General features: G+C 36.6%; 1 protein-coding gene across 19 annotated transcripts; it reads left to right on the forward strand.

Moving 5' to 3' along the window:
* The first annotated feature begins 9,608 nt into the window (after positions 1 to 9,608).
* On the forward strand, positions 9,609 to 40,697 carry LOC149935823 (uncharacterized). 19 transcript variants are annotated; one of them, XR_016482288.1, is made up of 15 exons: positions 9,609 to 9,847; positions 10,085 to 10,400; positions 10,486 to 10,679; positions 25,813 to 25,888; positions 35,913 to 36,002; positions 36,072 to 36,108; positions 36,370 to 36,507; positions 36,947 to 37,083; positions 37,140 to 37,310; positions 37,847 to 37,933; positions 38,004 to 38,105; positions 38,373 to 38,428; positions 38,511 to 38,680; positions 38,779 to 39,077; positions 39,172 to 40,697. XR_016482288.1 is itself a non-coding variant. In XM_090180779.1 (8 exons), the coding sequence occupies exons 3-8, from the start codon at positions 10,608 to 10,610 to the stop codon at positions 36,950 to 36,952; spliced, it is 459 nt and encodes a 152-aa protein (XP_090036905.1). In that variant the 5' UTR covers positions 9,609 to 9,847; positions 10,085 to 10,400; positions 10,486 to 10,607; the 3' UTR covers positions 36,953 to 36,996. The 19 variants fall into 19 exon arrangements, 8 of the variants coding, with proteins under 8 accessions (XP_090036905.1, XP_090036906.1, XP_090036907.1 ...); XR_016482287.1 differs by having other exon boundaries at positions 38,376 to 38,428; XR_016482285.1 differs by having other exon boundaries at positions 38,004 to 38,428; positions 38,511 to 38,713.
* Positions 40,698 to 64,180: the final 23,483 nt, after the last annotated feature.

Consider the following 64,180-nt stretch of genomic DNA (forward strand, 5'->3'; position numbering starts at 1 on the left):
CAGTTATTAGAAATTGAAAAAAGGGGTGAACGAAATAATATTATCGCCTTGATGAACTGCTGTTTCCCGATACTATAATATATAGTGAATCTCGTCCAATTCAGACCAAGTATGCGCCATCATATGTAACAAAATTACTCCTAAGTGTGCCAAAAGGAACGTCTTCTCAATGAGACTTTGTTCGCAGGAGTATGACGTGATTGACGTCATTTTCCAATCGATGACGGCTTTTTCGTCATTAAAACCAGGTCTGGCGGGGGAGGGAAGGAAGTGAAAACCAGTTTTACACGACGTTATCCGTATTTTCTTTGGTGGCTGTGAAACAAGGTCTCATTGAAATTTTTAATACATAGATGTCATATAGAGGCATACTTATGAGTAATTATGTTATATATGACGCCATTCTATATGTATTATCATTTTAAATAGTTGGAGTTCAGGTTGAGCTTTTCTGGCCAGGGCATCTTCTCAGATTCTTTTGAGCCTAGAGGCCTAACTCTTATGGGTTTGGGATGGGTTTTAATACCGCTGGCGGAATATCCCACTTCGACGACTGAAGCTTTTTTGAATGGAATAAAGGTTAAGTGGCATACTTATGAGTAATTATGTTACATATGGTAATATGTACGCGCAATTAAACCAAAGCGCTGGCCTATAACCGCTTCTTCGATAATAAAGCAATAAAGCACCACACTTATTTATTACTTTTGGCCATACACGGCTTCGATGAGAAAGTCACAAGTGCCTCTTCTCTCTCGTTCCGTGCCGGAAATAAGAGGTTTTGTAGTACTCTGATTGGTCGACGCGCAGATCTCTCTTTTCTCTCTCGTTATTTAAGTTAACTGATACTGCTCAACGTGATTTGAACCTATAGAAGAGCAGGGAGTGCGCCTCTATCAACACTACTAGGTAACTGTTTCCCAATTTCTTTTTCTCTTCATGGAAAAATAACTGGAAACAATTGGGTTCAAGGCGCCTTACCGAATTTCACATTACCGGCTGTTTCGTGGTTTTGGGTCAAAAAAGGCAAATAGTCATTGTTAAGTATGATTATTAATCAAAGAAATAAATAAATATCATAAACGTTAAAATTTTTATTATATATATATAAACATACTTTTAAAAGTTTTTTTTGAACTTACGGTAATAGAAAATTAAAAAAAATTAAACAATCCTATTTATTTTTGGGAATATGCAGCAACCACCAGTGACCTCACACTCAGTCAGGCTGGCGGTTCTTTTCGTGCCAGTCAGGCCACAATTAACGCAAATGTAAATACGCGGTAAATCCGTTAAAACCCAAGCCGGCACTTTTAAACTTAAACAGTTCTTGGTCTGGAAATAGACCGCTTTCCGGTATTTTTCGCAGTCCTTTTCGCCATCGCAGTACCAGGCTAAACCTCCGTAGCTTGGAACGTGAAACACTTGACCGTCGCAGTTAATGCAGAAATATACCCCCGTTCGTAGCACCGCGGTGTGTCCTTCCTTTGCCAATTCTAGAGCCGACAAATCGTTCACTAAAGAAAGACAAGAGTATAAATCTTATTAATTAATTAGCCCCTATCAAAATAGAATAAAATCGGCTTACTCTTCCGAGTGTACGTCTTCGAGTCGCAAAGCGGGCTAGCCGACACGTTACTATATATAATTTTACAAATAGTTTGTTATTCGAGTTGAGTAAAAAAAACAATGTCTAATACTGAACTTTTAAATGCTAGGCAGTGTAAATGCGAATTAACTAGCCAACAAGCGAGAGTACATTGCTACGCTGAAAATTTCAAATCGTTTATGGCGAAAAGAACTCAGCCGCTGAATGAACAGCAATACCAGCGCGTTAGAAACTATAAACACGTAAAAGATGTACGATTCGAAGATATCATCCGCGAAGATGTAACGACCGAATTGGCGGAATCACGTATATTTCAAGCGTTCCTTAATAGATACATTCAAAACCATCCAGGTTTTGCCCGAGATTCAATTCCCTCGAATTTTAAAAGCAAAATTGACTTTTTCAATTTTATATAGTATAACCGTGGTCTCCGATAAGACTAGCGCGACTAAAAGCGCGGGGCTATAAACGGCCAAGTATAAAATAAAAACATATAGCAATGTCAACGGCAAATCAACCTACCCCCTCAATTTCCATTGGATACGAAATAAAAATCGGAGCTACGCGTTTTATATCCAATGAGCCGATATTCGCGACGGAATTCGAAGATTACACCTTACTGAGCAACTGTGATTTTACGGAAAGTCGTTCTTTCGCTCCTCAAAAATTAAAAGAGACTCTTCAAAATCGTTGGCTTCACGCGATGCACGTCTCTCACGGGATCGCACCGTCTATAAATCGGGGAGTCCTACAAGCGAGAGTAAATGGCGGAGAAATTTTGGCGTATAAATTTACCGAATGCAGTATAGAAGGAAACGAATGCGTTTACTATGGATTTATACCAACCATCAAAAAAGCTATAAAAGATACTCATAAAATATGCCGTCTATCAATGTTGGCCGTATGGCCTAGAAAACTCTACGTTTATTTAAAAAAAGAAAGCGCGTGCCCGTGTTCGGAACATTGTAGTAAATGGTCCGTCACCTTAAACGATTCGATCACTTTCAAAAGTTATTGCGTTAAACGCGTCCCGTGGTCGGATTTATACGTGATGATGGGAAATGAAGATACCAATTGCGTGGAGTGTTTAAAATCACCCAGAGAATGTTTAGTTTGTTCTCAGTGTTACGATTGTTCTAGAAGCGTAGTGTATTGTAGAAAGCATAAAGTATGTCATCACAAACGAGTAGTATCGTTCGCCGGTAATTCCGTTTTATCAGATTCCAAAATAAAGAACTGTAAGAGGATAAAACTTCTGTAATAAAAAAAATGTGTAATTGATAATATTTCTTAAATTGCCTTTTTTTTTTGTTAATATATATCCACGCACGAGGGTGGGAAGGTTTCCCGTACCAATCTCAATGCAGGATCAAGGATTTTTCGAACGAAATATTAGATAATGATGAGCCGGAGAATAATGACGTTCCTTTCGGCCGCAGAGTGGCTAGATCGTCGGTCATTCGGTTGACAACACCGAGCAAATTAAGCCGCTCGGAATTGAAAGCGCGACTAACGAAGCACTTTCCGAGACAAAAAAATTCGCGGTATAGCTCTATTAGTGATAAAAGTGATCTAGACAATATTACAAAAACGCAAAATAACGGAATCAACGACTTACCCACATTAATACGTTAAACGAAAATTACGCGGTGTTGGCTGGCTTAAAACCCCACTGGTTAAAAAAAAACGCAGTTTAAACCCAGTTCAGGCCTTCAGGGTGACCAGACTTCCTATTTTTCCTATATTTTTCAATGCCTTCCTATAAATTCCTCGAATTTTATCTTATTTCCTATATTTTCCTTTAATTTCACCAGTTTCCGTTCATTTTGCTGGGTGTACTTATTTTGATTTCCAATTTAATTTTCAATTTCCACCAAACGATATAGTTGTCATAATACGCGAGAATAATAACTTTTTCCGTGTAGTGTAACCCAAAAACCGTTCATCGTCCTGTACCCGTTAGTGAATAAATAGAGCTAGTGGCGTACTTATGAGTAATTATGTTAATTATGCTAGGAGGATAATAGTTGAGAGAAGATACATCGGTTTGCAGATAGATGGCAGCAGCGCTCCGTTTGCAGAACCCTTCAAAAAGCGCAGAGCGAGAGGGAGAGAGAGATTTAGAAGACTGCCTTAACGTCGGAGCGTTGCCTCCGAGCAGCGGTCGGAGCCGCGGGAATCCACTCGATTTCAACGGGGTTTCTTGCGGGCTCGATGAGGAGAGGTTGATAGAGAGATAGAGAGAGAGAGAGAGAGAGAGAGAGAGAGAGAGAGAGAGAGAGAGAGGGAGGTAGGGGGGGGGGGGAGGGGACTCTTTTTCTAATCGCAATTTGAACTTTTGGGTTTTGGTTTTCTCACAAAGCAGCCGCACATCATTCCGAGATTTTCTATTTTACAATCATTTGGCTATAAAATGGGCAAGAATATGGGCTTTACGGCGCTTCTATAAGCGAAATATTCCTATGTATTTCGACTTCCGGAGTAAAAGAAACATTTGGTTCTTACCAGGAATTCATACCTCGGACTTGGAATGGTTATCTGACCGTATTCCCTATATGGTAAGATCTCGGGGACCGTTTTCGGTTTCGTATACGATAAAAGAATTCCCCTCCTCGCGCGCGTCTCCCCGCTTTAGCAGTTTTAACCCCGCGCAACCTCCCGTTATTACAACTGTAGTTTTGTTGTCGTTTGCTCTTAAAATTCATCACCCAAAAATTTTATCTATAGAAGTTGATTAAAAAAAGTTGGTTTTATTTCAAAGTGCATGATAAAATTATATACTTGCAATTCCAAATAATCCGTTCAGCCAAAGTTACGCTACTTTCTACAATTTGTAACGACATATATACCTTTACCCATTAACTAATTAATCATTAACTACGTTCCAAAAAGGGGTAAAAAGGGGAAGTCGGTTAACCCGCGCATCACTTGTCCGTAGAAATGTCAAAAGTGGCGCCAGGGCGGCGGCCACCATAAATTATAAAAGTTCACCATATATGGACGCAAACGTTTTGACAGGGCGATCCCAATTAGGTCGCCCTGTTAAATTAAAAGTGGAATTCCCACGAATTCTCGCGAGTAAAATAAAGTATTGGCAACTAGATAGGCAAACCTCAACTTTTGGGTAAAATTGATGGGGAATGGTCCTTACTTTAAAGAAAATAACAATAGGTAAGAGAGGGAGAGTCGCTAAGCCCAATAAAGATGGTGCCGCGGGACGGCAAGAAGAAAGCGAAGGGGGAACCGTGGCCAGAGGTCCCAGAACGACTTTCTATAGAGAGGGGATCTAGAAAGGGGGTAACCCCATTAACCTGTCAGCTAGACGGCCAGCGTCTAGGCAGGGAAGGGTTGTGGGGATGTTTTCCTGAGAATTTTTAAATGACTCTAAGCATATACCCAGAGTCGTAAAGTTAAGGATGTGAGAAAAGTGAACTAATGTGAATGTTTAAATTAAATATTAAGGCTATTGATTTTATGCGTGACAAATTTCCGGATTGGTAGTGTCACATTCCGGTGAAAAATGTTGCCCTTTTATTATATAAAATCATGAATGCATTTTCCCCACAAATCTTTGTATAAAGATTCGAACGTGTTTTCCTTATCATCATTGAATTCCAGTATATTTTTGTGGCTCTTTGTGAAATTAAAATGACAATTCCCTATCCAACGTTTTTGTTCTTTAAAAATTTCATCTAATTTAACTGATATTCATTCTTGGTTCAATAGGTTTAGTCAGTTGGAATTCAGGTTGAGCTTTTCTGGGGCATCTACAAGATGGGAGTCTTTGCAGATATTCTTTCGAGCCTATAGTCCTAACTCTTCGAGGCTTGGGATGGGTTTTAATAACGCTGGTGGAATATTCCACTTAAACGACTTGTTCCATTTTCGGAAAACGATCACTGAACCACGGCCAACTTTGATCTGTCGCGCTACAGCGGCCATCTCATTCGTTGACGTTTCTGTGTTAACCTATGAGCAAAAGATATGTATGACGTGAGCGCCCTTTGCGGATTTTTATTTTTAGAATAGTTTTTACATTGAAGTCGATATAAAAACCGAGCGTGGCGCTGAACTCCAACACGTTGTAGTACAGTTTATAGGGGGGGGGGGGGGAATCCTTGCTCACTTAATTTCGACGAATGTGTTGGCCGCTGTAGCGCGAACAGCGCGTGATCAAAGTTGGCCGTGACTGAACCGAACCGTATTAGTCTTTTTCCCCCCACCCTTTTAATTTTCTCATAACTACTCAAAATTTAACTTCATCCGCACAGACCGAGTGAGTTTATAAATTTCAATAAAGCTACATTAGGCTGACTAAAATTCCGACGCAAAAAAATTCCTTCTCATTTTTTCGAGGGCTAACCACTCTTAGAAAGTCTGTACACCGGATTACGCTTAGATTAGCACTGCCAAAGGCAGGGACTTCAAAGATTACGCGTAATCCCATTAGTACAGTCAAAGGTACGGCTCTGTACACCGATTACGTGGAGTGATCAGCCCCTCGCATTTTTTTTAGGTTTTCCATTGGCTTAAATCCATACGTTTAGTAGCCAATAGCTAGGGAGACTCCCAAAATTACAACGATGAATAAAAAGGTTAAAATCTAAGGTCGTCCACCTTTTTTTTACTGGTTCGTGGTGAAACAAACTGTTAGTGAATCTTTTTTGAATGAAATAAAGGTACAGTGGCATACTTATGAGTAATTATGTTACATATGGTAATATGTACGCGCAATTAAATAAAAGCGTTGGCCTTTCCGCTTCTTCGATAATTAAGCGCCACACTTATTTATTACTTTTGGCCATACACGGCTTCGATGAGAAAGTGCCGCTTCTCTCTCGTTCCGTGCCGGAAATAAGAGGTCTTAGTTAAGTTACCTGATACTGCACCGCGTTATTTCAACCTATAGAAGAGCAGGAAATGAGGTTTTGTCGCCACTACTAGGTAACTGTTTCTCAATTTATTTGCTCTTCGTCTTTTCATTTGGAATTTACTATTGCTCTTATCGTTTTACCGTTTAAAAAAACAGTGGAAAAATAACTGGAAACAATTGGGTTCAAGGCGCCTTACCGAACTTCACATTACCGGTTGTTTGGTGGTTTTGTTACAGTATACATAAACACTGAGATTAAACCTTGGGCACGTGCATCGGGAATATTTTGGATAAACGCCATTTGTATTTGATATCATAATTTCAGCTTTTCCGCGGCTTTTCTAACGGTAACGTTTTTTTATTTAATTAAATATTTTGCAATTATTATATATATTTTATTGCATTGTACTTATATATAGATATATTAGCAAAGTACCTAGTATATTAAAACAATTGCGCGATGTCGGCCAAAATCATGAAACAGACGGTGGAAATTTCTAAAGAGAGACGCCACCGTACGACGAATATTGCGAGTTCATTCATTAATATGTCTCGTAATTCTGGACAGGTGAGAAATATTTTATTACATAAACATTTATGCGGATACTTAATGCTCGGTTTAAACGGAACAAACGAACCAGTAACGGCTTGGAGAGATATAAGAGCTATTCAACCCATAAAAAGTCGTTTCGTAAATCAGTCTCAATTTAAAGAAATTATTCGCGAAATAAACCCAGAAAGGATTTATTTAAACGACGGAGAACCCTTAAAACCGCTTACGGGTTATTCCCTCGATGTGTATACCGATTCGTTAATGGAAGTTTTATCTCGTATTAAAATAAATCAAACCGACTCTTATAAAAAAAAACCGATTGGATATGTTAACAAACCAGATCTCTCCTTTCACCAAGTTCGAGAATTAGATTCATCGATTACTTACGAAGATTATAAAACGATATATAAAAATATAAAATAAATTTTTATTGAAATTAAAAGTACGTGATACGTACTACTTTCAGATTAGACATTTTTTTTTGGGATAAATGATATTTTCATCCACCCTATTAAACCGATTTCTGGCAATTTCCGCTCAAAGGTTGCTATAAGGTTTAAATGGTTTCCTCGCCTAATTTAATTTTTGGGATTGGTTTATAATAAAGAGTAAATAAGTATTCATTAAGTCATACGTAACACACAGACTGGGAATGACAATCAATTTTTTGGAATTTCGGTTTCACTATTATTTTAGTAACAGAGTGAGGAGGTCTAGTCGCTTGTCTTTTAGCGAAAATCTTCGGCTTAAATAGTGCTCTATGGAGTCGAAGTCAACTTAAATTTTACAATAAACCAATAGTTAGAGGATTAACAAAGTATAACGGGTTTAATGAAACCATTTAAGATAGAAACATTGATATTAATAAAATTTAAATAATCGAACATGAATAATACGGAACAAATAATACATTAATTAGCGCGCACAGCTCAATGAAAATAATGAGGGGGGGGGGGGTGTTGGAAAATTACTGAAAAAAAATACAAAAAAAAGGTAGCTTTGTCTTTTGACACATCCTGTATAATCCTCTGGCGAGTGTAGGCTTGTAAAAGTAAGAGACGGTGACGTAAGAGTCACATTTAATCAATAAGGCCCCGCTACTTAATAAAAAGAGCTATTAATCCGACGGTTTAAGTGAATTTGGGAAGCCTAAGATGTTAATTGTACAGATTTTGTAGTGCGGACTAATCAACCATCAAAAAAGCTATAAAAGATACTCATAAAATATGCCGTCTATCAATGTTGGCCGTATGGCCTAGAAAACTCTACGTTTATTTAAAAAAAGAAAGCGCGTGCCCGTGTTCGGAACATTGTAGTAAATGGTCCGTCACCTTAAACGATTCGATCACTTTCAAAAGTTATTGCGTTAAACGCGTCCCGTGGTCGGATTTATACGTGATGATGGGAAATGAAGATACCAATTGCGTGGAGTGTTTAAAATCACCCAGAGAATGTTTAGTTTGTTCTCAGTGTTACGATTGTTCTAGAAGCGTAGTGTATTGTAGAAAGCATAAAGTATGTCATCACAAACGAGTAGTATCGTTCGCCCGTAATTCCGTTTTATCAGATTCCAAAATAAAGAACTGTAAGAGGATAAAACTTCTGTAATAAAAAAATGCATAATTGCATGATGATATTTCTTTCAATTGTTTCTTTTTAAATAAATATCCGCGCATGAGGGTGGGAAAGTGTCCCTTACCAAAAATGGGAGTCTTACTTTATAGTCGCCAATGAGTCTCAATGTAGGATCAAGGATTTTTAAGTAATATGTGGGGTCAGTCCCCCCTATTATCGGACGCCCCTTTTATCGGACACATTTCTTTGCTATTTTATTTTAAATTCTCCCGAACTAAAAAAAACGAAACAAAATATTTTTTGGAAAGAAAGGAACCCCATCTACATTATGAAATAGGAAGCCTGAGCCCTGAGGTTCGGCGCAATGCTTCCACTTTGAGGGTATTTTACCCTTTTTCGCGTAAAATTGACCTCGAGAGGGATTTTTTTTTCGAGACTGAGGGTAATGGGGAAAATGAGGGTATTTCGAACATTTCATGGGAAATTTAAGGGTATTTAATTTTTTTTTAAATAATCTACCATGAAATATAATTTCCCTTTTTGACAAAGTGTAACTAAGTTGGCCGTAAGAGGAAAACCTTTTAGGTTCTTTCTCTGTTGTCAGTTTTGCCGATTGGAGCAGACATAAATATAGTTTTCGTCCCTACCATTTTTGTAAAAATTAAAGAAAAAACTGACTACGGATGCAGCCATAAGAGGCGCCTCAATACAACTCCCCTTCCCTTAATCCTCCGCGGTTTAAATAGAAACTTCAACGACTGGGTTGGCAGCTATTCACTCTTTTTCGCGCCTTTATTATTTTACCCCCTCTTATACTTGCCTCCCGGTCGTCGGTTATTGCCTCTGCCCTCAGCGGGGATTCCACCTTGCTAGCATCCACTCTTTGTGGCTCCCGTAATGGGGGATGGGGCTGCAAGGGGAAAACAAAACATGGACGCGGCCAGGAAAATAGCGCGAAAAAAGAGTGTATAGCGCTAGATCAAAGTTGGCCGTGGTGACGAGTGTCGCATTACTTGCCAATGCCAAAGTGAAACTAAACACTTTCTCCGAATCTCCGCAGACAACGCCCTATTTACTTCGTTATTTCAAATTTGTTTGGAGCCTGGAGGCGGAATACTTTCCAAAGGTGAAAAACCATAATCCATAATTATGAATTTTCATTTTACAGTGATTTCTATCGAACGTGAGATAAGATGCAAGTCGAGGAACAGCCTGCCTATTGGAAATTGAGGACCAAGTAAGCCAAAACATATTTAAATATTGGGGCTGGAAACAGGGCCGTTTTAGTCTTTCAGTAGGCCTTAGGTAAAAATTTATCATTTAACGACTTTCCGGAATTTAGCAGACCCTTTTAATATGGAATTGAACTTTCCGTAGGCCTTAGGCAATAATCTCTCATTTAGCGACTTTTCAGACCTTCGTAGGCCCATCCATATGGAATAGTAGGCCCTAATGTCTCCTAAAATTTTCGTAGGCCGAGGACCTAGTCACTTTGCCTAGTCTGCCCTATGTATAAGGCAGAGATTGCTGTGGGCGTCATCTAATCGATAGGAGGAAACATGCCATTGGTTTTGTTTATCGTTGTCTTAACTCTTAATGTAGTGTTTATTATAACCACAGTTTTATCTTCCATTTATGTAATTTTTCAAAACCAAGCAATAAAACGCCATGCATACCAAGATTACGTTCAGTTTGACGATTGAAATCCTGGCCCAAGATCATGCACGTTGACATTTCATATAGAGATTGCTGCGTGTGTGAATCCACCAAAAGGAGGAAACATTCCATTGGTTCGTTTACCGTTGTCTTCAATCTTAATGTAGTGTTTATTTTAACAACAGCTTTATCTTCCATGTGCGTAATTTCAAAACCAAGCAATGAAAGGCTATGAATACAAGATTATGTTCGGTTAGACAATGGAAACAATCGGTGGTGTCTCTTGCGACGGGGTCATGGGGACAGCCTAATACCCGCAAAACCAAAGTGACTTAACTGTGATGAAAGTTGTGATTCCCAATGCCAAAGCAAGCAGAGATTCGAAAGGCAAAACGACGTCCTGGATACCAGAGGTAATGGTTTTTCATTTTTAATATTTATGCTGGTTAATTTTCTTAGAAACATAGACCTGAGTATCAACTAAGTTCTAAGATTTTTACCAGAAATGTAAACTACGCGTGGGACCTATAAATGGGTGCATATTTGAAAAATATCTCAGATGAAATACGAGAACTTAATTAAGGCTATAGCTTTTAATAATAGGAGAAATATAAGTTATTCATGTGGTAATGTTTTTGTAAGAACCATAGTAGATTCCTCGAGAGATGTGTATATAAATAACAGACAAAGAATAGACTAACATGGGAAAAACGAAAATGTCAGCTCGTAGTTGACATCTCATATAGTTTATAGCCATTAGTGTACGATATTGTTACATAAGTGTGACACTTATTACTTTTCACATCCACAAGTTTTACTGAGATCTATTCGCTACATTACGCAGAGGATTAGAAGGAGACCAAAATTTAATCAATAAGAGAACTATAGGATGTTGGGGTGGGGTTGGTAAAGCGATTAAGTTGGAATTTAAAACTTTTAAAATGGGGTGAGTTTTTTGAATGAGTATTATCCCTAGGACGATTCTTTAAATTCCTAGATTTTATTGCAATTTGGATAACGTGGGGCCGATGACGAAAAAGAAAGAATGTGGAAATGCAAAACATTACTAACCTCCTTTTTTATTTTAGGTATTTTCGCCGTATTTCAACGCATTTTAGGGGTTTTGGCGGGAAAATAGGTTCGGTTAAGTTATTTATATTATTAGGTTAGTTGGATTAATATCGGGTTGACGATACTTGATGTGTCAGGCTTGGTGCTGTCCTCTAGGTTGCGTTATAGATGGCCCCCTAGCTTTTTTTAGTATGGATTGGGGAGGCGCCGCGCGCCAATACTTAGAATACATTAGACGTTATATAAGTCAACATCACACAGAAGACATATAATATGACATATTATGGTTAAAAAAAAGCCTAAATTGCGTTGAAATGCGGGCAAAATTCCCAACCCTTAAAAGTTAGTACTGTTTTGCATTTCAGTCTTTTTCTTTTTCGTCATCAGTCCTACGTTATCAGAAAAGTATTAAAATCTAGGAATTTAAAGAATCGTCCTCGTCATCAGTCCTACCTCATCCAACACGTACACAAATCTCGAAATATGAATGTTCCCTTGTATAAATTGCTGGCAAGTAACAATTTTACATTGATCATATCTTTTTAAATAATAAATTGCGGTTAAAACTTTTTGCATTACTGTAATCCTTGACAAATATCAAACCAAAAAACAAAAGTACCTATTGTCAAAAAAATCCCCTCATTTTTAGATAACACTACAAAAAGAACTGGATAAGAGGGTCCAGTCGAAAGTTTAACATTAAATTTACGATTACTTTTTTTAACTTCAAAAACAATTCTCAATTATGTATCTTTAGAGTCCCCAGAAATGAATCTCCCTTATAAGACTTAAGTGAAGTCTTAAATGACTTGTTTTAATATAATATTGTAACTCATAGTGGAATCTTTTTTTTTTTTTAATTCCCAAAATATACGTCTTCAAATATGAGACTAGCTTAAAGGACTCTTATTTTAATATAATATTGTAATTCATAATCAAATCTCAAATAAGCCTCTTTCAAGTTCCCAAAAATTAGTCTCCCCATATGATACCAAAGTGAAGTCTTAAATACCTCTTATTTTAATATAATATTGTAACTCATAATCAACTCTCAAAGTCCCAAATGCTTGTATTTTTCCCCTTTCTCCTAAGATGAGTTTAAATTGGAAAAATACAGGCAAGAATGTAATTATTTATACTCGGGGAGAATGAATATGTCGAGACTATCGACGGACACGTTGAGCCCCTAACCCCGTCACGCTAAGGGGGGGGGGGGGGGGAAGGAGGCGGTCTTATTTTTTTGCGTCCTCGCAGCAGCGTTAATCGCGTCGAAAAACGTAATTTTTAACAACTAATGAGATTGCAGTATTATTTGATTTTATTAAAGCGGAGGAGCATACCGGGGGCCCCAACGGGTGGAATTGGAGAAACGCTAAAAATAATCTCGACATATTCATTCTCCCTGAGTATAAATAAATACATTCTTGATACGGGCATATTTCTCAACGCACCACCCTACAACTCCTTCAAATTTTTGCAATACCCTTTAAAACACCCTGTATATGAACAAAATGAATAGACCCCTTAATAAAACGTAAGATGATAATGTATCTAAGTAGACTCATTTTAGTTTAAAAAAAAAACGTTTTTAAATCTAGGCTAGTTGTGCTTAAAATTAGATAAGGGTAATTGGGTGATTTGAAAATGTAATTATTATTAATGTTAGTGTACTTAGTCGAGTTATTTAAAGCAGAAAATAGTTAATATATAATATCAATTTTTTTGGATTGAAGACATGCTCCATGTTTTCAGAGTTTCAGCTGTAGGGTGAAATTCCATTCTTTTGTTTACAAAAGCAATTTTTGTTTTAAATAAACGATTTTCTTTTCTTGTTTATCTGTTTGTTTTGAGAATAGGCCTGTTTGAGTTAAGCCCTAATTTCATTTCTTTATTAGTAGGGTGGGATGGTTTAAGGTTTGATTTCCTATTGTTTAGTTCTTTTTATCCAAATGGGAAATCAAGAATTGATCTATTTATAAACAGGGTGTTAACTGAAAAATGAACCAGAGCGTATATCTCACAACGTGTTTTAGCTAAGATTTTGAAATAGAGCGCTGAGGGGGGGGGGGGGTTAACCGACTATGAAAATTTTAATGACCTTGAACCATGTCTTCGAGGTAATTCGAAACTTACCTTGAAAAACATAGGACTTACGAAATTGGTTCCAATTAGAAAAGTGTTTCGCGTCACATTTTATGGCTAACTAGCTTTAACCGAATCTGATTTTCTAAATAGGAAGTCGAGATCAAAGATAAGTAAACCCTAAAATGAATTGCGATAGAGACCAGGTTAAAATCTTAGCTACAAAACGTTTTGAGATATTCGCACTGGTTCATTTTCCAGTTAACACCCTGTATAGAGATAATGTTTATATACTGTAAGTCACGTCGCATCATTAAAAAGGAGGCGTTCTTATTTAACGCGTCACTCACGCGGATATACGTATATTACCGCAACTGCATCAAGAGGATGTAATTTTTAGGGAGCCAATAACGCGCCGCCTGGAATTGATTGAATTTTAAAGACCGAGACCAGAGCGAATTTCCACCCCTCTTATCCTGTACTTAATTTTTTGACGAGTGACAACTGATTGACATCTCTGACAACTTGAATGACCGCCTGGACAATCCCATGTATTGTAGCTTACCTCTTTTTTGATGCTCATTTTATATCTTATCCTAGAGCTGCAAGGGAGCCAAGGTGAAAATCGACGGAATATAAACATCCTCTCTATAATATAAATAGATCAATTCTTGGTGAAAATCTTATAATTCTGAGTTCTTTTTTCTTTATTCACGTTAGAAGGGGTGAGGATGGGTATTTTATTTAGTGTTAGTTTTTTTTTAATTTTAAGATTTATTGACAATGATTTAATTTTATTTTTATATATTCACTTATCGGAGTAATACGCGATGCTTACAACGTATGACCAAATATTACAAATAAGTGTGACACTTATCGGAGTAATACGCGATGCTTACAACGTATGACCAAAAGTTACAAATAAGTGTGACACTTATCGGAGTAATACGCGGTGCTTACAACGTATGACCAAAAGTTACAAATAAGTGTGATACTTGTCGGAGTAATACGCGATGCTTACAACGTACGACCAAAAGTTAAGAAGAAAAAATTAAAAACCAGTTTTGTCCTTAAGAAAAGTCAATAAAATATTTTTTGTTTTTTATCTCAAATTTGACCTTGAATATGACCTTTGACCTCGATGCTTGACCCCTGATCACACCCAATAAGCCTCGGTCTATCACCCAAACAAGTTTGGACACGATCGGGCAAGCTCGGACCGAGATATCAGCGCTCGTGTATGACCCCCTCCCCCCAATTACTACTGATCATTTACTTCTGGTTACACATTTTTTTTATTCTTAAACAATGCTAAACTTGTTTATTAAAAATAATAAAATTTAATAGTAAATAAATTAGATATTATATTGTTTAATAATTGTTATATTCTATACAAACAATTTTTTTTAAATAATAAACAATACAAGAAATATTATACGTTAAATAAAACTAACAAATTAACTTAACAAACAATAAAGAATTAACAAAAAGGATATAAATAATTTAAAGGCTAAAAAATAAAAAACACAAAATTAAAAATATTATAAGTGTATAATTAAAAATAATTATAATTACATCAATCCGTAGAAGATATTTTTCTGCTTCGGTACAAAACGATGTATCTGGTTTGAAATTCGGGCTAGAATTTTTAAATATTAATTAATCTATTTAAATAAATGTATTGAAAAATATTTACCACAACAATTCTTTGATTTTCTCTTGCTGCTCCATCATTGAGCGAACAAATACACTATTTTTGATCTTAATTGCCTCTGATGAATACATCTCGAGAATGTCCGCATTGATTAAAACAGATCGTACTTTATGTTGGACAGAGCCAACATGTTGGATTTGGTCTAGTAAATGTAGTTCAGACTGAAACTGTTTTAAATTATGTTGATTCCACCACGAAATTTGGTTAGCATTGCAAAAGATGTGCATATATTTGCTTGATAAATGTAGAATTTCGTAGCTAAACCAGCCGTATAACATCGATTTAGTATGGAATAATAGTTCATCATACACAATTCCTGGATGGCCACATTTAAAACTTTTATCATGAACAGAAAATGAACAAAATGTTTGTGTTTGCTCAATTCGTGAATCATAGGGCGCAATAAATAAGGTGGGGTTTAATTTAAACGAATATTTAAAAAATGGGCATTTAAAAATAATTGAACCATATGGCTCGATTAAAATTTTTGACTCTAGAAATACACTATGTAAACAATATTCTTCTAATTTTGTACAAATATTTTGTTTTTTAAAAAGATTAAAAGTTCTTACTACTCGAAGAGAGAGAAATTTTAACGATCGCGGCAAAGGAACTACAGGTTCTAGATAGAAATCACCACTCGCCATGATTTTAGATTTATCCTGGTAAAAATTCTCTACATTGAGATTTTATAGCCTAAGCTCGACCTAGATTTTAAGAATGAATATGTCGAGACTATCGACGGACATGTTGAGGCCCTAACGCCGTCACGCTAGGGGGGGGGGGGGAGGAAAAAAGGAGGCGGTCTTATTTTTTGCGTCCTCGCAGCACTATTTTCTCAAAATTGTTCCTATAAATTCCTATTTTCTCGAAATGTTCTAGTTTTTTCTATAGCTATATCCAGAAATTCCTATAATTTCAATATACACCTATAATTTCCTATTTTTTTTCAAAATTGTTCGTATAAATTCCTATTTTTAGCTAAAATGTTCCTATAAATTCCCATTTTTAGCTACAATGGTCCTATAAATTTCTATTTTTTGGCTAATAATGTTCCTATAAATTCCTATATTTTCTATGAAATTTCCTATAATTCCTATAATATTTACAAAAAAATCGCTGGGAGCCCTGGGAAATGCAAAACATAACTAACTTACTTTTTTATCCAGTCGAAATTTTAACATTAAATTTACGATTACTTTTATTTTAACTTCAAAAGCAACTCTCAATTATGTATCTTTCGAGTCCCCAGAAATAAATCTCCCCATCTAAGACTTACAAGGGTATTTTATTTAGGGTTAGTTTTTGTAAATTTTAAGATTTAGTGTCAACGATTTCATTTTATTTTTCTATATTATTATAAGTATTTCTGGTTCCCTTAGTAGTGATCGTTGTTCCACATCAGGGACGTGACAATTAAGGCTTTTAATTCCTTGTGTAAATGATAGACTGAGTAATTAAGCTCGTAAGTTATTTATTTTTAATAATTTATTAGTCTATTTATTATGGTATAATTTAGAGGTGGTTTTAACCAACACCATAAGGGTGTTTTGAGCAGTGGTCTAAAAAAAGCGGTGATTCGGTGAAAACAATTTGGGAAGTGACTGGGTCGAATTAAGGTTGAAAATAAGCTAGTTGTCATTCCGTTTAATTTTTTAATTCGCCCTCTCAAAATGTTTTTGGAGAGATTGATCTGCTACAAATTTCGGCGACATATTTTATAAATCTTTCGTCTACGGGTATTATATAGAAGCATCTCGCGTTATAGGCTATCTCGTCTAAAGGTCCCGGCATATTTACCACGTGAGTGTATCCGCGCTTAAATATAGATTCAATTTCGCGTCTTATAGAGTCTACCTTGCCTCCATTAGCGTATCGTTTTATTTTACACCCCAAATTGGGTAATATTTCTTTTCGCGGCTCCGGCAGTGGAAAATTATCGGAAATATAAATGATTCCAGACATTGGGCGATGTTTAACGTTCAATCTAATAGCGCCCGATTCATATACACGTTGTCTGATTTTAAGCCTCCTCAACCGTGCACTAATGATCAAAACATAATTGAATCCGACAATTGTTTATGTCAATTAATAAATGGTTTCTATTTTACCAAAGAAGCTAGGTCTGATGAAAAACTAAGATACACCGAAACGGATGTATCATCAGTTGTTCGGACCATTTTATTTACCCATTTATTTAAAACGTCGCCCAAAGAATCGGTTTTAGAGATAGTTAATACCGGTTTAGTCACTGTTGATCTATCAGAAGAGTTAATTCGTAACGTATCTTTAAATGAGGCTATAGAGCTCGTTGATTCCTTGCTGGGAAGTGGATTTTGTAATATCGCCAAACGACCCGTAGCTCGCGTTTATAGCGAATACATGAATGAGTGGCGTTATTTCCCTTTCGGCCATCCTATTACGGTACCAAGCGCTTCAGATTATATTAAATTATGCAGATTTGTCAACGCCCCTCTTTCTAATTACAGTGGTTCTACCCAATTTATACTTAAAAATAGTACCGACCGTAAAATTCCGCTACAAGGACCCGTAAAACATTTAATTATAAAATGAGTTTATCGTTAGATTCGTGGGAGAGCGTCATCGAAATGACAAAACGCTTTTATAATCCGTATACGAGTCTGTACTTTTCGGATTACCACGTCTTGATCGTTTGCGATATGATCAGTCTCATCACGGGTCTTCAAACTTATACTCTAGTTAAAACGAATGTCACGCTGCCGGAACCGATATGTACTTTTAAGGACGCCATTTTCATATCAATACCTCTATTGGCTTTATATATTAATCAACCCATCGAAGTACCAGATAATAAAGTTAAATTTGTAAAAGATTTCGATATATTTAAAAGTGTATTATCAGTAATTGAGGAACCTGAAAAAATTAGCGCGCAATGTGATAAAAACCCTGAATCGGTTATTGGAAAATTGACCGTTCAACAAAGTATTCGGTTTCAACATTTACTACGAATAGTTTTAATGGTACAACATTGGTATAGACACCACACTCTTGGGAATTCGTATACCGATCATACACAATTTAAAGATATCGAAAGGGCTAAAGCGCCTCAAATATAAATATTTTTTTTATGATTAACTTACTGATCGTAGCTCTCGTAGGGGCTGGGGGGGGGGGGGTTGATTCGGTAATTTCCCATTTTATTTTAAACTGAAGAATTCCGAGTATTCCGGCTACATTTAAATAAACAACTCCATGAACCGAAGTTATCAGACTGCTATACTCCCCATGTTGGAGGCGTTTTCCTCATGAAAACACATTTTGACCTCGAATTTGAAATTTTGCACGCTCCTAGGCCGAAACAAAAAACGTTTTGGTTTTTATGAAACTATATTTTATACATAGAAATAGCTATACTCGCAACTCCCAAGTGCAATTTATCGGGTCAAAACACGCGGATGGAAATTTGCTTTTATTTGACTCGATTTTCTCATCATTTTCATAAGGAAAACGCCCTCCGATTCTGAGCGCTATTTCGATATCAGATCAGGAAAAAAGAAACAAATCCGCACTACCCAAAATATCTTTTTTTTTTGCCCGAGCGATAAACAAAAATAAGGGTAAAAGTTAAGGACTTTTAAAAATAAGCTAAGAAGTTAGGAGAAGGTCGTGGATTTTAAATGCGTTCACTATACTTTATATGCGAGTTATATGCCACGAGAGAGCGCATACAGGGTGTTGTCGGGGGTGAGTGGAGAAGGTATGCCTGTTTTCCCATTTTCCAACGGTGAGTTAAAAGAGCGCCAGAGAGCTTCCAAGTGTGGCCTACTAGCCCCTGGAAGTAGGCTGCGACAAACGCAATACCAAGCAGTGGGGACTTTAAATACTGTTTAAGTTTGCTTTTGTACGCTGGTTAGCTCGATTTGTTTACAAAGTCCTTTTTTACATATCACATGAACCCAAACCTTAATGTTCGCGTTTCCCTGGCTGCTTGGTTTTGCGCTGATTGCAGCCTACTTCCAGGGGCTAGTAGGCCACACTTGGAAGCTCTCTGGCGCTCTTTTAACTCATCGTTGGAAAATGGGGGAAAAACAGGTATACTTCTCAACTCACCCCTACTCATCGGTCCAGGCATTTTTCTGAAAAACGATTTTTTGTAGGGTATGTTTAAATTTAAATTTCAGATCAATCCGATGAGATTTCACGGTTTTCAAAAATTGTTTCAATTGAAAAGTTGTTCAGCATAAGCAAAAACATACAAATAATGTCGATTCGTTCAGTAATAGGCATATTTTACAATTAGATTTAAGACCATGAAAAAAAAACAAGCCTGCACTACCCAAAATATCTTTTTTTTTGTCGGAGCGATAAACAAAAACCAGGAAAAAGTTAAGGAATTTTAAAAAATAAGCACAAATAACTTTTCGGGTGATTTAAATAATATTGGGCGCCTTTTTCTTTTAAATGAGAATGCTGAGAAGGAACTACCATCCTACGTGGAAAGTTCTTTTATTAGCACCAAATACGGAAATAACTAATATAATCGTAAATTCAAGTCAATTACTTCTTGGGTTCTTTTATTTATATGGTCTTTGTCGAACCAGTCTTATCTTGAAAGAATGTAGTGTTATGATAATAGGGAGTGTCATGCTTATATTCTATTTATGGTGCTTATAGCGCTACATACATAGTGCTTTTAGTGTTTATCACTTCTGGACATACACGGCTTCAATAATCTCCATCACCCACTAGGCTCACACTTATTTATTACTTCTGGCCATACACCCACATTTAAGAAGTGTATGTTAAAATCCCATAGAAAGTGTAAAATGTCTTAACTTGTAGATACGCTTAATGTAAACGATATACCTAATATTTGTAATGAAGATGAAAAATGCATGGTTAAACTTTTTTATTTACTTTCTAAATTAAAAAATAAATAAATAAATAAATAAATAAATATCTTGTTATTCATACTATATCAGTCTATAATTGCCCACCAATTCAAAAAATGCAAATGAGCTCCATCGTTTCGAACACCTCTTCAGGTGAGTCCCAGTTAGTTAGTGAATCTTTTTTGAATGAAATAAAGGTACAGTGGCATACTTATGAGTAATTATGTTACATATGGTAATATGTCTGAGCAATTAAACCAAAGCGCTGGCCTTTCCGCTTCTTCGATAATTAAGCGCCACACTTATTTATTACTTTTGGCCATACACGGCTTCGATGAGAAAGCGCCTCTTCTCTCTCGTTCCGTGCCGGAAATAAGATGTTTTCTAGTACTCTGATTGGTCTCTCTCTTTACTCTCTCGTTGCGCGCGGTCTTATTTAAGTTAACCGATACTGCTTCGCGTGATTTGAACCCTAAAGAGCAGGAAATGAGCCTTTGTCGCCACTACTAGGTAACTGTTTCTCGTTTTCTTTTCTTCTTCGCCTGTTCATTTGGTATTTGTTATTGCGTTTATCGCTTCACCGTTTAAAAAAAAACTAGTGGAAAAATAACTGGAAACAATTGGGTTCAAGGCGCCTTACCGAACTTCTCATTACCGGCTGCTTGGTGGTTTTGGGTTCCGGTAGTTACAGAATACATCAGCACTAAGATTAAACCTTTGGCACGTGCATAGGGAATATTTTGGATAAACGCCATTTGTATTTGATATCATAGTTTCAGCTTTTCCATATTTAAATGCACTCCATTTAAAAAGGATAATACCCATTGTATAATACCAGGGGGTAAGCGCGTCAGCAAAAACGCAACGGGTGCCTTACGCGGCCGTCACTTCTCCTCCGGCTGAGGGGGAGTTACACGCGTGGCTAGACGAAACTTGAAATCGCACAGTTGCGACAGAAAGAAAAATAAACAAACAACAAGCTATCTTGTGACTAGATTTAAGGCTTGTATATAGTTCTCTTCGCTATATTTTGACGACTATTTTGAAATGACCGTCAGTGGCAGAGATGTGTATTATTTCAAAGAAAAAAAAGGGTGACTCACTTTCTCTTTGTTAAGTCAGTTTTTTAGGTTTGTAGAGCCTATTTCAAAAATCCTTTACCATTTTCAATTTTTCATATATCTTCATTTTCCAGTCTGTTTTCGTACGATAAAGCAGCAATTTAGAACTCGCGATCATAGTTGAATCATATATAAAGATTGCAAAATAGTGTAAGATTAAATTAATTTTGAGACCTCGGTTGATACAACCTAGTTTAAAATGAGTTTGAGAAAAACCCCATTTGGTTTCCAAAAGCGGAGAAAAAGCAAAATGGAAGATACTCTAATTAAGAGCCAATCTGGATCTATTAAACAATATTTTGAGTCCACCCTAATGACTAGCGATGCCGTTTAATCTCGTGATAGTTTCGAATTGGTAGGTAATAAGCCCCGAAATAGTTTTTTTCCTGCTTCGTGGGTGCGTGCTTACAGCAGCCTACTTCCAGGGGGTAGTAGGTTAAACTTTGAAGCGCTCTTTAAACTCGTCGCAGAGAAACGCGACAAAAACCTGCTTATTTCTCAGCTCATCCCCTACAACCACCAGAAATTTCTGTACTGACCCTGTTGACAAAGTAACGTTGTTAGTTATAGTAGTAGTGTAGTTTCAGATGGTTACCAGCGAAAACGCATGTTTGAAATTCGAAAATAACTAGCTAATGTTTATAATAGTTATTTTTATCTCCTTATATAATAATGCATAAATATTTTCATACATAGTTAGCATTATTTACATTTTTGAAAGCATTTCAATTTTGAATGGGCCTTGGCTGTATCACTCGGCGATTTGCAAAGAATAAGAGGAATAAGCCGAGAGTTATTAGTCTTTAGTCGCGTAATAATTTACAATGGCGAAACAGACCATTATTTAAAAAACGCATTAGGTAAATAGGTAGTGTCATACTTATGTTGATTATGTTACTTATGGTCAAAGTAAATATATTAAAAATTGGTGGGCAAGAGGGGCACCAAATTGTAGTGCCTACGTGGGAAAAATTGCTGACCGAGAACTTCTCTAGTTCCGCGAGACCGTAACGGTACCCGCACTTCGCGGTCGAGAATCTCGCGGCTTCACTGATTCTCACCACAGCAACTTCGCATTTTTTAAAGGCCGACCCGGGACAACTTAGAGAGTGTCTTCGACCTTGTGGAATAAAGGGGGTCCCAAACCAGATCTGGCCAAAAGCCGCGAACATCCTGGTTTGGTCCCCAAAAAATCAAGGTATGCAATTATGTCAAGCCTGGCGCCACCGAGACGCCAGGCATGTATCACACATAACTTGAAGCTATTTCTAAAAATATAACACAAAAAGGAGAAATACTCCGAATAAGATAATTGGCAACCCTCAATTCGGACTTGTTGTAAAAGAAACTACAGGGAAAGAAAGAAACGGTTTTAGGGGGTTCGCGGTGAATTGAAACTTTATGTGGGTGCAATCTGATTTTACACTGATTCATAATATGCAAAAATATTTTTAAGATATTCGATGGGGAATTTTTGCCGTTTTTTTTTGGGCGTTTTGGAACATAATGCCTACGTTTAACTCTTTTAACCCGCGCCAAGGGTTAGAGAGCGTACGCGAATTTTCTTCGTAGTTCCTATGGGATTTGAGATACGGAGCTCAAACTTAGAATGCAAATAAAGAAGTTTACGTCTGACGCTATATGTTTAACCCTTTTGGCACGCGCCAAGGCCTAGAGAAAAATTATTCTAACCCCATCGATGGGCAACTAATATGATGGCCTTGGCCGGATTGTTCGATAAGATGTAAGCTCATGGAAAAAAAACATGCCTGCACTACCCAAATTATACGTCAGTTGGATCAAATATTAAATGGTTATGCTTAAATACGTCATACAGTTGATTTTTTACACATAGTCCACGTTTTCGTACCGCGCTTGTATTTGGTAATATCGAAAGTATTTGATTATTTGCGCATGTACAATTTTCGACTTGAGGAAATGATTTTATATAATCTATATCGATAGATCCCTCGACACAAATATTATTTTGCCCATCTGGATTATCCGGTTGGATCCCCAAATCTATACTAAGACATATCATCTTAGTTTTCCCAAATTGCGGGTTACCCAATAAATACGCCAAAACGCCTTTTTTAGGGTCGCAGTTATTTTCAACTGTTTCTCTGTTGAAAGCCAATAGATTTACACACGCGCCATTGTGAGTTATAAAAGGACTCGTATTTTTACAAATCATGTCGCATTGCGTGTCTTCTACGCTGTATACCATCGCCAGATTGCAATCTTGTTTAATTATTTCGCTTTGTGAGCCTGGAAATTTAATATCTGGTATGGGCGTCTTTATATTTCGGACCTTTTTCAAAACGATCAAAATTAATATTATAAGCCCAACTATAAGTAATAAAGCTAGGTGTATTATTTCCATGATTGTATAGTTTCCGCTTAGTTATTAAATGTATCGTTCTAACGCGCCGACTTGTCAAACGCCGATTTGCTTGGTTTTGCGCTGGTTGCAGCCTACTTCCAGGGGTTAGTAGCTCTCTGGCGCTACGAAAATGCGGCGCTCCCAGAGTTCCTATAAATTCCTATATTTTCAATATGCTCATATAATTTCCTATTTTCTCAAAATTGTTCCTATTTTAACCTCCTTGGTTCCGCTACTATCGCGGGAGCGAGGTGACGTCATTCTCTCTGGTGACATAAAATTCTTGGCAGAACCACTCTTTGAGCTCTGATTGGCTGAGATCTGGCTATCGTCTGCCACGGCGTTTGGTCCATTTGCGAGTTACACGGCAGCATTCTAGTTACCTATGAGATTTCTATGCCCTCAACGGTTGGGCTCCCAGAGTTCCTATAAATTCCTATAATTTCAATATACTCCTATAAATTCCTATTTTTTCAAGTACCAATTAAATTCTTAACCGGTGTAGCCATGTTTCTATTGTACAGGGGGTTTTTCCGATTTGATCGGCCCAGGTAATTTTCTGAAAAACTATTTAATCCAGAAATTTTTAAATTTAAATTTCAGAACAATCTGATGAGATTTCACGGTTTTGAAAAAAAAATATTTTATTTAACCGTTGCAAAGGCCCGTGCGCGCTCCCCAACAAGGGGGGTATTTTTTAAAGACGCGACGTCTTGTTTATTTTCTACTTTATCACGAGAGATGGCGCAGAAAGTTGGACGTGGTTAGGGATTTCCATAAAGTTTATTTTGGATTTTGTATGGAAACTGGGGACATTAATAAAATTATTGTGTATGAGGGTAAATAAATAATACATTTTTTAACTTTTGAAGGGTTTTTAATGTACACTGTTAAATAATAGGAAAATACATTGTTGATTCAATATTAGTAGCGGTTAAACTTTATGTACCTTTCTTGATAATGGTACGTAGTTCAAAGGTTTCTTAATGTGCAATGTATCACTCACATCTCTTGCGTAATTATATAGTAAAGGCCTTAAAAACTTTTCTAACAGTAATTTGGGTAGGTTTACATCCCCGCAATTACAAATAAGTGGTTTCACCTTGACTCTTGCGTTTCCTGCTTCTTTGCCTTTCACTTTCATTACAGTTAAGTATAGAATAGACAACCATTTTTATGTTTCACCTACAACACAAATAATTAATTAGTTAGTTATCACGACAATGAAATCTACTAGTCAATATGGAATAGATTTATCTGTGATCACTGTTAGGCTGAACTTTATATACATTTATAACCAATAAGTAAAACTATTGTTGTTGAAAAAATTTATATTTATGAAATATAAGAAGTTATTACCTTTCTTTTTTTCATATTTCTTGGTAAATAAAATTTCTTTATTGATGTTGAAACGTTAATTACATCCTAGCTCAGCGAGCAGTCCACTCCCCGGTACATCGCCACATTTGTTACATTCAATCTATGGGGATCCGTTTCCTAGGCAACGGTCCAGCTACGAGCAAACCTAGCGGATTTATTTGGCGAAGTAAAATACCAGAAAAGAAATAAAAATATCACCCGCGCACGGGCCTTTATTATAACGTAGGCAACGATTTAACCGGTAGGCGGAAGGCAAAAAAGTTTCAATTGAACAGTTGTTCAGCATACGCAAAAACAAACAAATAATGTCGATTCGTTCAGTAATAGCAGGAGTAAAATCCTGGTAATAGGCATATTTTTCAATGCAAGACCATGAAAAAAAAAAACAAGCATGCACTACCCAAATATCTTTTTTTGTCGGAGTGATAAACAAAAACCAGGAAAAAGTTGAGAACTTTAAGAAAAAAGGCTAAGAAGTCAGGAGAAGGTCGTGGAATTTAAAAAATAGGCCCAAAAGGTCTAGGAAAAGTTAGGACCTTTAAAAAAAATTACAAAAATTCAATTTTACGTCGACACCTTTTTTAAAGTAAATTTACTCTTTCTGTTTACCTAAGCAGTTTATAAAAGTACATTTTTGGTTTATGAATATACAGGTTTCAATAATTCACCTCGTGTTGCAACATGAACACCTTTTAAAATATTAAAGTAAGCCAACAAACTCTAGAACAATTTATGGTAAATGTGAAGTTAATAATAATTGAAAGCCCACTAAGACAATTTTTAAAAAGAAATAAAGTTAAATTACTTAAGTAAGAAAGTGATAGTTATATTTTAAACAACGTTATGTGGATCGTATTTTGAAAATAGCTTTCCCACTTTATTTAAATCTTTTTTTTTCAAACTTGATTTTCTTTCTGTTAGGAGTTGTTGGACATTCTACGTGACAAAGAATGTTGCAATCTGGAATCCAACATAAGTCTTTTCTTCTTGGCCAGCGGTATGACGTTGTCAATTCACCAGGTTTTAAGAATTTGATATATTAATATAAATTATTTTTATAAACTGGTAAGGTAAACAGAATATATTTTTTTTCGAAGGTGGTGTTCAAGTCGTAAATCACGGCCAACCGTGACCCGCGAATATTCAAATATCGATAAAATTGATTTTTTTTTAAAAACACGTTTTTATTTTTTTCTCGCGTTTAAAAAATAATACCTTCCAATTATATTTTTAAAAGACTTCTTACCCCATTATAAGAAAAATATAAAAAAATCAGATTATTTGAAGGTGGAGTACGCGTCGCAAATCGCGACCAACCATGACCCCCCCCCGAATATTCAAATATTAAAAACAAAAATATTTTAAATTTAGGTTTCAGATTCAGGTTCAGCACTTCTTTTATGCCTAAAAATGTGCAGTTTCATTAATTTCGGTGAATTGGTTCAAAATATATTTGAATATATTCAAAATTTCGTATTGAAAAGCCAAAAATTTCAATTTTTGGATAAAAATTATATTTCGAAAAAACAAATTTTGTCGAGACTCAAAGTTTGAGAAACTTAGTTTCTTAACCCAGCGGTTCCCAATTTTGTTTTGCCCCAACTAATTTTTTTTAATTATCTTTAAAGACTCTTGACGCAAACAAAGATGGCCGGGCTGCGAATTCTCGGAACCCCAGGGTAATTCCGCGGAACACCTTTTGGGAACCGCTGTCTTAACCTAATGTATTTGTAGAAAAAATATTATTAAAATTAAAAATTAGGCATTTTTCCGTGTGGTCGATTTCACACGGAATGACTCGCATATGAATTTATATTCCGAGGTGTTGTGTCTGAAATGGAAAAATTTCACAAACCAAGCCAAACATCCTCCAATCCTATAAACAATCCTCACTTGTCGGAAGGATGTTTTATTAAAGTGCCTATTAAAGTCTAGCCGAAAAAGCGTTGTTATTGAACTAGAAAAATTAATAAAGTTAAACATCCGCCAGCTTTTCCCACGGTGATGATCATGGGTTGGAATTGTGAGTGGGAAGGTGATGGGGGTAGAAATCAGACATGATGATCGGCGGTATTCCGCGGACTTTCATTGGAAAGTTGCGACACGCCTTCTTCCTTTCCACGTTCTTCATTGGGCGTGAAATCAGATGGCGCATTTCGTCAACAGGGACGTATTGCGACATGTGATTTCGCGCCCAATGAAATCTCAAGAAGGCGTGTCACAACTTTCCTAGGAAAGTGCGAAGAATACTCCCATTGAATAGAGCTTTCATTTCAATCAATTCATTTCGAACTACAATACAGCGATTCAACTAGAAAATGTAAGTATAACTTAGTTGCTTAGCTGGGAAACGAACTAGATTTACGGATTTTAGCTTATCGTGTTTTACCGGGTATTTTCGAATTTGCAAATTTGCAACCTCTCGGATTTATAAGGATAGTTTAAACGACTTTCGTTCCGGACATAGTCGAATATTCGGCTTTTTGAAATTTCTTTCCAACGAGACTTAGAAATATTTTCGAATTTGCAAATTTGCAACCTCTCGGATTTATAAGGATAGTTTAAACGACTTTCGTTCCGGACATAGTCGAATATTCGGCTTTATGAAATTTCTTTCCAACGAGACTTAGAAATATTTTCGAATTTGCAAATTTGCAACCTCTCGGATTTATAAGGATAGTTTAAACGACTTTCGTTCCGGACATAGTCGAATATTCGGCTTTATGAAATTTCTTTCCAACGAGACTTAGAAATATTTTCGAATTTGCAAATTTGTAACCTCTCGGATTTATAAGGATAGTTTAAACGACTTTCGTTCCGGACATAGTCGAATATTCGGCTTTATGAAATTTCTTTCCAACGAGACTTAGAAATATTTTCGAATTTGCAAATTTGTAACCTCTCGGATTTATAAGGATAGTTTAAACGACTTTCGTTCCGGACATAGTCGAATATTCGGCTTTATGAAATTTCTTTCCAACGAGACTTAGAAATATTTTCGAATTTGCAAATTTGCAACCTCTCGGATTTATAAGGATAGTTTAAACGACTTTCGTTCCGGAATTAGTCGAATATTCGGCTTTTTGAAATTTCTTTCCAACGAGACTTAGAAATATTTTCGAATTTGCAAATTTGCAACCTCTCGGATTTATAAGGATAGTTTAAACGACTTTCGTTCCGGACATAGTCGAATATTCGGCTTTATGAAATTTCTTTCCAACGAGACTTAGAAATATTTTCGAATTTGCAAATTTGTAACCTCTCGGATTTATAAGGATAGTTTAAACGACTTTCGTTCCGGACATAGTCGAATATTCGGCTTTATGAAATTTCTTTCCAACGAGACTTAGAAATATTTTCGAATTTGCAAATTTGTAACCTCTCGGATTTATAAGGATAGTTTAAACGACTTTCGTTCCGGACATAGTCGAATATTCGGCTTTATGAAATTTCTTTCCAACGAGACTTAGAAATATTTTCGAATTTGCAAATTTGCAACCTCTCGGATTTATAAGGATAGTTTAAACGACTTTCGTTCCGGAATTAGTCGAATATTCGGCTTTTTGAAATTTCTTTCCAACGAGACTTAGAAATATTTTCGAATTTGCAAATTTGTAACCTCTCGGATTTATAAGGATAGTTTAAACGACTTTCGTTCCGGAATTAGTCGAATATTCGGCTTTTTGAAATTTCTTTCCAACGAGACTTAGAAATATTTTCGAATTTGCAAATTTGCAACCTCTCGGATTTATAAGGATAGTTTAAACGACTTTCGTTCCGGACATAGTCGAATATTCGGCTTTATGAAATTTCTTTCCAACGAGACTTAGAAATATTTTCGAATTTGCAAATTTGTAACCTCTCGGATTTATAAGGATAGTTTAAACGACTTTCGTTCCGGACATAGTCGAATATTCGGCTTTATGAAATTTCTTTCCAACGAGACTTAGAAATATTTTCGAATTTGCAAATTTGTAACCTCTCGGATTTATAAGGATAGTTTAAACGACTTTCGTTCCGGACATAGTCGAATATTCGGCTTTATGAAATTTCTTTCCAACGAGACTTAGAAATATTTTCGAATTTGCAAATTTGCAACCTCTCGGATTTATAAGGATAGTTTAAACGACTTTCGTTCCGGAATTAGTCGAATATTCGGCTTTTTGAAATTTCTTTCCAACGAGACTTAGAAATATTTTCGAATTTGCAAATTTGTAACCTCTCGGATTTATAAGGATAGTTTAAACGACTTTCGTTCCGGAATTAGTCGAATATTCGGCTTTTTGAAATTTCTTTCCAACGAGACTTAGAAATATTTTCGAATTTGCAAATTTGCAACCTCTCGGATTTATAAGGATAGTTTAAACGACTTTCGTTCCGGACATAGTCGAATATTCGGCTTTTTGAAATTTCTTTCCAACGAGACTTAGAAATATTTTCGAATTTGCAAATTTGCAACCTCTCGGATTTATAAGGATAGTTTAAACGACTTTCGTTCCGGAATTAGTCGAATATTCGGCTTTTTGAAATTTCTTTCCAACGAGACTTAGAAATATTTTCGAATTTGCAAATTTGTAACCTCTCGGATTTATAAGGATAGTTTAAACGACTTTCGTTCCGGACATAGTCGAATATTCGGCTTTTTGAAATTTCTTTCCAACGAGACTTAGAAATATTTTCGAATTTGCAAATTTGCAACCTCTCGGATTTATAAGGATAGTTTAAACGACTTTCGTTCCGGACATAGTCGAATATTCGGCTTTTTGAAATTTCTTTCCAACGAGACTTAGAAATATTTTCGAATTTGCAAATTTGCAACCTCTCGGATTTATAAGGATAGTTTAAACGACTTTCGTTCCGGAATTAGTCGAATATTCGGCTTTTTGAAATTTCTTTCCAACGAGACTTAGAAATATTTTCGAATTTGCAAATTTGTAACCTCTCGGATTTATAAGGATAGTTTAAACGACTTTCGTTCCGGAATTAGTCGAATATTCGGCTTTTTGAAATTTCTTTCCAACGAGACTTAGAAATATTTTCGAATTTGCAAATTTGCAACCTCTCGGATTTATAAGGATAGTTTAAACGACTTTCGTTCCGGACATAGTCGAATATTCGGCTTTATGAAATTTCTTTCCAACGAGACTTAGAAATATTTTCGAATTTGCAAATTTGTAACCTCTCGGATTTATAAGGATAGTTTAAACGACTTTCGTTCCGGACATAGTCGAATATTCGGCTTTATGAAATTTCTTTCCAACGAGACTTAGAAATATTTTCGAATTTGCAAATTTGTAACCTCTCGGATTTATAAGGATAGTTTAAACGACTTTCGTTCCGGACATAGTCGAATATTCGGCTTTATGAAATTTCTTTCCAACGAGACTTAGAAATATTTTCGAATTTGCAAATTTGCAACCTCTCGGATTTATAAGGATAGTTTAAACGACTTTCGTTCCGGAATTAGTCGAATATTCGGCTTTTTGAAATTTCTTTCCAACGAGACTTAGAAATATTTTCGAATTTGCAAATTTGTAACCTCTCGGATTTATAAGGATAGTTTAAACGACTTTCGTTCCGGAATTAGTCGAATATTCGGCTTTTTGAAATTTCTTTCCAACGAGACTTAGAAATATTTTCGAATTTGCAAATTTGCAACCTCTCGGATTTATAAGGATAGTTTAAACGACTTTCGTTCCGGACATAGTCGAATATTCGGCTTTTTGAAATTTCTTTCCAACGAGACTTAGAAATATTTTCGAATTTGCAAATTTGCAACCTCTCGGATTTATAAGGATAGTTTAAACGACTTTCGTTCCGGAATTAGTCGAATATTCGGCTTTTTGAAATTTCTTTCCAACGAGACTTAGAAATATTTTCGAATTTGCAAATTTGTAACCTCTCGGATTTATAAGGATAGTTTAAACGACTTTCGTTCCGGACATAGTCGAATATTCGGCTTTTTGAAATTTCTTTCCAACGAGACTTAGAAATATTTTCGAATTTGCAAATTTGCAACCTCTCGGATTTATAAGGATAGTTTAAACGACTTTCGTTCCGGACATAGTCGAATATTCGGCTTTTTGAAATTTCTTTCCAACGAGACTTAGAAATATTTTCGAATTTGCAAATTTGCAACCTCTCGGATTTATAAGGATAGTTTAAACGACTTTCGTTCCGGAATTAGTCGAATATTCGGCTTTTTGAAATTTCTTTCCAACGAGACTTAGAAATATTTTCGAATTTGCAAATTTGTAACCTCTCAGATTTATAAGGATAGTTTAAACGACTTTCGTTCCGGACATAGTCGAATATTCGGCTTTTTGAAATTTCTTTCCAACGAGACTTAGAAATATTTTCGAATTTGCAAATTTGCAACCTCTCGGATTTATAAGGATAGTTTAAACGACTTTCGTTCCGGACATAGTCGAATATTCGGCTTTTTGAAATTTCTTTCCAACGAGACTTAGAAATATTTTCGAATTTGCAAATTTGCAACCTCTCGGATTTATAAGGATAGTTTAAACGACTTTCGTTCCGGACATAGTCGAATATTCGGCTTTATGAAATTTCTTTCCAACGAGACTTAGAAATATTTTCGAATTTGCAAATTTGCAACCTCTCGGATTTATAAGGATAGTTTAAACGACTTTCGTTCCGGAATTAGTCGAATATTCGGCTTTTTGAAATTTCTTTCCAACGAGACTTAGAAATATTTTCGAATTTGCAAATTTGTAACCTCTCGGATTTATAAGGATAGTTTAAACGACTTTCGTTCCGGACATAGTCGAATATTCGGCTTTTTGAAATTTCTTTCCAACGAGACTTAGAAATATTTTCGAATTTGCAAATTTGCAACCTCTCGGATTTATAAGGATAGTTTAAACGACTTTCGTTCCGGACATAGTCGAATATTCGGCTTTTTGAAATTTCTTTCCAACGAGACTTAGAAATATTTTCGAATTTGCAAATTTGCAACCTCTCGGATTTATAAGGATAGTTTAAACGACTTTCGTTCCGGAATTAGTCGAATATTCGGCTTTTTGAAATTTCTTTCCAACGAGACTTAGAAATATTTTCGAATTTGCAAATTTGTAACCTCTCAGATTTATAAGGATAGTTTAAACGACTTTCGTTCCGGACATAGTCGAATATTCGGCTTTTTGAAATTTCTTTCCAACGAGACTTAGAAATATTTTCGAATTTGCAAATTTGCAACCTCTCGGATTTATAAGGATAGTTTAAACGACTTTCGTTCCGGACATAGTCGAATATTCGGCTTTTTGAAATTTCTTTCCAACGAGACTTAGAAATATTTTCGAATTTGCAAATTTGCAACCTCTCGGATTTATAAGGATAGTTTAAACGACTTTCGTTCCGGACATAGTCGAATATTCGGCTTTATGAAATTTCTTTCCAACGAGACTTAGAAATATTTTCTAATTTGCAAATTTGCAACCTCTCGGATTTATAAGGATAGTTTAAACGACTTTCGTTCCGGAATTAGTCGAATATTCGGCTTTTTGAAATTTCTTTCCAACGAGACTTAGAAATATTTTCGAATTTGCAAATTTGTAACCTCTCGGATTTATAAGGATAGTTTAAACGACTTTCGTTCCGGACATAGTCGAATATTCGGCTTTTTGAAATTTCTTTCCAACGAGACTTAGAAATATTTTCGAATTTGCAAATTTGCAACCTCTCGGATTTATAAGGATAGTTGAAACGACTTTCGTTCGATTTTACGAGGTATTTAAGAAAAAAAAAAGGTGAAGCTTAAATTTCGGAGGCTTATTGTAGGACCCAGATTAATTTTATTGATTTTGAAATTTCATCCAATATTTCCTAGGACGATTTAGCTGGCGGGAAAGACGTTACATCGTGGGTCCCGTTTTTTATTTCTCATTTTTATTTTATTTCGGCCGGTCTTTATAATTAGTTACATCGTGGGTCCGTATTTATTCTCATTTTAATTTTATTTCGGTCTGTCTTTATTATTAGTTCGTTAGACAGTTTCAGTCGTTTTAATTCTGTAGTATCTCGATTTTACGAGGTATTTAAGAAAAAAAAAAGGTGAAGCTTAAATTTCGGAGGCTTATTGTAGGACCCAGATTAATTTTATTGATTTTGAAATTTCATCCAATATTTCCTAGGACGATTTAGCTGGCGGGAAAGACGTTACATCGTGGGTCCCGTTTTTTATTTCTCATTTTTATTTTAGTTCGGCCGGTCTTTATAATTAGTTACATCGTGGGTCCGTATTTATTCTCATTTTAATTTTATTTCGGTCTGTCTTTATTATTAGTTCGTTAGACAGTTTTAAGTCGTTTTAATTCTGTAGTATCTCGATTTTACGAGGTATTTAAGAAAAAAAAAAGGTGAAGCTTAAATTTCGGAGGCTTATTGTAGGACCCAGATTAATTTTATTGATTTTGAAATTTCATCCAATATTTCCTAGGACGATTTAGCTGGCGGGAAAGACGTTACATCGTGGGTCCCGTTTTTTATTTCTCATTTTTATTTTAGTTCGGCCGGTCTTTATAATTAGTTACATCGTGGGTCCGTATTTATTCTCATTTTAATTTTATTTCGGTCTGTCTTTATTATTAGTTCGTTAGACAGTTTTAAGTCGTTTTAATTCTGTAGTATCTCGATTTTACGAGGTATTTAAGAAAAAAAAAAGGTGAAGCTTAAATTTCGGAGGCTTATTGTAGGACCCAGATTAATTTTATTGATTTTGAAATTTCATCCAATATTTCCTAGGACGATTTAGCTGGCGGGAAAGACGTTACATCGTGGGTCCCGTTTTTTATTTCTCATTTTTATTTTAGTTCGGCCGGTCTTTATAATTAGTTACATCGTGGGTCCGTATTTATTCTCATTTTAATTTTATTTCGGTCTGTCTTTATTATTAGTTCGTTAGACAGTTTTAAGTCGTTTTAATTCTGTAGTATCTCGATTTTACGAGGTATTTAAGAAAAAAAAAAGGTGAAGCTTAAATTTCGGAGGCTTATTGTAGGACCTAGATTAATTTTATTGATTTTGAAATTTCATCCCCGCTGACCAATATTCTGGAACACACGCGTTGTCCGTCGCGAATGATTACCAACCAGAAGGTGAAGAAATATTTCAATCAGCGAATCAGTACCAGAATTCCAGGCAGTAAACACAACTTATTTCGATCAATATTTGACGGACACCGCGTCAAAAACAGTTGACATTCCGACATCAGTAACAGACTTGGAAGGCAATGCTAGTGAAAGTAACGTTGCCCTCTCTGAATATCCATCTCAACCAGAAACGACATAGTACCAATGTGTCAAACAGACTCAGGGTTGCCAAATTTTTTGATTTTTTTTCAAAAAACCAAATAAATCTATTTTTTCGATTTAAATCATGTTTTTTTTTATTTAAATTGATTTTATTTTTAACCTATTCATTTATAGTGTAAATAACGTTTTTTTAGGTGTTTTTTGTTTAAATAACGAAACCTTTTAATATTTTATAAAGTATTTTATTAATTTTGTAATCAAATATTTCAAATTTTGAATAGGAACGCTCAAGTTAATTCTAGTTAACTTGTCACTTTATCACAGTTGAAATTATAATACACAGTGACAATCTTCATTATTCGTTATCGCTATATGGTAAACTTGATACAGAAGTTGAATTAGTTAAAATATACGAAGCTTGAAATCGACTACTAGTTAATTTTTTTAGTGATTCATCCAAGTATAATATAATGAAATTGGGAACTTTACTAATTTAATAAACCATATTGCATTGTACTATTTTGGTTTGCGACGGAGTAATTTGTCAAATCGATAGTATGATCTATCGAATGGGATCGGTTATTGAACGTGCTTTGTCCACCACCTTGGCCATTGCCACTGTTTAGTATGGTACAATAATTTGAACACTCGTTTTTCTTAAGCGCCGATTGTATGATTGTTATGTTAAACATTGAATGTAGAGTCGTTCCAATTTCGGTATATTTTTCGTGTATGTCTGCTGCCTCCGGTTTAACTTCGTCGCTCAATACGTCCGATATAATATGTTGGGCGACGTGGTCACAAATTATACCGCAATTTATCATGGCCGAATCTATAGGTGGTATATTCGGATGTTGTTCGAATGGGTTATAATTTTCTATAGGGACAGTTCCCGATGCGATAACCACCGGTCGTTCGAAATTTTTTAAACAGAAACTGTCGAACATTGCCTCGTTAAGATATATATGTAACCAGCTATTAGCTATATCGTGTTCGTACCACAATGGTTCTGGTAACTCCATCCATGTGTTCGACATACTAACCTTTTTAAAATAAATGTTATTATATTTTAAAATATTAGAAACAACATTAGGGATCGCTCTAACGCTGTTTTTCGAATTGGAAGCTTCTATCATTAAAGACCCGAATAACACGTCCAGATACGCTCGTATGTTATACGATATTTGCTTGGGGACATCGCCGTTATCGCCAAATTTAGCGTTCAAATCTTTATTTCGAATTTGTGGTTTTATAAGCGTACCCCCTGCCAATTTTAATACATCGATCGGTGGCGATATGTTTTTTCCATTTAAATTAGGCTCGATGTAATCAATATTCCCCAGGCCATCGCCGTCTTGGCCTTTATCGTTTACGATAGAAAATATGTCCACGTATTTGGTCGTGGGGTCATCTTCGGGTCTACTTTTCCGTTTAAGTGGGTCAGAAATTGATTCCACAATAGCTGTTTTGGGGTTTTTCGCGTTTCTACGCCTCTTGTTTCCATTCATAATGAATTACAACAACTCTATATATCTATATTTACCACCAAACTTTAATTTTAAATATCAGGACCTATCGTTATACCGTATTTTTTTAAAGAGCCAACTCCTCTCCTTTTTTTTTCTCCTATAATTTCACGAAATTTCCTATAATACTCTATATTTTAACTCAAAAGTCCGATGAGATTAAAATAGTTGATATTTTACTCTTATAAATCTTTATAAAGTTCTTTATTTTTCTATATTTCAGTGAGAAATAGCACTGAAAATAAAACAACGAAGTATCCGGTAAAACTTAATATGACGTCCAAGGTGTCTGATAACGGGAAAAATATGAAAGGTACTATAGGTTAAATAGGTTTGAAATGCTGCATTTTTAAGGAAACGAATTAATTTTTATGTATTATAGCCTCGGAATACCTGAATATTGCAAAGGAAAGCAGAAGGTATGCTTAGAGTATTATATTTAATGATTCCCTAAAAAAAAGAAATAGTGACCGTTTTTGTAGAATAAATGAATGGTTTTGAGGTGTGAAAAATAGTTTCTTTCAAAAATTTATTTGCCTAATTTTTTTTGGGGGGTCATTTTAAATTACCTTACTTTTGGGGACCATTTTAAAATGACTTGGACTTTTCCCTGTCATTTTGGAATGATTTCCAAATTCCCCGACCTTTCGGAAACCTTTTAAAATTCCCTGACTTTTCAGAAACCTTTTAAAATTCCCCGACCTTTTGGAAACATTTTCGAATTTCCTGACTTCGGCATGTTTTCCAGGTCGTGTGCGAACCCTAGCTGTATTGAGTTTGGCAATAGCGAACTCATTAATATTGTACGGAGAGGCACGGTAAAGTGTACTTTGTTCTTTCAACATTAAGTTTCATATTATAATAAATTAGTTAACAATAATATATGGTTCAAGAATCATTTGTAATAATTTTTTTTATAGTTAAAATAAATTTGAGTGTTCAAAAGTTCAAACCACAGTAAAATTGGTATTAATTAAATTGAAAAAAATCATGCTAGAGGTACAATCATATTACCATTCCCTTAAAGACTTGCATTTCATTTTAATTTTTTTAAGTACGCTCGCAAATTGGCCATTTGACTGGCAATTCTATTCACACTGCTCCAGTCAAATATCTGACTGACACATTTTTTTAAAATTTAATCACGTTGGTTCTTGTAATTAAATTATTTAATTATATAATTGACAAATAATTTTTTTTCATCATTGTTTTGCCAGTTTCTTAATTTCCAGTAGCTTTTTCTTCCTTGAAAACAAGGTTTGAGAAAACTAACGTAGGCAGTTTTGGAGATACCTTCATTTCTTAAGGGGCGTTATCCATCATAACACCGGTTATAAGCATTTGATAGATCAGATTCGTTTAAATGATTGAAATGCGAGTTTCTATACCACTAGGTGAGTTTATGTAGAAATTTGCAAATTGGTTTTACATATATTTAATTATTTTTAAGGTGTTCTGACGAAAAAGCCGTTTCTGTGGTGAAGGTTTTACTGTTTCCGCAGTATAATGGAGAGTAGTAAACCAGAAATGACATTTTTATATCATTCGATGGCTTAACATTCAGCAAGAAGGGGAATGGGAATAAAACCGAAAGAGACAAAGAATTTGACCAGAGTAGAGAGTAAGTAGTTCTTAATTCGAATATATTAATGCATGCACGTACGTAAGTGTGATTGGATGCGTGTATGCGTTTATGAATATGTTTATGTATGAGTGGATAAGTCAGGGATTTTTAAAATTAGGGGTGGGGGTGGAAGTCAGGAATTTAAATAACATCATATCATTGGGTATCTTCTCTTTTGGGGCGTCATGTCTGGCACTTTTTCCCCAGAGAGGAGAGAGATGCTCTCAGCATGTTTGTTGTAAAATATAATTAAGTTAATGATATTAAAAAAAAATTGTTCCACTTTGTACTTTTACCCATGAAATCAGGGATATTGCTAAAAAGGAGTCAGGGATAACCTGGATAAGTCAGGGATTTAAATCCAAAAATTTCGTGCGAACCCTGAGAAATTATTTTGGATATTTGTGTAAATGTGAATACCTATGCATGAATTGTTTTTTTTATATCAGTGGCCGATGAAATACCTTGAATATATTTGTACGTATGCAAATGTGGGTTGATGTATGGATATTCATTCGCTTCATTTTTTTCAGAATCTCATAAAGAAATTCCAAAGCTGTAAATAAGAGGATTTGAATAACGTTTGAAGTAAATTTTCTTCAATGTTTCTAATCTCAAATGTAATAAATTATTAATTAATTATTCTTCTTCCAGTAATCATAATGGCGGTAGTAATTTTTTTTTTTTTAGGCAAGGCTTAACCTAGAAGGGCAATATAGATGATGTTCAATACTCAGGAAAAAACATTTGTTATTGGGAAGCCCCGGACGAAATTAATTACATTGAAGATGGGTATTTAAAATATGGTGGTAAAAAGACCCCAGAGAAACAAATTGCAGGGGTTTAAAAAAAATGACAGATCTGGCTGACCACGCAACTGGTTCACCTCGTCCACAGTTCAACCTTTTCAAGTTGTCACGTTTAATTGTGCCCAAACTGCTTATTCTCACCCCCCCCCCCCCCCCCCAGAATACCAAAATAAAATCCCAATCCCCTTACATAATGTTTTGGTTCAAAGCTTAAACATTACTCTGTAGTTATTTAAATTTTATTCTTAAGCAGACTAAAGAATGATTTACACACCATTGCAACCAAGGAGCACCTTCTATATAATGGTAATTAGCTATAGTGTTAAAATAACAATGTAAATGAAAATTCTAATAACTGTTTTTTGATCTGTTTGTACCTGTTCTTTAGTAACTTCTGGAACGTCTTGGGCTCTCTCTCTCTCTCTCAATTACTTGCCCGCTTTCTCTTAGTCTGCGATCAACATCTATGAACGTGCGACGATCTGCTACCCTTATTTGCGGGAAAACCTCACACTTTCGAGCTTCCTTGCCATCTCCCCCAGACCAATGATACCTTAGGTGCATATCCACATATTTGGGAATAAGTAAAATGTAGTCGAATGAAAAATAAGACTTTTTTTTTTATTAAAAAAAACCCCAATTGTTTTCTTCTACAGAACTGACTTGATTGAGCTAAACAAATACATCAAGAGAGATAGAGAGAACTATTCCAGTTGCCAGCAGTCGACTAAACTCTTGGACAACTAGAAGATGCCATAATGTTTTCAAAGCTTGACGCTGTCATCGGATACTGGCAAATAAATACTAGCTCTTGATCCAGAATCGGTACGTCGCACCACCTTTCAACGACGTTCAATTTTATCCTCAATGGTAAACACCACCACAAGCGGACTTAAGAATGATTTTCACCCCATTGCAACCAATTCGTCTTCTCCCAGGAGCGTCTTCGATTATGGTAATTAGCCATAGTATAGTGTTAAAATAATAATACTTCGGAGGAAATTTCTAATAACTGTTTTTTTTTATTCTGGTATTTGCCGGTTCTTTAGTAGCTTTTAGAACATCTTGGGCTCTCTCTCTCGATAACTTGCTGGTGGTACTTTCCCGCTTTCTCTTGCTGCATTCTTTAAAACTTATTTAATGGCTCGAGTGTGGACACCATTCGTCAAAGATGTCGGTAGTTTCGTTGGCAGTGATTAATTAGTGATTATTCGAAATGGATTGTCGGAGTATCTGAGACTTGAAATTAGCACCGGGGTCAAGAAGTGTCTGGACTGCGTGGGATGTTCCTTCGATTGTTGCAATGTGTATGGCCGCGTGTAAGCACTCAAAATTGCCGGCTCGTATGGCTGTCAATAGTGGAGGCAAGTGCCTGTGTTTGACTTGTAGATTTACCAGCGATTCACTTTCTAAAAGAAATATCAGCGAAGTTACTCTATCGTTAACTACCGCGAAATCTAGAGCTGAATAATGGTCCCTATTACGGTCCACATTGTTAAGGAGCCAAAATCGGGTTTCGTCATCACCGGCTTTTTGCAGCAATTTTCCCAAGCGTTCGACGTCTCCTTCGGCGGAAGACTCGAAAGAACTCCTCGATCAAACTCTTTTTCGCGCGCAACGATTCATTCGACACATTCGTACCTGGAAATGCCAACGCTGCCGCCATAAAATAGATAAGTTCTTCCGATATCAAAGTCTTATCATGCATTATTTCCCAAATAATAATATCTCGAAGGATTTTGGAGCAAGAAGAATGAAAATTAAAAAATATGTCGGCGTGTGGTGATTTGTGTGGTGAATTGAACTTCGAATAAGTCGATATTTTGCATCTTCAGCCTCTTGTGTCTCCAAACCATTTTCGATAAATATGTTAACCACAGTTTCAAATATAATTATCGGTATAATATAATTTAAAAAAGTTATCAGTATTTCACAAAAAAAATTCAGTAGGAATGAGTTTTTGTAATGTACGCTTAGGTTTAGTATCGAAGTTGATTCTTAGAAATATGTTTACAATTAAACTATAGTACGCTCTCAAAAAAATAGTACCATTTGTAATATTAGGCAAAATTGAATCTAATTTTTTTTTATAACTTATGGGATTTCCTATCTCATATTCGATAGATTGAATGATTTTGAAGTGTTCAGTAACTCCCTGGGAACTAAACGCACACCTATGAAAAAAAAGTGTAGGCATAACTACAGTTAATAGCAAGTGACACCCAATTTGAAATTTAAAAAAAAAAGGGAAAGTGTGGACATTTGCTCCCGCTAAGCCTAGGCCTAGGATTCTCAGCCGAAATGCCAAAAGACAGTTACTTATTTTATTATTAACTTAAAGGGGAATTTAACCTCGGGTATTTGGTGTGGAACAGCAACTTTTGCAGCTCCGGCCGCTCTTAACTTGGCCTTTTTAAATGTTTGGCGCCACTGTACAGGGTAATTTGAAAAATTTAAGGGGTCTTCCATAAAGATTTCTTTGCAGGTTATATTCACTTTAAAGTAGAGGACCCAACTGTAAATCAGTGAGAAACTGAGGTGGTGATCCTAATAAAGCTATTATTTATTTATTTAATTAATACCAATTTTACTTTGGTTTGAACTTTTGAACACTCAAAATTTATTTTAATTATAAAAAATTGTTACAAATGATTCTTGAACCCATTCGGAGATTCCATGTACGGTTTATATGGGGTTATTTTGAAAGTGTCTCTTTTTTTTTAATTATATATTATTTTTAACCATTTTATTTTAATATGAAACTTAATGTTGAAAGACCAAAGCAAACTTTACCGTACATCTCGAGCAATCAAATGGAAAACGCTATTAATGAGTTCGTTATTGCCAAACTCAATACAGGCAGATACAGGGTTCGTACACGACCTGGAAAACCTGCCAAAGTCACCAAATTTGAAAATGTTTCCAAAAGGTCAGGGAATTTGGAAATCATTCCAAAATGACAGGGAAAAGTCCAAGGCATTTGAAGATGCCCCCCCCCCCCCAAAAAAGTACGGAAATTTAAAATGACCCTCCCCCCCCCCCCCCAAAAAAAAATCAGGCAAATAATTTTTTTTGATAGAAAATAGTTTTCAAGATTTTCGCACCTCAAACCGTTAATTTATTCTACAACAATTTGCCAATTTGGTCAGGGGGGGGGGAGACCTGGATATGTCAGGTAATTTAATCCCGGAAATTATGTACGAACCCCGTTCCATTTTATAGAATTATATACTTCCTAAATTACGTACGTGATTAAATTAAAAAAATAATCTGTCGGTCAGAGCAGAGTGAATGGAATTTCCAGTTAATTTTGCCAATTTGTGAGCGAGTTAATAATGGACTCGTCGGGATTTATTTATGTTTCGAGTCCATTTCGAGTAATATTTAGGCCTTGGTGAAGGACTCGGGTACTGTCAGAGTCCGAGTACCCACTCAAAGATCCAATGTTGTAGGGTTATTTTGAAAGTGTCTCTTTTTTTTTTAATTATATATTATTGTTTACCATTTCATTTTAATATGAAACTTAATGTTGAAAGACCAAAGCAAACTTTACCGTACATCTCGAGCAATCAAATGGACAACGCTATTAATGAGTTCGTTATTGCCAAACTCAATACAGGCACAGGGTTCGCACACGACCTGGAAAACCTGCCAAAGTCAGGAAATTCGAAAATGTTTCCAAAAGGTCAGGGAATTTTAAAAGGTTTCCGAAAGGTCGGGGAATTTGGAAATCATTCCAAAATGACAGGGAAAAGTCCAAGGCATTTGAAGAAGGTCCCCCCCCCCCCCCCCCCAAAAAAGTACGGAAATTTAAAATGACCCCCCAAAGAAAATCAGGCAAATAATTTTTTTTGAAAGAAAATAGTTTTCAAGATCTTCACACCTCAAACCGTTAATTTATTCTACAAAAATTTGCCAATTTGGTCAGGGGGAAGACCTGGATATGTCAGGTAATTTAATCCCGGAAATTTTGTACGAACCCCGTTCCATTTTATAGAATTATATAATTACGTACGTGATTAAATTAAAAAAATAATCTGTCGGTCAGAGCAGAGTGAATGGAATTTCCAGTTAATTTTGCCAATTTGTGAGCGAGATAAATAATGGACTCGTCGGGATTTATTTATGTTTCGAGTCCATTTCGAGTAATATTTAGGCCTTGGTGAAGGACTCGGGTACTGTCAGAGTCCGAGTACCCACTCAAAGATCCCATGTTGTAGGGTTATATTGAAATTGTCTCTTTTTAATTATCTAATATTTAAAACCCGTTCATTTTATAGAAGTATTTTAATATGAAACTTAATGTTGAAGGAGCAAAGCAATATTAATGACTTCTTTATTGCCAAACTCATTGTCACGATTAAAAAAAATCACTCAATTCGTTCCTATTGTCATGGAAACTCTTAAGTTTAAGAAGTTGAAGGTTTCATTGTTTTAAAATTTTCCATTTGCCTGAATGGGGTGGAGCCGGGTTTAATCCCAGCTAGTGGCATTGGGTGAAAAATCCGGAACCACTCCATCTACGTAGAGTTTGCAAGTTCTCTCCCCCACTGGTTAAAAGGGGTTTTCCCCAGAGATCTTCGGTTTCCCCTCCCCATAAAAACTTGTTGAGGTTAGCGGTAATAGTAAGTGTATGGTTGGCTAACTGTTGGCTCGCGTGGCATGAAGGGCTGGCCGCCAACCTCCTACGCAATTTAACTCAGCCACTGGTTAAAAGGCCCTATAAGTCGCTAGATGACTTACGCCTGTAGTGGTAACTTGGGTATTAGCTTAGATGATTATTAATTAAAACACTTGTTGACCTCATTATCCTTCTCATCATTAGAGTTATTTGAAATATTTAAATGATAAATGTGCAATGTTTTTAATTAAACTCGTAAGAACAAAGTATGAAAATGTGTATTTTGTACAAGTTTTACAATAAATGTTTGAATTATCTTCCTTCAACTCTAATACCAAGACGACCGCGTCGAAGGAGTGAATCGCGTGTTGAAATACTCCCGGTGTCTTCCGAATCTGTTCGGTAGCGGCTTAGATCCTTGCCACCAAATCAATGTCAGAATCTAAAAGGTCCAGCGGAGTTAGGTCGGGTGATCTCGGAGGCCGTTAGGCTGAACCTCCTCTCCTTATCCATCCGCGTGGAAATCGCTGGTTCAGTTCTTTCCTGACCGCCAAGGCGTAGTGAGCGGGTTATTATTATAATTGGGTTAATGTTATTACTTAATTACTTTAGTTCGTTTTCTTAAAAATTGTATTTTAATGAAAACCTAAATATATTTGTAAATATAATTGTATTAAAAGTGAAATAAACATATCATATTCAATTCAAAATAATTTCCTAATTATTTTTAATTTTCTTGAAGTGGTCATAAAAAAATGTATTTCTTTTCTTTAAAAGTTGCGTCTGTAAGGACTTAAGAGAAGGAGGGAGGGAGGGAGGGGGGGGGGGGACTCTTTTTATAATCGCAATTTTAACTTTTGGGTTTTTGGTTTTCTCATTCCGAGATTTTCTATTCTATTTTTGTTTTATTTATTATTTGGCTATAAAATGGGCAAGAATATGGCGAGGGGCTGATCACTCCGCGTAATCGGTGTACAGAGCCGTACCTTTGACTGTACTAATAGGATTACGCGTAATCTTTGGCAGTGGTAACCTTTGACTGTACTAATGGGATTACGCGTAATCTTTGGCAGTGGTAATCTAACTCGTAAGTGTAATCCGGTGTACAGACGTTCTAAGAGTGGTTAGCCCCTCGGAATATGGGCTTTACGACGTCTCTATAAACGGAATATACATATGTTTTTCTACTTCAGGAGTAAAAGAAATGTTTCTTATAGTTTAAATACATACGTTTAGTAGCCCAATAGTGTGACTCCCAAAATTACTAGGATTAATAAAAAGGTTAAAATCTAACGTTTTTCCACCTTTTTTTTTTTACTGGTTCTTTATTTGGCCTTTTTTTTTATATTTTCTTCCTTTTTTTACGCATTCTGTATCCTAAATATTTTCTTATAATTCAAGTTAAAATTTTCTATTTTCTCTATAAATTTTCGTTTCATTTCCCCAGTCACCTTGCAAGTTATTATTATTATTATTATTAATATTATTATTATTATTTTTTAACTAATGGTTTCTGGCTTATGGTGGCCGTCGCGCAAATAGCTCTACGTCTGAAACAAACCGTTAGTGAAGAAATAGAGCTTGTGGCGCACTTATGCTGGGAGTGGGAGGATAATAGTTGAGAAAAGATACGTCGGTTTCCAAATAGCTGGCAGCAGCGCTCCGTTTACAGAACCCTTCATAAAGCGCATAGAGAGAGCGAGAGGTTTTGAAAACTGCATTAGGGGATGGGGGAGAGGGGGACCCGTAGAATGGTCATTTAACCATGTTATTTTCCATTGAACTATTTTCATTTTAAGTTGTCAAAAACATTTTTGATTGCCATGGCAAAACGGAAGGCCATCGTAACTTTTCCCTTTAGCTGTTTTCATCTTACATCTAGGTCTAACTATACCCCAACTTTAAACAAAATTGGTGATTATCACCTCGGGTCGTCTCCTTGTAAGTGCACGCGTGCACATTAAATAGGAGGGAGGGGGAAAAGTGGAGATGCTCGTGGGGGAGGACAATTTTGACTGGCATCTCCAACCTGATTCTGATTGGGTAAAATAAAGTCCCCGAAATCAAAGGGCCAATGGGTGTCTTAACTATGGCCAGAACTCTCCATGACCGCTCAACGCGAATAAAAGGGTTTTACGGATGACTCTTGATTTTAAATTAATTGAAAATGGTCTTAGGAAAGGTGCCCCTAACAAGCGAATATCTAAGTGCCCCGTCGGTTTCTAGCGTCGCTAGCGACGACCTAGACGAGGTATCCTCCACCGAGTCGTAAGTTTATTTATGTTTTATAAATAATGGATAAATTATAATGGATATTTTCCGTAAATTTCTAATTCTTCAATTCAATGATTAGGGATACCGTCGACGAACCGGAGTGGCCAACAATTAGCGCTCTGATAGAGGAAATGCCCTCAAATTTTTTAAATGTCGATGGTTTTGCGTAAATATACCACCTTTATTATTTCGGATATGATTTATAATAAGATTTTTAATTTATCAATATATATTTGTTTAGAATTATGATGTCATTGAGGTCCCTTCTCTCCCCCCCAGTTATTACTCCCTGGTACGACACAGGGGTAGTACTGGGAACTGTGGAAGATATAATTGCCACTCATATGTTTCCTGTGTATGTACATTATGTACATATATATATATATATATATATATATATATATATATATATATATATATATATATATATATATATATATATAATGTACTTTCCTATAAATTTTACTTTCGTATTTTAGTCCATCCCAAAACGCGGAGGGTCTGTACATCCCTCCTCCGGATGGATATAACGAACTAAATGCCGATGGTTTTGCGTATGTATTATTTCTAATAATGTTTTTGTGTTCTATATAAAAAAAACCTAACACTGTTTGATTAACATTGGTTTTGAATAAAGTATGATTATTATTATTATATATCTATAATTACATTTTTATTTTATTTATCTTCGTTAACTAGTATTCAAACTTCGTTAACGGCGTTTTTCATCCGGCGGAGGGATTTTCAAGAACTGATGGACGAGGAGAGAAGGGAAGCATTAAGAAGGCTGGACATTTTCATAATCGAATTTGTTACTTCAGAAATAGGAAGAGCAACCGTGCAAAATTTTTCTACAGCTTTGAGACTATAATTTAAAAATAATTGTTAAAATTTGAACAAAATTATAAAAATTGCAATGAAAAAATCTCGGACTAATTCGATAATTTATTTTTATTCATCCTTCAATAGTTTTTTTGTATAAAGTAATTCTTGTTTAAATGTTGCTCTTCCGTTTCTCGGTTGAAAGCCAATAGATTTACACACGCGCCATTGTGAGGTATAAAAGGACTCGTATTTTTACAAATCATGTCGCATTGCGTGTCTTCTACGCTGTATACCATCGCCAGATTGCAATCTTGTTTAATTATTTCGCTTTGTGAGCCTGGAAATTTAATATCTGGTACGGGAGTCTTTATATTTGGGACCTTTTTCAAAACAATCAAAATTAATATTATAAGCCCAACAATAAGTAATAAAGCGAGGTCTATTATTTCCATGATTGTATAGTTTCCGCTTAATTAATAAATGTATCGTTCTACCGCGCCGACTTGTCATGCGCCGATTTTTTTAGGTCAAGGAAAGGTTAGGACCTTTAAAAAAAATTACAAAAATGTAATTTTACGTCGACACCTTTTTAAAGCAAAATTTACTCTAGTATCACAAATTCTGTAATTACTATGACGTAATGGGTAATATTTAAAAAAAAGTAACTTCGTTTTTTTTATTGATTAAATAATAAATGTTTAATTTTACTCGAAACAGCTATATTGGAGCGTAACTTAGGTGGGAAACGAGCAACACGGCTTCGATAATCTCCATGACCCACTAGGCTCACACTTATTTATTACTTCTGGTTATACACCCCATACTTAAGAAGTGTATGTTAAAATCCCATAGAAAGTGTAAAATGTCTTAACTTGTAGATATGCTCAATGTAAACGATATACCTAATATTTGTAATAAAGACAAAAAATGGATGGTTAAACCTTTTTATTTATTTTCTAAATTAAAATTAAATCAAATCAATATCTTGTTATATCAGTCCCCAAAAGAACAGGCATATTTCTCAACTCACCCCCCCCCCCCCCCCAACAACTCCTTCAAATTTTTGCATAACCTTTTGAAACACCATGTATAGAGTTAAAAGTTAATGTAATTAATTTGCAAAATAATGAAGTTCTCGGAGACTCACGTTCTAAAATAAATTTGCATTGTCAAATAAAAGAAGCAGGTTTATAGGAAAAAATAGTTGAAATTCAGATTGAGCTTTTCTGACGCATCTACTAGGTTGGAGTCTTTGCAGATTCTTTTGAGCCTAGGCCTAACTCTTCTAGGCTTGATATGGGTTTTAATAAAGCTGGTGGAATATCCCACTTCGACGACTTGTTCCATTTTCGGAAAGCGATCACTTACTTGTCATTTTTCCTCAACCTTTTATTTTTCTAAACTACTTATTATTTAACTTCATCCACACAAATCGAGCGAGTTTATAAATTTCTATAAAGCTACATTGGGCCGACTAAAATTCCGACACGAAAAATGCCTTTTCAATTTAGAGGTTTTCCAATGGCGTAAATAAATATGTTACTAGCCAATAGTGCGACTCCCAAAATTACCAGGATGAATAAAAAGGTTAAAATCTAACGTAGTCCACCTTTTAACTGATTCGTAGATACCATAGGGATCTATATACCGGAGGGCCGCTACACTCACAACTGGTCAGTTTCGCCCATTTCGCCCGGGGCCGCGAGACCTCTAAGCACGGCCCTGTACTTATGAGTAATTATGTTTCATATACTATGACGTATTGGGTTTTTTCGTAAACCTTGGCACGGCTAAGACTCAAAATGGGTGATATTAAAAAAAAAAGTAACTTAGTTTTTTTTTAATTGATTAACAGGCCCTGCTAATTAAATAATAAATGTTTAATTCAATAATATACTGGAAAACTGTTATAACAAATTATGTGATTATTATTTAGGTCCTTAAATGTTTTTATATGGCATTTATATCGAAATATCAGACGCGCTCTTATTTAAGAAATATGAATTTATTTTCCGAGGTGTTGGGTCTGAAATGGAAAAGTTTCATAAACCAAGCCCAACATCCGCCAGTTCTATAAACAGTCCTATTATTAATTAATAGAGTTAAACATCCGCCAGCTTTTCCCACGGTGATGATCCAGGGATGGAAGTGGGTTGGAATTGTGTGGTGGGGGAGGTGATGGAGGTAGAAATCAGACACGATCCGGCATGTTCCGCAGACTTTCCTAGGAAAGTTGTGACAAGAGAATGGGACCTGGGCAAGGATAAGACGATTATAGATCTATTTTATAGATAATTGAAATTATGGATAAGTCTCCATAATATCCTTATCCATATTGGCCGAACTTATCCATAATTGGTCGAATTTATAGATCCAAAACATTATAGAGCCATTTTTATAGACCCGTCGTTTTTATAGATACGTAACCTAGCTTTTTTTCCCCTTTGGCGTTTTACGTAGCCCCGCTTACCACCCCTCGTTTATGGATACTTACAATGGCCATTCAACCAGCCGACTGTTGAAGCTCCACGGGGCCGCCCCCTTTTTTACCCCTCGCACTTTTATTTGTATTAATAAGAGGCGTTTCACGGCGCGTGTTCAATTGCCTAATATTAGATAAGCGGAATAACAAGACTTATATTTTTTTTTCATTTTTTAATTTTGATAATACACCAGACTAGGTAAATGCGTAAAGCCAAGGAAGAACAGGTTATACGATTGAAGAGAAGATGGCAGGTTTCGTCTTTCATTCAGATTAGTGTAATTGGTTATTATATTAAATGTATTTGGATAACAACCGAATTTACGCATAACGTCTTCGAATATATCAGAATCTCTATGACCGAAATGGATTTCTTAAAAATTTTCGCTGTCAGGGTATCCGGCGACTCGCTGAACGTGAAGCTTTAGTACTTCGATACAGGGCCTTTCCTTTTCAATTTCAGTCAAATGTTTATCGACGGCGTGGATACATAAATTTAAGGCTAATAGTTCTGAAATATAGAACCGAAATTAAGGAGCTACTTTTTTTACCCTTTCCAACCCTCTTTGTATCAAAAAATATATATGAAAAAATGAATGACTAGTCGAATTTTAAAATGTTTTATCTGAAAAAAAAAATAGATTTTTAAAAAATTACTTGAGAGGCAGGATTAACAGTAAGACATACTTAGGACCTTATAATAATAAGGTATATAAACATAATTATTATTAGCGGGCCCTCGGACGTGGCTAGCATATATCGGACGCCGATCCCCGCTCTACTTGGTAACGAGAAGGTAGTCTAAAGAAATATTATTATTATTACTTTTTATTTCTCCAATTAGATAAATTTCTACTTACACCTCGACGGCGAAAGACACCCCGATTGTTGAATTGGCTAACGATAAAAGATATTTTTTAAAAAATAACCGCGTTTTATTTTTTTAGGGAAAAAAAGGGCTTACGGAGCAGGTATCGACCTTACAATCTCGTTCGGGTCGGGGATAGGCCTCCCTCGCCCTACCCCCGCTACCCGTCGCGGCGGACCTTCCTCGGGGCTAAAGATTTTCATAATTTTTAAGAACTGTAAAAAACAAAATAGACCAAATTCGACTTACACTTCCTCCAGGACGGAATTTCCTCTCCTTCCCCGAGCCGGCATTTTAAAATGAAGCCAGAGAATTCTAACACGCGGGGGACGAATCACGTAGGCGCAGAGATGGGCAAAAACTAAATTTCCGAGCTCGCGCTCTTCTCTTTCACAATGAGTAGTTCGAGCCCGCGCTCGCGCTCTTCTCTTTTAGTACAAGAGAGGGAGCCCCCGCTCGTGCTCTTTTAAGAGGAAGAGCTAGAGCTCGCAGTCTGCTCGTAATGAGAAGCGCCCTCTCTCAGAGACCGATAATTTCTGGGAAATTCACATTCAGAAAAAGCACCACGTGATGTGATTCGTGATGAAAGGCGGGAATCAATAGATCTTAAAAGAAATTGATTTGAAAATCTTCATCGGTTCATTGTGTAAATTGGCGCGTGCTTGCTCGGAAGGGATAATCTTATTGGCTAAGACAAATGCGGATAAATATTGCTAAGCCCACGTGATTCTATTTTATTATCAGAATAAATAATTGCACGTGCGACGAAAAAATGGGCGATATCATCGAGATTCACGCGTTTTTAATTTAAAAACCCTTCCTTTTGACGGTTTTTATTTTGGAGTGAATAATTTCTTTTAGCGTCTATTGTTTTAAATTTCGCTCTCCTCTCTAAGGGCGGCTGATTTCGCGCTCACGCTCTTCTCTTTTTCCCAAAGAATAGCTGTAGGCGGTTGAATAATATTACACATACATAGAAAACAATCCCGACTAATAAATCTACATTTTTAGAACTTCACAAATATCAGAAGTAAATAAGTGAAAGTTGTTGAAAAATATTTTACGAATAGAAAATAAACCACGGTCGAAGTACGTGGGTTGCTCCTACTTAGCTGACCAATCCGTTATACCTTCTTCAGACGAGGCTTGTTAACCCGGGTTTAGACTCCGTTTATTAAACCAAGGTTTATTTTTCTGTACGGAAATGAGTTATAAAAAGTAAACTTCGGTTTACCAAACTCAGTTTTATAAGCCTCCTCTGTAAAGGGTATTAGACAATGCCCAGGGGCGGAAAATTATTTTGTGCCTAAAGGCGCCGAAAGGGTTAAGCCGCCCCTGCAGCCAACTTATACTGTATACGACAGAAAACTAGACCGCGTGTTTCCAACGACAGATACTTCATGGTACTACTTTTATTTTTAAAACATTTAAAAATTTACGCAAGCTTTCGGGCCTTAGCCCCTTTTCAAGCGTCTTGTCAAGACAAAATAATATATCATTTATACCATATGTAACATAATCACTCATAAGTATTAAGTAGGCCATAAAAGTATTTTCGTTAATGAAACCTTGTTCGCGGGATATGACGTAAATTACGTCACTTACAATTCCGTGACGAAATACGCGTCATCAACTTTACTGATTGGAAACGGAATTTAGTGAGAATTTCTCGCGCGTTTCTGGCTTTGCCCATGTCAAGTTTAGCTCGTGTCTCGCGATGACGAGATTTTGTTTCCTTGGTAACCTTTTCAATAGCGCAAGGATTATAAGCATTTTTACATTTTTGGGTTCGCTTAATGTATGTTCCGCGTGAAACTAGGTCTCATTGATTTTTTTTCAATTGAAATGTTATACAGAGGCATACTTATGAGTAATTATGTTACATATGTTTATACAAATAATTTTGCATTGACAAGACGCTTGAAAAGGGGCTAAGGCCCGAAAGCTCGCGTAAATTTTAAAAATAAAAGTAGTACCATGAAGTATCTGTCGTTGGAAATTTTTTATTATTAAATTAGTTATTAACCATGGTAAAAAAAAATTAAACATATACGATAGTACACAGTTAGTTTCATCATCCATTGGTTCGTTCACTGTGTATTGGGTTATCGATCCATGTTGAGATTCAAATTCCATTCGTCTATCAGTAGACAAATAAACCAATAATTTTATTTCAATTTGTTTTTACTAATTTATTTTATATACGGTAAATTACAAAGATTCTAAATCGTTAACAAATAAATCCAAAGACGCTTCATTAAACATAAACATTCCAGCGCTAGCAAATGGTTTGTAGTCCGCGTAAAACACTTTATTTATAAATATATTTCCGAATAAAACCACCAAATCGTGAGCGGAATATAACGAGATGAACTGTTTTCTTCCATTACGACTAAGTTCTTGGCTCGATGAAATGTACCGGTTCATTTGATCAACCATTTCTGGTAAGCGCTCGAACAAGGTTTCATTTTTCGATATATTGGCCAATAGCATTTCTAGTAATTTTTCGTGCCCCTTCGCTTTAGAAGTTATAATGGTTTGTAATCTGTCAGTGTTCAACGTTAAATCTTCCGCGGTTACGTACCGATGCGTATTCCGCTTATTTATTTCGATTAATAAGTCGCAAAATTGGTCGTGCTCCTTGCTAAGATATCCGCAACCAGCTTCGATCATATACCTTGAGAACCATTTAAAAAAAAACATACGTTATGTGTTACGAAAATTTATAAATATGAAAGAAAAAAATGTCGCGAGTATAACAGGATATTTCGGATAAGCGCGTCGTAAAATCGAGGGCGTATTATTTGGGGTTCAGATGAGTTGAAAAAATGTCTAATGACTATGACTGTGTCCTACAGCGCTTCGTTTCAGAGATAGGGGGCTCCCCAAAAGTACCGCCGAAAACAACTAAAATCGCTCGAATGTGCGAAAGATATTTTGCCTCGAACCAAATTGTTTGCATTAAATGCGCATTTGTTTTTTCACCTCCCCGAGGGTATTATGTTCCCTACGAGAGGTCTTACAATCACCGTATGTGTGTGTGGATGTTTTTTTGGCTGAAAACTGGTCCCGAGGCTATGTACGGTTCTTTGAATGGGAAGGGGGGGGGGGGGGAGGGGCGGGGTGCCCCAATCTATATCGGAACGACAATTAGTACTAAAACAGGTCCAAAATAGAATTTGATCAACTATGTAAAATTGGAGCCCTATAGTAAATATATTACAATGTTAAGGTTTTGAATATTAAGTCTGTTTTTTTTATTCTCTTTTTAATTCGCTTAGAGGTAATTTCTTAAGGGGTCGGGAAGGATCTTTTAAATCTTCTTATGGAATTTAAAAATAGACCCAAAAAAATCAAGGAATATTAAAAATGTGTTAAGCAGTCGGGAAATTCAAAAATATCTGGTAATTTGCGACTCATCTGGACCCAAAGAGCGCACCCTCGACTTAACGACACGCTTATATCGGAAACAGCCGTGTAAAAAATGCTCGGTTCTCGTGCTTTTTACCTAGGTCCCTTTTTATAAGTCCGTCTAAAAAAATCATTCGACATAAGTTCGTCCTCGTTTCTTTTGATAAGTAACAAGTTGGTTTCCGAGATCGAATATCTCGGAGTAGCTATTAGAGTCAGTTTTTTTCTAAACGCTTCGGCCATTTCCATTTTAGCTAATTTATGTAAGAAAGATCCGCTTCTATCGTAACCATTCGATATTAAAGGCAGAACATAGACTCCGTTCTTATCCCCATCTTGGTCTTGGTTTAACGGTTTGGCAATACTGGCAGGAATTATTAACGTGTGCACGGTTGGATCGGGATTTTTCTTAGGAATACATACGTACATGCACGTTTGTTTTAACGCTGGGTCGCGTTTTACAGAAACTAGCGATAAGTCATAATGCGAGTCCGATAAAATGGTATATAATCTTTGGGGTACCAATATCTGGTAATACGGTAAAACGTTCGAAATCGTGGCGGTTTGATACAATCCTTTCGTTTCAAATCCAGTCACGGCTGATCTAATGATGGATTCTTTACCGCTTCTATATTTTTTGATATTTGATATAGAAAAATTGGAAGATTCAAATCGTTTATATCTTTCCAACGCGGTATCGGGCGTATGAATTACCCCTCGAACAAACGACATGAAATGATTGAAAGATTGCTCTCGCCATATCCGAGGGTCAAAAATGACGTATTCTTGTTTGAGAGATTGACCGTCTTTACGAGTCGTTGTTACGGTGAAGCTTGAATCGAAATCTTTGACCGAAACGGCGGTGTCGCAACATTTAAAAGTGTTTATATAACACTCTACGTCAAGATGCTGATTATGGCGGTGTCGATGCGCTTTGCAAAAGAAGAAAATTGGCAGACGAGTGTTATAGACATGCTCTTGTAGAGCCACATTTGTAGAATGTACTTGTTTGGTAAATCCATTTTTATGATTTCGGCAAATTACATCTAAAATTAACGAATAAATGTTAGAAGTTTAAATTAATTTATAAAAAAAAGGGCGTTTTGGACGAACTAACAAAATCCCGTCGTAGGCCAGGGGGGGGGGGGGGGTTAGTTAGTGACAATCACCTGTGGTATAGATGCATTCGAATGGGTATTGCACGACGCATTCTCCGTTAGTTTTGCAGTGTAGGCATCGTTTACACGGTGGTACGTGAATATGAACGCAGCACGTAGACAATTCTTTCGTAGCAATATCATCGTGAAATAATAACGAACGAAAATCCAAATAAAGCTCACTCGGCTTTTTACACTTCGCACATATTGGATCGTCTATTAAATGACACTTTAATTTTGAATGCTTATGCGGTGGACAAGCGCACTTTGCAATATATATATTCCGCGCGTTTAGGAAATGATCTCTTAGTTGAAAATCCCACACGTTAAAATCATTTGCCAAGTCGTTTATTTTTATTTTATAAGTGAGAAATAACGGTTTAACTTTCAAATCCGCCATGAATGCGTTTTCAATCCAATCCCCGTATTATCTATTTTAAGCGGAAACGATCCACCTCGCTTTATAATATCAAACTGTACTGCTTACATACACGAGAACGCGAATATAGAAATTGCAAGTTTTCATATGAAAAATTTAAAGAAATATTTCGTTTTATTACCCTTTACGAAAATCGAAGTTTTAATTAAGCTGCCACAGTCCCGTACGCTTATAATTTCGACCTTATAGAGAATGCTTATTTACAAATAATACGTTCTATCAAGTAACATTCCCTTCTTGTTTTGATGGAGCTCTTAGGCCACTATATGTTTTTACCACCGTTAAAATGTTTCCCCCTAAGTTCTTCGGTTTCATTTTCCATAAAAATTGGCCGATGTAGACGGTAATAGCATGCGCGGGCGCGCGCGCTCTCTCTCTCTCTCTCTCTCTCTTTCTAAAACTGTACCAACTTAAACTGCTAGAAACAATGAATTTTTACTTCTGCCGCGGTAGGCCTACGCCTCAGTACACGGTTACTAGAAAACCTAGGGGGGGGGGGGACACAATTCCGACGAACGCCTCTCCTCTTTCAATTCGATCTCGCGGCGCCGGAGGGGTTAGCTTAGATACTCTTCCCCCCAAAAACATCCTATACGAGAGCAGCGACCGCCAGCCAACGAGATTGGCCTCCGTAAATTCACACGTGATACCATCGCAGCCAATTAGGGAAAGTGCAGCTAGCAGACCGCTCCCAGCAGCAGACGCTTTAATCACTTAATTTTTTTTTGCATTTTATACGCTCTATCAATTATAGTTTGAAACATGGAAGTTCTTTCTCGATTAAAATTTCATAACACGCAAAAACAGCTTCGATTTATTCGTGGGGTGGTAAACCATTCATTTTTACATATAGCCTGGTTCTGCAGAATTTATATTTAGGTTTAGATTAGTTTTAGATAGTTTATATTTTGATGTTTCGAAAATATCGGTTTATTTCGGACTTCATCCTTAATTATCGTCGTTCACTCCTCAATACAGAATTCATTTTTCGTTAAGGGCTGGCGTGCATTTATAAATCAAATCCAATCACACTCTTCGCCTCAGGCTTGGTCCTTATTGAGTAAACTAGAATATTAAATAGTAGTCAGTTTTCTTAAAATTTTATTTTATTTAAAATAGGTTAACTGATAAAAGTAAAATATCCTTTAATTATGCTGGAAAAGAGCCATCAATTGTATTGAAAATCAATAAATTCAATAAAATGTAAAACTAAAATCAAATTTAAATTTAAAATAAAATTCGATTGATTTGGTTTTTGTTAAAAAAAATCAAAAAGTGGCGACCCTGGTATTTCACTATTTCTACTATATTCTACTTCCACCCATTAAAGGGGTTTTTCCCTAGGGCTCTTCTTTTTCCCGCTTTTCATATAATCTTGCCGCGTAACATTGTTCGGTAATTTCGAGTATAAGGGAGCTGTTGGGTCGCGTAGCACGAAGGGCTGGCCACCACCCGCCTACGCATTGCAATCTTATATCCTGTATTAACTGGGGGCTTTAAAAGATATACAATATTCGCGATAAAAAAATTCCATTGTATAACATGGTAGCTTCATTTCCAACAATATAGAATTGTAAAAATTAGAGTCATTATCTGAAATTTTTACCGGATTGTTTTACTAAACGTTTTATCGCCGCATATCGGTAGTTTTTACCGATTATTTACCCCCTTTTTACCCCCTTTTTACACGTGATTTACCGGATGTGTGTTCCGTCATTCCCCGCCTCTCGGAAATCACAGTTAAAAGGAGCTCCAAACCCGGAATTATCGTTAGTGGCAGTTCTCATTTTTCGAACGACGGAGCTCTCTGGTATAAGAGGCGATACTTGGTGGAATTCTAATTGTATAAATTTTTTTTTTTTAGTTCGCGAGAGACAAAGATGGATTTTACTACCTGCTTTTCTGATAATGAAATCCGTAACCCTGAGAACAATTTTTTGACCGACATAAGTAATCTTTTAATATTTCGAACACCATCCGCCAGTATCGCCCGTTTCGAAAATGACACTTCGGCGGTTAAAGAACAGTGGCAACTATCGACCCTAGACGCGTTGAATGCCATTCAACCACCTTCGAATCAGGTACAGAATCAACTGCAGCCGACGGAAGCGGCGGCCGTCCAGGACAGAGTGACCAACGTTATTGACACGCTGGTAGGAGTGGTCAGGCCGGAGTTCGAGGACATTACAACCGATGGCTCTTCGGACTCATCTAGGCCAGCGACGCCGGGCAACACTTTATTTCCAAATGTTCCGGCAGACGAGGCCAGTCGCGAAGACCATCGTCAAACCCCGCCAACGGACCTGCCACTTCCGGAAGCGTATTCCCCCCAACCCGTCGATGAACTCCACTCCAACTGTCCGACGGTCAGTTATATACCCACGCCAATTACGCGCGCGCCAATTGCGGGTAAAAGTATCGCGATGATTCGGACTTATAACAAAGACAGTTCGGGTTCAAGTTCAAGTTCAAATTCAAGCTCGAGTTCGTGTTCGAGCTGTAGTTCTAATAGCGAAAGCAGTGAAAACGAGTCTCATGATGGCGACGAACGCCGAAAAACAAGTAGCGGCGCCAAAGGTGAAAGCGCCCGGAACAATGGAAGGGGTTCCGAAAGCAGTAGCAGCAGCTCGAGCAGCTACTGTGTCCGAAAACATAAGCGTTTGAACAAAAAACGATCGAGTGCTACTGAAGCGGGCTTCAGTGACCAAGACTCTAACTGCGACGATGACGATTTTAAACGGGTCAGTAGGCCGAAAAGCGTGCGCAAAGTGTCACCTTACCAAATCAAATCGGCCGTCCGTCGGACTGAACCGACCGGGAAACCGCACAAGCCAAATTGCGTTGCCCCGCCGCCAAAAATGCCCAAACAGTTGGACATTTTGAAAAGGAAACCGCACAACGCTAAAGGCTCCGCTGTGAATTTCAGCGAAGTCGCGCTGTACTCTACCGCCGAAGATACCGATATCCCGGACGGTATCGCGTATCCGGACAATTTAAACTTAACGCCCCTACGCGAAATTGATCCCCGCGTGAAATTGGCCACCACGGTCATGGGTGCAAACTTGTTCCGGTACTCGGAAACGTACATCCAAAACGTGCATCACGTACACACGCTGACGAACAACGGGAAGACTGATTTAGTCCAATATCCCTTGGTGTTTGGGGCGGTTCCTTCGCGTTATAAAGACGTCGCCACGCATTTAATTGAATGCTGCAAGCGAGCCTATAACGAGTCGGTTGAAGACTGCATTAAAAAAGAAGCGAAGAAACGCGAAGACTTAAAATGCCAAGGTAAAAAAAGTAAGATTCCTTACGACCCGGTGCCCTTGGGAGTCGGAGAAATCGAACTCATGACTTTTTTATATTGGAAATTGAGCACTCAGGATCTGCTCAATCACAAAGACGATCATCCCAGGCTACGTGCCAAACAATGTTTGGCTTACGCTTGGAATTTTCTCAAAGATCCTAAATTGAAAACGACTCTCGCCAAATACGCGGAGTTTGACCATAAATCGAGAGTAACGGGTCAATGTTTGTTATGGATCAAGGACAATTTCCATAACATCATATTGGACATTGAAAGCGGGAAATCGTCGAAAAAAAGTAACGACACGGCTGCCGACGGGAAACGCGCCTGGATGATGTTTATGAACGTTTGTAACGTCCATCATATTCTGTGCAATCACACCGTGATTGATTTGCAAAGACGGTTGGTCGATTTAAATAACCAACTTAAGATTAAGGTGGCGGAAATCGAAGCTCAACATAAAGAATATACCGCGAGCTTGTTATCGGCTAACGCGGTTTTCCGAATGTTTCGAGTGAAGGGTTGGCTGACCTCCGAAAGCGCCGTTACGCGGGACCTCCAACAGTGCGTCAATAACTTAGTCTACGGCTATTGTCGTTTGTTCGGACTCCATATTGTGAAAATGGGAATCCACGTCGGCTCGAACGTTATCGAACAAGAGCACGTGGCCGGTTTCGCGACGGTGGTGTTGGAAAAAATAAAATTTCACCAAGTGAATCCAAACATTCCGCTCATCTCCGATACCGCGGTAATACGCAATATGGGTCGCGTCATTTTACACGCGATATACGACAATATAAGCGTGGTCACGAAGAAGATCAAAATGACCGAGGCCGGTTTGAACGTGTTGCTGTCTTTAATCCGAACCATCATTTCGCGAGCAACGTCATCGTGCATAAACAGTTTCGAGGTGAACGACCATCAGCACCCGCCGCCGAAACCGTGGAACGAAATGTTGACGGACGACATAAACCGCTTCATGGACGAGCATTGCGCCGACGCCGATAATCCGGACGCCTGGCCGTTATACGATGACCAGGACGTGGACCAATACGACGAATACGGTAACGTGGCCTTTGACTTTCTCGACTTGGAACGCGACAACGTGTGCGTGACCGATTCGGAAGACGAGAACATTTCCGAGTTGGCGCGACCCTATCCCGAAATGACGGAGCTGCTTACGTCGGCGAGCGAGGTTCCCATCAAACATTCTCGTTCAAAAAACAAAATTACTACGACGTTCTCAGAGACCGACAGATATAAACTAGACTCGAATAGCATCAGCCGCACGAAATGCGTATTATGCTTCAACACAACGACCACTAAGGCCGTATTTGTGAAAGAAAATACAATTTTAGTCGCGTCTTGCGTGCGATGTGTTTTTCATTTAAACTCGTTGAACGTTGATGGCGAGCTGCTGGCTGAAAGGATCGCGAAAAAAATTAAGGCGCCCATTTGTTTTAACGGATGCGGCGATAATAGAACTTTTATTACCAACGAACGGTTAAACCCTACTAGTAGCAAGACGCGAATGACCTATAACCGCATTGAGCGCTTAAAAAAGAAAGAAGAACTCGCGGCTACCAAGAAAGATAAAACCGCGGTTAAACGTAAAACCGTAGGATCACGTTGGGCGCGGTACAAAATTCCCAAAATTTCGAAAGACTTAACATCTAATTAAGTAGTTTATTGTTATTCGGTTTGGTTTACTCTATCTTTCACCGCCGGCAGCGGGCACGCTGCAAGACGTACGCACGCGCTTAAAATCATGCGCTTTTATTTTTCAAATTTAGTTCAAAATTTTGTTACTATATTTATAATTAATTTTTCTTTGTGAAGTTTTTTTTGTATGGTTTTTGTTTCCTAGTATTTCAAGTGAACTGTATAGAATTGATGTAAAGTAATCTAATTTGTGTGTTTTTTTTTAAAGTGATATGATTTTCTATGTGGTTTTATCTAGTCATAATTTTTATACGTAACGAATGTTCGGGTCAAATTTTGTTACTATATTTATAATTAATTTTTCTTTGAAGTTTTTTTTGTATGGTTTTTGTTTCCTAGTATTTCAAGTGAACTGTATAGAATTGATGTAAAGTAATCTAATTTGTGTGTTTTTTTTTAAAGTGATATGATTTTCTATGTGGTTTTATCTAGTCATTATTTTTATACGTAACGAATGTTCGGGTCAAATTTTGTTACTATATTTATAATTAATTTTTCTTTGAAGTTTTTTTTGTATGGTTTTTGTTTCCTAGTATTTCAAGTGAACTGTATAGAATTGATGTAAAGTAATCTAATTTGTGTGTTTTTTTTAAAGTGATATGATTTTCTATGTGGTTTTATCTAGTCATTATTTTTATACGTAACGAATGTTCGGGTCAAATCAAAGTTTACTGTGAATATCATAAATTATATTTTTAACATGTGTAATAAAACGAAATTATTTTACACTGTCAAAAAAAAAGTTTTTTTTTCCTATTTAGTCACTCTCTATATTTTTTAACGGCTTATAATTGAGTATCATTTATTTATATCAGGGACCGGTTGGGAAATTTTAAGAATGCGTAAAAAAAATCGGGGGAAATATCAGGGAATTCAATCGGACAATTGACACTTTTTATTATGGTAATTAAAATACACTAATACTATTTGACAAATTCGGTGATTATTCTTTCGTTCCTCGAAAGATATCTTATTGCGAGTAAATCTCTCGGAAGGAAGACGCTGCGCCGCCCACCCGATAAACACGCCTCGCCTGTCTTTCGCTGATACCTAGGAAACATATGTTACGCTCCAGGCGTAAACAGGCGGAGAGCCGGAAACGCCGCAGTCGCGCAAAGAGAAACAACGGCGGGGGGGGGGGGGGGGGGAGATTGAACGGGTGCTCGCTGACGGCGCGCCACGTAGAGCGACCACATCGTCGGCTAGGCTATAGAGGGAACTCCCGCAAAGCGTTAAACAACATGTTGCAGAAAATAAACGTTTTGTTTCCGGTGACTCTCGAAACGGCATCGGGCTCTCCTCTTAAACGAGAAAGAGAGAGAGAGAGAGAGAGAGAGAGAGAGAGAGAGAGAGAGAGAGAGAGAGAGAGAGAGAGAGAGAGAGAGAGAGAGAGAGAGAGAGAGAGATACTGAGAGAGAATTTTAAAATATCGAATTACATTGAGGATAATTAACATGAATACGATTTTATTATTATTATTATTATTATTATTATTATTATTAATTAAAGGGTTGTGTAATATTTTTTCTATTAAACAAAAGTAAATTTTCGAATATATCGAACTATACACTAAAATTATAATTGAAATGTCGGCTATCTCGTATTATATTCCCAAAGTACTAGAAATAATCAATACGATTTTATTATCAAAAATTTTATTTTTTTTTCAAATATAAGGGCCGTAAAATATACAACATTTTATATTAGGATTTGCGCTAGACTAAAAAAATAAAAAAGGTATAAACCTTGAAGTCTCGGTAAAGTGTAGAAAGAGAGGTTTGGCAAAACAACTTCAATGCTCTTCGCGATGCTCCATGAAGGGGGGGGGGGGATCCTTTTCGCATCCAGCGGCTCGCGTCTGTGATTCTGGGCGCGGAGACAGTCATAAACCCTTTTATCCGAAACACCCCGTTTCCAAGAATGGCCTCGAACTGGCAGCTTCTTGCCGAAGAGTTCCCGTTGAAACGTCCCTTTCCGCGGCTTTTCTCAAATCTTTATCGAACCATCATTTTATTAATTTTCTCTTTATTCCATTTTGTTCATATTTCATTGGACTTTTAATTTTTTTTTTCTGTGGCACATAATAGTTATCTTAATACGTTTTTTGTCGATTAATATCTTAGACGCGAAGTAACTAGTTTTGAGTTTCTAATATACGTATAAATCACGAAATTAATATTGGGATAAAAAATGACATTGATTGGATCGTTCCATTATTTTTCTTCTTTTTGGTCGCCATCCTCTATTGAAGTCATCATTGATCACTCGTTTGCGCGGATTTTCAGCGTGGTGATTGAATATGGCCAACATATAGAGTATTTCGACTTTCACGTAACTCCAGTATTCGTCTTCGTATAATTCGTAGTTTACGACATTTCGTAAATCCGTCTCGTACATGATGAATTCGATGTCGTCGTTGGGCTGTCTATTCCATTTGTTGTAAAAGCACATCCGACTACGCGCGATCCTGTTTTCGAGCAGTCTATCTCCATCAACCGACGGCAATATCAATTCTATCGGTGAACTTTTCTTATAAAAGCAATCGTTTAAAGGATAGTTTGCGATTTCGTCGTCGGAATGTGAAGACGACATCATTATCGAGTGTTCTGGCCCTAACAACCTTCCTCCCCGTCTCTTACGTGACGTATATCATTTGTCAATTAACAATTTTTTTAGTACCTTTTATCCTTTTAATCGTCACTGTTCCTATATTTACTACCATCATAAACCTTCGTAAAACCCCCGTCGTCACTCTATAGTTTAAAGGTTTATTCAGTGCCGTGGAATTTCTATGTTCACCTAAGAGCGAAAGATATCGGTATACAGGGCCGGATTACCCAATAGGCCGACTAGGCCTGCACGGGCCACCGAGCCTACAAGGGGCACTAAGAAGTTTCGAAAAAAAATTAAATTTAAATTTACATTTCATGAAAAGTAAATTTAAATTTAAGCAGAAAAAAAAATTATTCCTGAGTGATTTTAGTATATGTGTCCACATTTTTCAATACCATGTAAAGCAACATCATTTATTAAAGTCTACATTGAAATTGTATTTTCCATCCTTTGCCAATTACAAATTGCGGAAACGCCTCACTCGATCGCCACGGAAAGGGGGCGCCGAAATTAGCTTGGGCCTATAGGCCCCACAAGGTCTTAATCCGGCCCTGTCTGTATATTATTTTTAAAATGTGTATAGTTTTAGCATTGAAGCCGATATAATAAGCGTCCGATTACCGTAGTTATAACAGTTGTTTCTATAGACTGATTCCAGTCAACTCGGTGTGATTTATTTTAAATTTCCATTTTTTTTTAATAATATTATATAGCGCCTGATGTCGTGTTACACCCCCCCCCCTATGATTATTCACTGGATAGCTAATTTTCTTACCGAGAGGCTTTAACGCGTGCCATAACATCGTCATTCGTGTCCTTGCTATTAAATTTCCTCGCAATACAAAAGCAGGGCTCCAAAGGTGTAAGCTTTCTCTTCCTGCTCAATAAAATTTATTATAAACATCCTCTCTAAGTATAAATAGATCTCATTCGTAATGGGGCTAAATCCACATATGGAATTTTTTTCTAAAACAATTAGAATTAGCGGGACATAATTAGCGTGAAATAGGCTATTTCGCCCCACCCATTCATTGTTTCGGTAGGCGGGTATAGTAAGTAAGTTCGTGGATCCTTAAAAGTAAAGAGGTCGTCGGGTCAGGGGATTCCGCGCCACTCGATCTCAGCGACTGCATGCGACTCTGAAGTTTCGAAAATAGGTTTTCGGATAAATTATGGAATTCGTCGACGCGTCATTAGAAAATTTCTCAGTTAGGAGGCCGTGGCGTATATCTGAAATTTTTAATTTTTATTATCGCTTAGCCCAGCAATGCAACTTTAATTTAACAGAAGGGCCGTCTGTAATACCCGACTGCGTTAGTCGGCTTTCGTTGAAAAACATTATGGTTTTTCTGGAGATACGTCAGTTCTTTCAAAATTTTCCAACAACCCCCGAATGTTGTCAAAATTTAGAAGAGTTGGACGCGTTGGAACATAACGCGCCCTCAGAATACGTGTCCAGTCTGGGTGGCCGACTTCAGTCGATGCGTAGTCGGCTTAGCCAGATACCCGCGAATTATGGTCAGTCAAACGCCCACGATGATATCTGGCTACCAAGCACCTCGCTCGAGGGGCATAGTTCTTTTACGGAGTCGATCACGAATTATCGTACCGAATTAAATGACGGCCCAACGCATACGGAAATTGAGGATGGCATGGATGGAGATTACAAAGCGAAATTAGTGAAAGACTTCGATCCTAATTGGACAACCGTGGTTTGCAATGTCGCCAAAATCTTTGAAATCGACCCATTAACGAACGAGTTGGAAGAGACCCCCCCCCCCCGCGCGAGAGAAGTGATACCGGAAAGCTATACTCGAACGAGTTGGAAGATATATCGATCCTGAACGAAGCTATGGAGTACGTGGCCCAATTCGAAAAGCGTCAAATTGTAAAAATATACAAAAAGAATAAACGTGGTCGCAAAAATTGAAAAAAAAAATAATAATAATAATAATAATTTATCCAGATTCCGCTAAAAATCTAACGATTGATTCTTAAGCTTGGTTTCCACCAGCACGCGTTAAAAAGCGACACTCAACTCTGAAACGTGCAAACATTTTTAGGCGTGACAAAAAATTAACATTATGACGCGCTGTTACGCGGGTTGGTGGAAAACAAGCTTAAACGGTGTTTTTTTTTTGATATAATTAACGTCAAACGTATCCTATGAGGACCCTTTTTTTTTCGCCCGTCTACTATTTAATATATTTTATAACTTTGTAAACTCATTTGATCATTTTAAAAATGCGTGTATGTGTTTGCGCGTTTTTTTTATCTCATTGCGTGTATTTTTATTTTTCTACGTAATAAACTGCGTCTTACTTTCGAAAACCCCGACT

The sequence above is a fragment of the Leiobunum rupestre genome, chromosome 7 (genome assembly GCF_980474605.1).
Source record: "Leiobunum rupestre chromosome 7, qqLeiRupe1.1.hap1, whole genome shotgun sequence".
Classification (NCBI taxonomy): Eukaryota; Metazoa; Arthropoda; class Arachnida; order Opiliones; family Sclerosomatidae; genus Leiobunum; species Leiobunum rupestre.

Excerpts from the sequence above, each read along its gene's own strand:
- LOC149935823 (XM_090180779.1), top strand. The coding sequence starts at position 10,608 with ATGAAAGTTGTGATTCCCAATGCCAAAGCAAGCAGAGATTCGAAAGGC. Across the intron at positions 10,680-25,812 it reads CGACGTCCTGGATACCAGAG|GAGTTGTTGGACATTCTACG; the intron begins GTAATGGTTTTT and ends TCTTTCTGTTAG. Across the intron at positions 36,109-36,369 it reads ATTGCAAAGGAAAGCAGAAG|AAACCTTTTAAAATTCCCCG; the intron begins GTATGCTTAGAG and ends CTGACTTTTCAG.